This window comes from Papio anubis, chromosome 9 (genome assembly GCF_008728515.1).
Source record: "Papio anubis isolate 15944 chromosome 9, Panubis1.0, whole genome shotgun sequence".
In the NCBI taxonomy this organism is placed as follows: Eukaryota; Metazoa; Chordata; class Mammalia; order Primates; family Cercopithecidae; genus Papio; species Papio anubis.
Window position 1 is genome coordinate 86,391,682 of NC_044984.1, and position 72,089 is coordinate 86,463,770.

The following is a 72,089-nucleotide window of genomic DNA, read 5'->3' on the forward strand; positions in this document are numbered from 1 at the left end:
ATTGTTCTGTCTGAATTTCCACTGGCTCTCACAGCTTAGCAAAAAAAAAGAACTGAATATGTCATCAAGAAACCTAGGCTCTGGCTGAGTGCAGTGTAATTCCTGTAATGCCTGTAATTCCAGCACTTTGGGAGGCTGAGGCGGGCGGATCACTTTGATGTCGGGAGTTCAAGACCAGCCTGGCAAACATGGTGAAACCCCATCTCTACTAAACTACAAATATTACCCAGGTGTGGTGGCAGGCACCTATAGTCCCAGCTACTCAAGAGGCCGGGGTGGGAGAAGCGCTTGAGCCTGGGAGGCAGAGGTTGCAGTGAACTGAGATTGTGCCACTGCTCTCTAGCCTAGGTGGCCAAGTGAGACTCTGTCTTAAAGAAAAAAAAAAAAAAAAAAAAAAAGGAGGCTGTCTTAAAAAAAAAAAAAAAAAATAGGACTCTGAATCAAATATTGGCCTTGCCACTTAATAGCCCTTTGTGATTTCAGGTAAGTTCCTTAAACTTGAGTTACATTTTCTACATCTATAAAATGACAATAATGATACCTCCTGCAAAGGGTTATTTGAAGATAAAATGAGAACAGAACCTAGTATACAGTTAATTAAATCTAATTTAGAAGTGATGATATTCCACAAAATTATTAATTAACCTTTGGGCGTTCTATTTTGACTAGTATGACGCTGATGACACCTATCTGATGGAAATTAAATGACAAGTAAAAACAGATGTGCATATTGTCCTCAAGTTACCAGTTACGATATTTTGTATGGGACCTTCCTTTCACTTAAACACTTAGAGGGCAATGTAGGTTTATTAATTGGCCTAATTTCCATATTGTTGTGTCTGAGGCAATAGAGAGGCCCAACATACTTGTATGCGACCTGACTAGAAGCACATATATGCGCCAATCTGTTATGACAAATTGATTCAATCTTTAATATCATGAGTTCAGAGCAATGAATTGGGTCACTAAAGTTTTTTAATCATTAAAAGTCTATTGCTTTTGTTGTAAGACTACTGTTTGGGACCCTTCTAAGAGAGATGCAATAAATAATTGATTTAATGAAAAATCATCCAGCTAACACACTATGCAAACATCAAGAGAGCAGAGAGACTTGTTCCAAAGCTTCTTGGCAATCACTTATTCCTATCCTCTGCTGAATCCAAGAAGTCCTCTGTGGTGCCTCAAGCAGCTCCAGGCAATAGGGAGAGGGAAAGTTTGGCTCCTGCTCCACTTCTTTAGCTTGATTCCACCAGCACTGCCTTTACAACTTTCAAACACTGACCTTTTGTCTAAGATTACATTTGCACAAAGGGTTTGTTTACTATAAAAATGTTTAACTAGCTGATATTCCAACTTCCTCATCTTAGAGAGGAGGAAATTGAAGGCCAGAGGGGTAGCACAAGTCACTTGCGGTTCCTTCAGAATCAGGAGCAGAAAAAAAAAAATTGTCCAGTCTTTCAATCCAGGTTATTTCCACCACACTGCTTTCTTGATAAGATTAATCCCTATCATGTACTAAATGTTGAGCATCTTACTTGGTGTTCTATCTGTATTTACCAATGAATAATTGATAAATAATTGATAAATGCATTCCCTTACTGTGTTTACCAATGAATCCAGCAAAATCTCTAAATATTTGCCCCATTTGAAGATAAAGTTCAAGAATGTTAAGGAACTTGCACAAGCCTACATTCAAATCCAATCTAACTGCAAATCCTCTACATGTATTTGCCAGGTTTAGATAAACAAATGTTTCCTGTTGACCATCAAAACAACAGATCATCCTAAGGTGACCCAGGAGGATAAATAGAGAGTGCATAGTTTATTGCCAAATTTTGGCTCTACTTTTTATATGTACTTTATTAAAATTGAGGCATAATGAATATAGATATAGAAAGACCAAATGAAAACCTTATTTGAGCATTGCTTTCATCTCTTTCTGCCCTAAGATTATCAATAATCACTTCTTATTTTATGTTGATACTATATTTTATTAGAATAAGCATGTGGTTTTTCCAGTCTTTGATGTATCATAGATCATGTGTTTGTACATATTAATTTCTTTCCTTGTTCAAAAGGTCTGCTGCTTCTATTGCAAATCAAATTTGTACATGTGCTCACAGGAGGGGAATATTGCAAAGATGTTTCCCACTGGCATTATCATTTTTCAAGTTTCATATTTAAACCAGTTTTCTTTATCTCTTGCATCCTCTAACTCAGATAAGTAATGTAGTTTTTAGCATAATTGTGATATAACTCTGTTTTTGTCCTGTTTTGTTTTTTGTTCAAATGTAAATCTGCATTTCATTTGTACAGAATGGCAAGGTAAAAATGTGTATGTAGTTCTTAAAAATCTCTATAATATGAAACTATTGCAGATAGGTCTAAAAAGAGACTATAAAAAGAAAAGCAATATGTAAATGAAATCAAATTTTAAAAGAGAATGACAATAACATCATACTGAATAGAGTGGGGTAACCAGAAAGAGAACACAAGCATACCTCTTTTTATTCATCTTGCTCTGTTGTGCTTCACAGATACTGCATTTTTTACTAATTGAAGCTTTGTGACAACCCTTCTCCCCACAAGTCAATTGGCACCATTTTTCAAAGAGCATTTGCTCACTTCATATCCCTGTGTCACGTTTTCATAATTCTCAAAATATTTAAACCTTTTTCCTTATTGTCATATCTGTTATGGGTAATCTGTGATTAGTGATTTTTGCTGTTGCTATTGTAATTGTTTTGGGGCACTGTAAACCACACCAATCTGACAGCAAACACAGTGGGTAAATATTATATGTGTTCTGATTGCTGCACCAACTGGCTATTCTACCATCTCTCTCCCTCGCCTTGGACCTCCCTATTGCCTGAGACACAACAATATGGAAATTAGGCCAGTTAATAAGCCTACAATGTCCTCTAAATATTTAAGTGAAAGGAAGAGTCACATAGCTCTCACTGTAAATCAAAAGCTAGAAATGATTAGCCTTACTGAGAAAAGCATGTGGAAAGCTGCAACAGGCCAAAAGCGAAGTCTCTTGTGCCAAACGGTCAAGTTGTAAAGGGAAAGGAAAAATTCTTCAAGAAAATTCCAAGTGCTATTCCAGTGAACATATGAATGATAAGAAAGAAAAACAGCCTTATTGCTGATAGGGAGAGTTTTAGTGGTCTGGATACGAGATCAAACCAGTCACACCTTTCCCTTAAACTAAAGCCTAATCTAGAGCAAAGCTCAAACTCTCTGCAATTTTATGAAGCCTGAAAAAGATGAGGAAGCTGCAGAAGAAAATTAGTAAGCTAGAAGAGGTTGCTTCATGAGATTTAAGGAAAGAAGCTACCTCCATAACATAAAAGCACAAGGTGAAGTATTAAGTGCTTGATGGAGAATTTGCAGCAAGTGATCCAGAAGATCTAGCTAAGATCATTGATGAAGGTGGCTACACTAAACAACAGATTTTCAATGCAGATGAAACAGCCTTATATTAGAAGAAATGCTTTATAGGACTTTCATAACTAGAGAGGAAAAATCAATGCCTGACTTCAAAGCTCCAAAGGACAGGTTTACTCTATTGTTAGGGATTAACACAGAAACTTTTTGAGTTGAAACCAGTGCTCATTTACCATTTCAAAAATTCTTTTGCCTGTAAAAATCATGCTAAATTGACTCTTTCTGTGTTCTATAAATAAAACAACAAAGTCTGGATGACAGTAAATCTGTTTACAGCATGACTTACTGAAATATTTTAAGCCATCTGTTGAGACCTATTGCTCAGGAAAAAAAAAAAGACTCCTTTCAAAATATTGCTGTTCATTGACAATGCACCTGGTCACCCAAGAGCTCCGATGGAGATGTACATGGAAAGTAATGTTATTTTCATGCCTGCTAATACAACATTCATTCTACAATCCATGAGTCAAAGAGTAATTTTGACTTTTAAGTATTATTACTTAAGAAATACGTTTCAAGGCCACATGTGGTGGTTCATGCCACCTCTCTTTTGTGGGCAGAGGTGGGAGGATTGCTTGGGGCCAGGAGTTTGAAACCAGCCTGGGCAACATCTGTACAAAAAATAAAAAACAAAAATTATCCCGGCACAGTGGCACATGCCTATGGTCCCAGCTAATTGGTAGGCTGAAGCAGAAGGATTGCTTGAGCCCAGTAGTTCAAGACTTCAGTGAGCTATAATTACGCCACTGTACTTCAGGCTGGGTGATAGAGGGGAGATCCCATCTCTTGAAAAAGCCAAAAAAAAAAATACATTTCATAGGGTTATTGTTGACATAGATAGTGACTCCTTTAATGAATCTGAGCAAAGTATATCGAAAATCCTCTGGAAATGATTCACCATTCTAGATGCCATTAAGAACACTCATAATTCATGGAAGAAAGTCAAATATCAATATGAACAGGTGTTTGAAAAAGCTGACTCCAGCTCTCATGGATAACTCTGAGGGATTCATGACTTGAGTTGAGGAAGTAACTGCAGATGTGGAGGAAAGAACAAGAGAATTAGAATTAGAAGAGGAGTCTGAAGATGCAACTGAATTGCTGCAATTTCATGGTAAAACTGGAATGGATGAGGAGTTGCAACTCATGTGAGTGAAGAAAGTGATTTCTTGAGAAGGAAACTACTTCCGGGGAAGATGTTGTGAACATTGTTGAAATGACAACATAGGATTTACAGTGTTACATAAACTTAGTTGATAAAGCAGTGTCAGGGTTGAAGATTGACTTCAACTTTGAGAGGAGTTCTACTATGAGTAAAATGCTATCAACCACCATCGCAGGCTACAGAGAAATCTTTCATGAAAGCAAGAGTGAATCAATGCAGCAAACTTTACTGTTGTCTTATTTTAAGAAATGTCACAGTCACCCCAACCTCCAGCAACCACCATCCTGATCATTTAGCAGCCATCAACATTGAGGTAAAACCCTCCACCAGCATAGACTATGATTTGCTGAAAGCTCAGATAATCATTAGTGTTTTTTAGCCAGAAAGTATTTTTTAAATTAAGGGATGTACACTGCCTTTTAAGAAAAAATGCTATTGCATACTTAATAGACTACAGTGTAGTGTAAACATAACTTTTAAGTTCACTGGGAAGCCAAAAAATTTCGTGACTCACTTTATTGTGATATTCTTTTTGTTGTTGCTTTTTGCTGTGGTCTGGAACTGAATCCAGAATATCTTCAAGATATGCCTGTATTTTTATCTTATTATGATTTAAACCTTTAAAACAAGTTTTTATTGACAAATGGGATCTAATTAAACTAAAGAGCTTCTTCACAGCAAACAAACAAACAAACAAACAAAAAACAAACTATCATAAACAGGCAAGCTGCAGAATGGGAGGAAATTTTTGCAATCTACCCATCTGACAAAGGTCTAATATCCAGAATCTGCAAGGAATCTAAACAAATTTACAGGAAAAAAGAACACAACTATATCAAAATTGGGAGAAGCACATGAACAGACACTTTTCAAGAGAAGACAAGCATGCAGCCAACAAACATGTAAAAAAAAGCTCATCATCACTGGTCATTAGAGAAATGCAAATCAAAACCACAATGAGATACCATCTCACACCAGTTAGAATGGCAATCATTAAAAAGTCAGAAAACAACAGGTGCTGGAGAGGATGTGGAGAAATAGGAACACTTTTACACTATTGGTAGGACTGTAAACTAGTTCAACCATTGTAGAAGACAGTGTGGCGATTTCTCAAGGATCTAGAACTGGAAATACCATTTGACCAGCCATCCCACTACTGGGTATATACCCAAAGGATTATAAACCATGCTGCTATAAAGACACATGCACACGTGTTTATTGCGGCACTATTCACAATAGCAAAGACTTGAAACCAACCCAAATGTCCATCAATGATAGACTGGATTAAGAAAATGTGGCACATATACACCATGGAATACTATGCAGTCATAAAAAAGGATGAGTTCATGTCCTTTGTATGGACATAGATGCAGCTGGAAACCATCATTCTCAGCAAACTATCTCAAGGACAACAAACCAAACACCGCTGTTCTCACCATAGGTGGGAATTGTTGAATGGGAACAACTTGGACACAGTGAGGGAACATCACACACCAGGGCCTGTTGTGGGAGCGGGAGGGAGGAGGGATAGCATTAGGAGATATACCCCAATGTAAATGACGAAGCTAATGGGTGCAGCACACCAATATGGGCACATGTATACATATGTAATAAACTCCTAACGCTGTGCACATGTAACCTAGAACTTAAAGTACAATTAAAAAAAAAAAAAAGCTGCTCACACATGCCCTTGGAATACTGTGTGCTGAAATAGCGAAAATTTTTTTTCAGGATTTAAATATGCTTCTTTTCTAATTACAACAACAACAAAAAGAATATTACACTCAGTGTCAAAGCTTTCAGGATGCAAGAAATTCCTGAATTTGAGTCTCCAAAATTTTAAAAAAGGAAAGGAAGCAAGTATTTCTCTATCTGTTTTTCAATGTATGGCCCTATGGTTGGCCAAAAATGATTGCTTCTGTCGTTAGATATTCATGTGTATTTAAGATTAAAGAAGGTGATGTTGATGTGCAAATACAAGAGTAAATTGACAGACAGATAACCTAAAAAAAATACGGTAAAATAAAGTTAAAAGTTGTGATGAATACCTAGAAGTCTATTGCCAGATGAATGTGAAGACTGAATGTGGTTTATCCATACAGTGGAATATTATTCAATTAAAAAGGAAATGCTAACACTTGCTAATATAAGTAAACCTTTAAGACATTATGCTAAGTGAAAGAAGCCAGATACCAAAGACACATATTGCACTGTTCCACGTATATGAAGTGAACTTCACATATTGCTGAAGTTCTCATCATCAGAAAGAGGCAGAGCTAAGATTTAAATCCAGACATGCCTGGTTCTGAATTCAATTGTCTCCCTACACCCAGGAGCTTATTAACTGCATTGTGCTAGTCTTCCTGTAAATCAGGCAAACTCAATCCACTGCACCTCATCTCCTTATGTAATAATCTGGAGAGCGGTGAGAGCCATCTGCTTCGAGAGCGACATATTTGAGTCCATAAGGTAATAGGTTGGCAGAGAACAGAAGGATTATGACATTGCCATTTGGCATTCTTGACTTACTCTGCATTTATAAAATGGAAATATATAGTCCATCATGTTCTCACAGAGCCTACCATTATCAGTCACACATATGTTTACTAAGCACTAAGGTATACAGCAAAGACTTGGAACCAACCCAAATGTCCATCAATGACAGGCTAGATAAAGAAAATGTAGCACGTATACACCATGGAATACTATGCAGCCATTAAAAAGAATGAGTTCATGTCCTTAGCAGGGAGATGGATAAAGCTGGAAGCCATCATTCTCAGCAAACTAACACAGGAACAGAAAACCAAACACCGCATGTTCTCACTCATAATTGGGAGCCGAACAATGAGAACTTATTGACACAGGGAGAGGAACATCACACACTGGGGTCTATTAGGGGGTTAGGGGAAAGGAGAGAGAGAGCATTAGGACAAATACCTCATTCGTGTGAGGCTTAAAATCTAGATGATGGGTTGATAGGTGCAGCAAATCACCATGGCTCATGTATACCTATGTGACAAACCTGCATGTTCTGCACTTGTATCCCAGAAATTAAAGTAAAATTTTAACAAAAAAATAATGGTTGTCATAAGGTTTAAAATATAACTCTTCAATTAATCATAGTCTAGCTTAAAATAATATTATAATACTTTGCTTGTAGTGTAATAAACTTACAACAGTATACTACCAACTTCTCCCTTCCGTTATTCATGCTAGTATTATCAGATATTTCACTTTTACATACACTACATACCCAGAATAGATTGCCACTATTTTTGCTTTAAACAAACCATTATCTCTTGGTGATTAAAATAATTAAAAATAATTTTTATATTAAAATGTATTTTTACTATTTTCAGCACTCTTCCTCTATATAGATCCAAGTTTCTATGTGGTGTTAAAATCTTTCTATCTGAAAGACATCCTTTAACACTTTTTTTGTAATGCAGTTTTCATGGGAATTAATTCAGTTTTTGTTTGTCTGAAAAAGTCACTATTTATCCCTTAAATAATGGAAGATATTTTCCTGGGCAAAAAATTCTGGATTAACAGGGTTGTTTTTTTTTTTTTCTCCCTGCCGATTTAAAGATGTTACTCTACTGTCTCTTGGCTTCTATAGTTTCAGATGAGAAATCTACTGTAATTCTTATTCTTCAAATTTTTCTTCTCTCTTTCTTCTGCTAAGATACCCATTATGTAGGTACTAGACTATTTGATATTGTCCCACAGCTCTCAGATGTTCTTTTTAAAAATTTTATTATTTTTTAACTCTTATATCTCTTACTTTGAGTAATTTCTACTAACATATTGTCAAGTTTATGAATCCTTTTCTTGTCTATGTCTAGTCTACTGATAATCCTGTCAAAGGCAATCATCATCTTTGTTACCTTGGTTTTTCCTGTGATTTTTAGTTGATGAGTCAATCTAGTCCGAAGCTGAGCTGGGGTTGGATTGTGGTGTTGCTCTGATTACCCTCAGTGCACCAGCAGTTTCAAATTCCTTTCATATTACCTTGTGCTTAGAGTAGGGTTTCTCTCAATGTTCTAACCACTTTCAACCTCAGCTTTAGGCTTTTTTTTTTTTTTCCCCCAAGACGGAGTTTTGCTCTTGTTGCCCAGGCTGGAGTACAACCGCATGATCTCGGCTCACTGCAACCTCCGCCTCCCGTGTTCAAGCAATTCTCCTGCCTCAACCTCCTGAGTAGCTGGGATTACAGGCATCCGCCACCATGCCCAGCTAATTTTTTGTATTTTTAGTAGAGACTGGGTTTCACCATGTTGGCCAGGATGGTCTTGAACTCTGGACCTCAGATGATCTGCCAGCCTTGGTCTCCCAAAGTGCTGGGATTACAGGCTTGAGCCACTGCACCCGGCCCCTGCGCCACCACATACAGCCCCTGCTTTAGGCTTTCTTGAGACACTGTGCCCCTGAAAGGGTCTTTCTCCATTCTTTGCTGCAGCCACAGTGGCACACTGTTGTGACATGTTATTTGACATTTGCTAACTTGATGTTTGAATGATAGAGGGAAGTTTTCTCTTGTGCTGGTTCATCCTGTCTCTTAGGTGGGTCCTAGGTCTACAGGTCTTGGGTATAGGGCTTTTTCAGTGATCCTACGACTCTCCAACAAAAGGAGATTTCTAATGATCTGGGTAGATCTGGGTAGAGGGTGGGTTTCTGCTCTTCTCCCAGTGATGAAGAATTTCTTTTTTCTGGTGCCTGATCAGCTGCAATAGATCTTAACTGTGCAATTGGAGCAACAGGGTTTTCTGTTCTTCCCCCCAAAGATAGAAGGCTTTTTTCCTGTAGGAAAGATATGAGGGAAGGATCAGGACCAAGTGTCATGTGTTTTCCACAATGGTTGCTGCGCTCCACCCACTGCCAACTTGGTATCAAAGAGAAAGTGTTTTTAAGCTCCTGCCCTGTTCTCCATCTTTCTCAAGGGTGCACCGTGTAGTCTATGGAGAGGAACATGTGCACAAACACAAACTCCTCTTGCATCTACAGCACCCATGGGTTCTATACACCCAGGAAGCCACCGTTGTCTTTTAATAATTCAATCAAAAATGTATCTGAAATTTTTTATTCACTTTTGTGAAAACTCAGTCTTCTTCCCTCACTCTGCCCCAGGTAAACCAGTGCCCAGGTAAGCCAGTGCCCAGGTGAACCAGTACTCACATCCCTACTTCTCCTTGGAAGTGCCTGTATTTCTTCAGATTTTTGGCTAATTAGTTTCTTTGTGTTATCAATTCTCTGATGAGGTCAAGAAAACGTATGATTTTGAAGATTATGTGGCTTTTCGTTATTGTTAAGGTGGAAGCAACATTCTAGCTTTCTACACTCTGACTAGAGCCAGAAAGTGTTTCTGATCTAACTAAATATGCAATATTATCATTTATTTTCCTATCTATGCCTACTTATTATTTTTAAAAGTATGAGAGAGTTCTTAGTAGGCCCATGTGATGGTTAATTTTAGGTGTCAACTTGACTGAGTTAAGAGATACTCAAGATAGCTGATGGAACATTAATTTTGAGTATGTTGATGATAGTATTTCTGGAGACTGGCATTTCAATCAGTGGACTTAGTAAGCAAAACCCACACTCATCCAATGTGGGCAGGAACCATACAGTCAGCTGAGGCCTTAGATAGAACTAAAAGGTAGAGGAAAAGCAAATTCTCATTCACTCTCTCTTGTGAAGCTGTGACACCATTCTTCTCTTGCTCTTGAACATCAGAACTCCACATTCTCTGGCCTTTGGTCTCCAGAACTTGCACCAGCAGCCCCCAGTTTCTCAGGCTTTTACCTTGGACATAGTGTTAGGCCATTGGCTTTCCTGGTCCCGAGTCTATTTGAAGTAGATGGGGAGAAGAAATGCAACACCTTGGCCTAAAAATCTAGGCAAACTTTATGACAATCCCTCTACCTTCACACAATATATTATAAAAATGGAAAACCAAATTTGAGAAAACTGATAATTACCTGAACAAAATCATGCAGTCAGGGGAGTTAAAATGCACTTGGAGAATAGTAAGTAGGCCACAAATAGGTACGTCTCAGCATCCAGGAATGTTAGAAACAAGGCCAGAGAAACAGACAAATTAGACCATGTTGTGCAGTTGCAAATCAGATGTGAAAGTCTCCTATCAGCTAAAGGACTCAAATTGAGAGACAATAAGAAAACAATGAAAATTCTGTGAAGGGGAGTGATATGGAGAAAGTGATCCTTTAAGAAAATGTATCCAGTGGTAAGTTGGCAACAGATGGAAGGTAAGATAATCCAGAAATAGGGAAATGGAATAATAAATTAGTATAATAATCTGGGAGTAAAAAGGTCAAGGCCTGCATTGCAGTGCTAGCAATGCAACTAGGAGGAAACGGGGACAACTTGGGAAACACTGTAGACAATTCCTAAGACTGGTTGACGGATTTGACAAGAGTGGTGGAGGGAAAGGAGAAATCAAATGCACAAGGCTTCATGCTGGGATCATAGGGGCCCAATTGTCTCACTAGTATCTTCAATTCTTCCTTTTCCAAGACTTTTCTCCTTTCTGCTTTTAAACTTGCCCATGCTTGAATTAGCATAAATGTTTGGAAAAGGTAAAAAAACATTTATCCTCAAAATGTTTTTGAAGTAAACCATCTCTGAAATAAGAACTTGTTTTCCAGCCAAAACTCAATTTGTATTCAAACTGTTGTTTAAACACTCTGTCCAAACATGACAGATGTTGGAATCAATTGGTTTGCAAGTCTTATTTTTTTTCCCTCAACTTCAATAAACAAAATCTTCTTAAGTTATTTTCCATCAAATACATTTACTAAATCTTCAAAATGCATATAGACCTCTATAAAGTTAATTGAAAATCAAATTCTTGGCCTTGAAAAACTAAAAAGAAAGGTAATATGGACACAACTTTTTCAAAATGCTTTAAAAGATACAAGAGCATATTTTTTAAAAGCTTAAAGACACAATAAAAGAACTTTCTCTTGTATTACCTCTGTAAATTTTTTACTAACTTTTTTCCTAAGATTCCAAAGAAATTTTAGAATAATTTTCCTAATAAGATTTTGTAGAATTTTTAACAAACCCTGCAAATTACATAAGAAAGCTTGACATTTTAATAATATTGTATTCTAATTCAATAATGTGAAATGTTTCCTTATTTGTTCACATCCACTCTAGTATGTTAGAATTTGCTATATGTAATACTGTACAAGTCAAGTGAGTCTGTGGCTGCTTCTCTATATTACCATGAACAATAAATATTTATTGACACTCTCCTTGATGAGGCTACAAAAATAACAACAGGCTAAATTTAATCAATACAAAAGGAATTGAGAAGTAAAACTCAGCCCTAAGGCCCCCTGACTCATTTCTACCTATTTATTCATCTATAAACCAGGACTTATAATAGAATCGAGCTTTTAGGATTTTGGAGATTAAATGAAATAATATGTATAAATTACATAGCATGGCTCCTTGTACATAGTAAATATTCCCTAGTATGATTATGTTATTAATCTTTTTCATTTATTATCTACTCATATCTACTTTATTAATTATCCTTCTATGTTCCCTACCTATTAGGATCTTAATATTTTAATTTAAATATAGTGTTCTTTTTGTACTAAAATATTAATGCTTGATTATATTTATAGCAAATTCATTTCTAACTTTTTGCCTTTCAAAAAATTTGATACGCATTTGATAATATTACTTCTCTTAAGCATTGCTTCTTGAGATTTACCATTGCTTTTAAAGGTAGAAAATCTTTTCTGTTCCAGAGATACATACAAGATAATATGTTTATTTGAGCAGCTTCTTCTTCTTCTTTCTTCTCCCCCTCCTCCTCCTCTTCCTCCTCCTCCTCCTTCTTTTTCTTCTTCTTCTTCTCTTCTTCTTCTCTTCTTTTCTTCTTCTTCTCTTCTTCATCTTTTCCTCTTCTTCTTCTCTTCTTCTCCTCTTCTTCTTCTTCCTTCTTCTTTCTCTCCTCCTCCTCCTCCTCCTCCTCCTTCTTCTTCTTCTTCCTCCTCCTCCTCCTCCTTTTCCTCCTCCTCCTCCTCCTCAAGAGCTGAACATTCTACATTTAACTCTTTGGTATGGATGGAATTGCAGGATGGGATTGTGAAGTGGGGCTCAAATTTAATTTTTTAGCAAACATTGATTGCAATAAAAGTCTCACATGTGGAATAATGCTTTCTGTCATTATTGATTTGTATTATATGTTCAGTCTGGCTCATTAACCTTATGTAAGATCCAGCTGCTCAAACCCCTACTACAAAATTCTAGGTTCTGCCTCCTGCTCTCCATTCTGATACTGCTCCCTCTGGTCTGAGCACTTGGTTGAGTCCACTGCTTCATGCTGAAATTTCCTTCTCTCCCTACAACAAGCATTTTGGTTTACCTTTAGTTACATCTTGGGCATCTGACTTCACTTGACTTCTATTGGCCAATCTGCCCCACACCATATGTGGTGGTGCCCAAATCTGGTGCCCTAGGAAAGGAATCAGATACTACCATGTTTATTACTACTTTGGCAACCTTTGGCAGGCACTGAATTTTGCTTCTGTTTTCCTCTAGTCTATGAACCCTTCAAACTCACAGCTATATTTGACAGCTAATTTAAGTTAATTTATTTAATGTAAGTTTGCAAAGGTCCTCAAAGCTGAAGCAATGATCTGCTCACCTCTCTAAATTCTAGCTCTTAAATAATGTCTTATTATGTCATGTTAGATTTTTCAATGCTTTTATGAAAGCATTTTATATTTTATCTCATAATTTTAGTTGTTTCAGCCTTACCTTACCAGATATAGACTTGCCCTGCATTACATCTTTTCAATTAAATATACACGTATTAATTCCCTATTTAAATTATGTTTCTTCATTACAGAATTATCCTAGGTACATAGTACAGTGCTCAACCCACAGTAGACACTCAAATAATATTTGATAATACAGACGTGTGCCACATTAACAACATTTTGGTCAACAATGGACAACCTATGTGAAAGTGGTCCCATAAGATTATAATAACATATTTTTACTGTACATTTTCTATACTTAGATATACAAATACTCACTGTTGTGTTATAATTGCCCACTATATTCAGCGCAGTAACATGCTGCTCAGGTCTGTAGCCTAGGAGAAACAAGCTATACCGTATAGCCTAGATGTGTAGTAGACTATACTATCTAGTTTTGTAAAAGTACGCTCTATGATATCAACCTAATGATAAAATTGCCTAACAAGGAATTTCTCAGAATGTATCCCCATCATTAAATGGTGCATGCCTGTAATTATAGAGATAGCAGTGATAATGTCAGCCAATCAGAAAGTTTCGGATTGCCAAAATGGCCAAATAACTCCAAAAACTCTAAAACGTTGACTCTTAAATATGAGATTTCTTACCATAAAATGCTTCGAAATAATTATAATTGGAACATGTTTGTAACAAGAGAGAATCTAGATTATGTCTAGAACATGCCTCTGTTTATTTGGTTACAAAATATTCATAAAGCATACGAAAAAGAAGTATGTACAAACACAAAAGTCAAGGAGAGGGAGGAGACACCATCATCAGTATGATTTTTCTATTCTCCAGCAAAAGCTTGGCAACAAATTTGTTCTGCATCCTTGATTTTAGTAACTGTATGGAGAACTCCCTGATGTTTCAAATATTTGTGAAACCATGTCATCATTTGGATTTACCACATTTCTGTGTCCTCTGCTAAACCACAAGTCCACAAGGAGAGGGACAGTTGATTTGTTCTTTACTGTATTCCTAGTACCAAGTGCACCGTTTAATACATAGTAAGTACTAAATAAATTTTTATTAAATGAATGAGAGGATGCAATATGTTCAGAGGCATAAGACATTGCTCTGTCTTAAAGAATTTAAAATTTTCATACATTTTGTCATTTGTTGCTGGCAAGAACCTTATGAGACAGCTTTGCCACCATAATTTGCGAGGACCACTATCTTTTTTTTTAATGAAGTAATTGAGACCCATAGAATATATGAAACGTACCCAGAGTCACATTGCTCTTTAGTGGTAAAGCCAATATTTCTCGGAATTTAATGTTTCATATTCTTCTTTTATGCCACAATGCCTCCCTGTGAGTGAAACACAAGTGACAAAACACAACAGAAAATTAAATTTAAAATATCCAGGATGACTATAAATGATCTAGAAATTCAAATAATAAAAACAGTGAAAATTAAATACAATAGGCTTATGGAGGAGTTAGAGTTTAGATTAACTCCTCAAGACTCTAAGTAAAGAGTGGAACAGAGGTTATCTCAGGGAAAAGAATTTCAGAACTCTCATCAGGATTTTTTAAAGCCAATTTATGTTCTTGTTTTTTTCCTAATGGTAATGGTTGATTAGCACTATAAATATTGTGGAGGTAAGAAATGGTTCTCTCACAAGCCACATAACATAGCATAGGTATTATAGTGGTATGCGAGCCATGAGATTGATACAGTTTTGACTTTTGCCTAGTAAAACTATACCGAAACATAATCAAATGGGAAATGTTCAGGATATTCACACAATACTTTACTAATCTAAATGATCATACTCAGCATCCGAGTCCATGTTATGCCTAATGATGACTGCGGAGAAAAGCATGAAGAGCCAGTAACAAGTTCTGATTCCTGCAAAAAGCTAGTACGGAAATTTCACCACTTGATGAGAAGAGGGATTGTTCAGTGTAAAATTGGCAATGACCTCTATGATGATTTCAAATGACTGGGCTCTCTAGATTCAGATAAAATGTCAACAAGGTAACCTATTAGTTAAGCATTTCTTTCTTTCTTTTTTTTTTTTTTTTTTTTGAAAGCAATGCTTACTGGCATTATGCTGATTTAAGAAACCCCATTCTGACTGTTAATGAAAACCTAATGGACCTGACATAAGTAAGATGATCTTAAGCTCTCCTCACTCTCTAAATTGCCTTTTTTGTTGCCTTCTGGAAAATTGCTGGGTCATTGAACACTGATGTCATACCACGGTATGAAAGGAAAACTGGTGAACAACACTGGGAAGGTGAAGTATATTCAGAATACAGTCAGGCAGGTCCTAGGGTCATATAAAAATATGAAGAAATAGGAACTAGGATATCAGAGCAAGGGTCAAGAAATCAGTAATTTAGAAGCAATCCAGGCAGGCCTGACTTTGCTTCGCAACTCTACCTGTTAATAGCTTTGTTAACTCGGGGGGAGTTACTCAACTTTTCTCAGCTTCAGTTTCTTTATCATTAAGACAGATTATATAAAAATAGTATCTACTGCAAATGCTTATGTGAAGACTAAGAGAGAAAAATCGGTAAAATATTTAGCATTGTGCTTGACACATAGCTTTCTACTATCATCATCATTTTCATTGATATTAACAGGAACAAGATAGAGGTACAGCAATCAAGATACATGAAAGAAAGAAAAAAGAAAAATAATAAAGTGTAGCAGCTCAAGACAGACAAGAGTCAGTAATCCAACACAGCGGCAGGCCCTAGAGCCAAAAGTCATTGAAAGAGAATTTAGAGATCGTCTAGTCAAATATCTCTGTTTTACAGATGAGCAACTCAATGCTAAGAGATGTCTCAATGGCAAAACTATTTTTGAAAACATTTTGGCGTTTTTAAATAAAGTTAAACATGGACTTACCATGTTTACATGGGCAACCTCGTCATTCCCTTCTTAAGTATTCACCCAAGAGAGATAAAAACTAATATCCATGCAAAGAATTGCATACAAATGTTCACAGCAGCTTTGCTTGTAACAGCCTAAACTGAAAACAATCAAATGTCCATCAACAGGAGAATAGATAACTAAATTTCATATAATTGAATACATTCAGCAATAAAAAAGAATGAACTAGTAGTGCACACAACATGGATGTGTCTTAAAAGCATTATGCTCAGCAGAAGAGACAGTACAAAGAGTACATACTATCTGATTCTACTTACGTGAAGTTCTAAAGAATGCAAGTTACAGAGATCGAAAGCATAAGAGTAGTTGCCTGGGTCTTGAGGGAATGAGGTGGCAAGAGTTTGTGAAGGGACATGAGAGAACTTTTGGGGATGATGGAAAGATTTTATATCTTTTATGAAATGTTTTACATCTTAGTTGTGCTGGTGGTTACACAGTGTATAGATTTGTCAAAACTCTTTAAAATTGTACAATTTAGTTGGGTATATTTTATTGTATATAAATTATACCACAATGAAGTCATTTTTCTTGATCAATTGATCATATTCAAATAAGTTGATTTTAAAGAGAGAACTACTTGATGCCTTATGCTTTTCTAGGGCAGAACTAGGATTCAAAGCCAGATCTTTGTTAACTAGTTAGCTAGTTGGCTAAATTCACAATTAGCCAGTGCTCGCTAAGCTGAGCTTTGCTGAGTAATTAGTATAACATTCTGTTCTTCTTGCTCTTATTCTGACAGGTAGCCTGGTGAAATGGCATAAATCTTGACTTTGGAGTCACAAGGATGTGTCTTGGTGACATGGCTTACCCTCTTACTAGCTGTGTGGCTTTGGCCACTTTGTTTAGACCTAGCTGATCTTCCTTTTGCTCATGTCTCAATTTGGCATAAAACTCCTATTTATAAGGTTTATATACAGATAAAATGGTACAATGTAAAAAGTAACCAGAAAATGATAGGCTAAGCACTTGATAAATTGTAGCTATGACTACTATTAATTTCTTTGGCCACAGACCCAGAGCCGTGTCATACATAAACCTTGACTTGTGAGCTGGTGAAACAATCCCTCTGGGCTGCATTTATCCATTAGTGCAACAAATATTACTCAGTACCTGTGACGGACCAGGCAGTGTTTTAGACTCTCGGACTTTGGTAGAGAACAAAAGAGCTACATTCCAGTAAGAGGAGACTGAAATGGATTAGCCAATACATGCATAATATGGCAGGTGACAACCTACACCAAGAAGAAGTATTAACAGAGTAAGAGGAAAACAGAACGATTAGGGATGATAGGAAGTTGCCATTTGACAAAAACTGCTTAGAAGCAGCTGATCTACTAACGTGATATTCTAACAGAAATCTGAAAAGAAAGAGTGAACTGAAAAAAAAAAAAAAAAAGAACAGAGAAGGGGTTATGCAGAGAAATAGCTGGATGGCAAGTATTCCAGGTAGTGGGAAGATTGGGGGAAGGCCCTGTTGCAGAAGTCTGCTTGGCACATTTTGGAATATGCAGGAAGCCTGGGGAGCTATGTGCATGGTTTTCAAGATTTAGAGCAGTACCAGTCATTTGTGCAGGGTATGATGACATACATAATTTACTGACTGTTCACAATGTTGAATTCCACCTCTCCTGTATTTGCAACTGAATTTTCCATTTAGAAGCAAATCTTCCTCCAAAATTCCTGTTGCTATTGTCTTGCATAGCTAATGGCTTTGGTACCAGGAGAAAGTAGTTACCTTTCTGTGTACACTTTGTAAATAGCAAACATTTATTAAAATACAATGAAAATAAATAGATAGTAGTCCAAATAAGCTTCCTTTTTGCTTAACAGAGATGTAAATCTGCACACTCAGTGTGATGGGAAGCAGCTGAACTCTGAGGTGCCATTTGTCATTGACATGGGAAATAATATTTTCCATTCTCATTATGGACCCAGGAGCAGGAGAGAAGCTGAATGTGGGGGTGGAAAATATAAGTGCTCAAACCTATCACTTCTCGTTCTAATTTTCTCCTGTTCCTTTAGGATGAAAAGCACAAAATCAAAAAGCACTAAAGCACGGAAACAGTCCTTATATTATTTTAGCCACTATATGCTAATCTAGGTCCACAAAATGGGATGCATTGAAACTGGAAGAGGAGAAGGCTAACCCATCAAAGCGGAGGTCAGCTGTGAACACTCACTGCCTTTAACAAGTGACTGTGTGTCTTCAACACACTACAGATGGCAGCCAATGGCTTCTCTCACCACGGCTTGTCCTAGTCATCTGAGTTTTACTTCTGGGAAAAATCTACAGAGGAAGACAAAAAGTAGAGATGCTTCCTTATCTCTGGTACCAGCACAATTTGCTTGAACTTTCAATACTCTGGCCACATACTGAAGCATAATAGAATTCAACCCTAAGGAACTCCAGGGGTTATTCCTAGGGAGCACTAGTCTAAAGCCAGTCTTATAATGGCTCAATGTGGTTAAGAAGTGCAAGCAGGGTGTTAACTGGCACACCACAAAAATCATGATGTGATGTCAGTGATAAATATGGGTAGAACTAGGATCTATCAGCAAAATAATGAAGATGTTCTTGGGAAAGGAAGAAAGCAGTCTCCTTGGTTCTCAGGGAAAGGATATTTTTGGTGAGTAAATTAGTTCATTCTTGCACTGAAATAAAGAAACACCTGAGACTGGGTAATTTATAAAGAAATTAAGTTTAATTGGCTCATAGTTCTTCAGGCTGTAGAGGTAGCATAGTGGCATCAGTTTCTGAGGAGGCCTCAGGAAACTTACAATCATGGCGGGAGGTAAAGGGGAAGCAGGCACATCTTACATGGCCAGAGCAGGAGCAAGAGAGAGAGGGGGCAGTTGTTACACACTTTTAAACAGCCATATCTCACAAGAATCCACTATCGCTATGACAGCACCAAGGGGAATGGTGTTAAGCCATGAGAAACCACCCCCATGATCCAATCACCTCCCATGAGGCCCCACCTCCAACAATGGGGATTACAATTAAACATGAGATATGGGCAGGAACACATCCAAATCATGTCATTCTGTCCCTGGTCCCTCCCAAATCTTTTATTTTTCTCACATTGCAAAATCAGTTATGCCCTCCCAGTAATCCGCCAAAGTCTGAACTCATTTCAGCATTAACTCACAAGTCCAAATTCCAAAATCCAAAGTCTCATCTGAGACAAGGCTAGTTCCTTCCACCTATGAGCCTGTAAAAATTGAAAAACAAGTTAGTTACTTCCAAGATACATTGGGGGCACAGGCATTGGGTAAATATTCCCGTACCAAAAGAAAGTAGCTACAGGCACCATACAAGTCTGGAACCCAGTAGGGGAGTCATTAAATCTCAAAACTCCAAAATAGTTTCCTTTGACTCCATGTTTCATGTCCACAGAACTCTGATTCAAGGCCTTGGGCAGCTTCACCCCGGTGGCTTTGCAGGTGTCTGTTCCCATGGCTGCTCTCATAGGCTGGTGTTGAGTGTCTGCAGCTTTTCCAGGCACAGGGTGCAAGCTGCCAGTGGATGTACCATTCTAGGGTCTGGAGGATGGTAGCCCTTTTCTCACAGCTCCACTAAGCAGTGCCCCAGTGAGAATTCTGTGTGGCTCCAACCCCACATTCCCCTTTACACTACCTTAGTAGAGGTCCTCCATAAGGGCTCTGCCCCTGCAGCAGGCTTCTGCCTGGACATCCACGCTCTTCCATACATCCTCAGAAATCTAGGCAGAGGTTCCCAAGCCTCAACTCTTGTACTCTGCACACCTGCAGGCTTAACACCATGTGGAAGCTGCCAAGATTTAGGGCTTGCACCCTCTGAAGCAGTGGCCTGTGCTTCCTGGATTCCTTTTAGCCACAACTGGAGCTGAAGTGGCTAGGATGCAGGGACCAGTGTTCAGGGCATCAGGACCCTGGGCCTGGCCCATGAAACCATTCTTCCCTCCTAGGCCTCTGGACCTGTGATGGGTGGGGTTGCCATAAAGTTCTCTGAAATGCCTACAAAGGTTTCTCCCCATTGCCTTGGCCATCAGCGTTTGGCTCCTTTTAACTTATGCAAATTTTTTGCAGCTTGCTTTAATTTCCCCCCTGAATGAGCTTTTCTTTACTACCACATGGCCAGGCTGAAATTTTTCAAGACTTTTATGCTTTGCTTCCCTTTTAAACATAAGTTGCAGTTTTAGGTTATTTTTTTTTGCTCACACATATGAGCAAAGGCAGTTAAAAACAGCCAGGACACATCTTGAATGGTTTGCTGTTTAGAAATTTCTTCCACTAGATACCATAAATCATCATTATCAAGTTCGAAGTTCCACAAATCTGTAGGGCATGAGCATAATGCCACCAAGTTATTCACTAAAGCATAACAAAAGAGACCTTCTCTCCAGTACCGAATAAGTTCCTCATTTCCATCTGAGACTTCCTCAGCCTGGACTTCATCGTCCATATCACTATAATTTTGATCACAACCATTCAACAAGTCTTTAAGAAGTTCAAATTTTTCTCTCATCTTTCTGTCTTCTTCTGAGACCTCCAAACTCTTCCAACCTCTGCTCACTACCCAGTTCCAAAGTTAATTCCACATTTTCAGGTAGCAGTGCCCCACCCCTTGGTACCAATTTTCTGTATTAGTCCATTCTCACACTGCTATAAAGAACTATCTGAGACTGGGTAATTTATAAAGAAAATGGATTTAATTGGCTTGTAGTTCTGCAGGCTATAGAGAAAGCATAATGGCATCAGTTTCCGGGGATGCCTCAGGGAACTTACAATCATGGCAGAAGGTGAACGGGTAGTGAGGCGCATCTTACATGGCCGGAGCAGGAGCAAGAGAGGAGGGGAGGAGGCGCTACATACTCTTAAACAACCAGATCTCACGAGAGCTCACTATTATGACAACAGAATAAAGAGGAATGGTGTTAAACCATGAGAAACCACCCCCATGATCAAATCTTCTCCTACCAGGCTCCACCTCCAATGCTGAGGATTACTAATTGAATAAGATATTTGGACAGGGACACAGATCCTAACCATATTAGTGAGGACCCTTCTAAAAGGCTGGAAAAGCTCTTTCTCAATTCTATCTCTATGTACCTTCAAGTAGCTTCTTGCGACTGATCGCATTCACTTTGGATAATCTGCACCTGAGCTCTGCTTTTATTAGTACAGGCAGTGAAAGTCAATTGTATTAACAAATATTCCAAGGAAAAACTAACTGAGAGAGAATTCAGTGAGGAACCTGGTTTTTCTGTGGGAGGATTTTGAGTGTTTAATCAATTCAGCTCACTAGCCTAAACTAAATATTAAACAAACAGATTGTAGTTTATTTGATGACTGCTGGACCACAAAAGCACCAAGTGGAAATCCAAATTCAATTTTAGACAAACCTGGAGATAAGGTACTGCACAGTTTCCTGAAGTTGATAGAATGTCACATATAACTGCCCCACACACGGGTCAACTAGTAGTGACCACTGTGCTTTTCATACCTGTGGATAAAGGTCTAATAGAAGCTGCTGCTGAATCTACATTAATCAATATATAAAGTTATCAATATCCAGAAAAATTAGAGGAAATAGAAATATTACAAAGCATTACCTAAGTTCAACAATATTTCCTCTATTTAAAAACAGAAAATATAGAAAGTTTTGTATTTTAAAACTTAAACTCAAGATTAAAAATGTATGTTCATAATAACATTGATGAACAGCAATAGATACTGTGTGTTTTATGTTTTTATAAGTTCTCCACATATCATTCATCAAGAACAGCCCATGTTTGTTAGCACTTTACTGATTTAAAGTGTTGTCAGAAAAGTTCAGTCATTTAGTGCTCATGAAATCTTGAACGATAGGTATTATTACCATCTCAGCCATTTTACTGAGGAAACTAAGACGCCATGATGGTTCATTATTTTCCCTTATTTCTATAGGCAAGTACCAATGGCAGCACCAAGATTCACACAAAAGGTCTTTAATTCCAAAATCCTTTGAAACTTTCCAATTCTGCCTTTTCCCATAAAACCTCAAAACATAATTTTACACTAATGAAACTGATGATTGAAGAGTCTCCCCATATGCAAGGCATACTTCACCATCATAGATACTGAATGCAATTGTCTTATTTTGTATGTATGAGAGAGTGAGAAAGAGATAGACAGAGAGAGAGAGAGAGAGAGAAACACACAGAGAAGCTGTTTAAAGGGGAAGGGAGAATGACCTTATTTCATCCCTCATGCCTTTCTCTGCAATGCCTCCTGCCCTGTCCACTTTTTTAAAAACATTTTTCTGTCTTAAAACTACCCATTGCCTTGCCAAACACCAAAGCTAATTAGTTACCATTTTCTGAAATCCATAAAATGGTAGTCCTTGACATTCTCTGATAAAGTTTCTGATGTTAAAATAGTGCTTTATCTTGGTTTACCCAAGCACAGATAATTATGCAGACTTAATGTTTTTTTAAATTTAAAAATTTTTAAGGTATATCATATGCATAGGACAAAGCATCAGTATCTTGCTGTTACTTACATATGTAGTAAGTTAAAACAGAGTGTCATATAGTGCAAAGATGGCAAGGAGTTTAAATTTCAAGCCTACTCCAACCAAGTGGTAGTTGCTACCTGTAGCACCATGTTGTAAACTACTCTGAGGCCAAGACCAGGACCAATGACAGGGAGTGCAGAGATGGATTAACAATGCCTGTCATGGCTTCAGGAGTGGGGAGTGGCACTTACTTCCCATCCTGAAGTTATTATATCTTGCCAGACTTAGAAATAAAATATTAAAATGTCTTTCATTAAAATACAAGTTCATAATTTACATGTCAGTCTATAAAGAGAATCACATCCTTATTTCTAACTCCCTGAGTTGGACTTCTTGGATGGGCTTCAAGAGAGGGTTTTAATCAATGGCATGTTGGTAATTTTAGAGCCTGAGACAGTTGTAGTCTGACATCTGACTGGGTGTGTTTCAGTGTTTCAGTACATGGGCAGTAAAGCAGAGATGTCAGGAAGAGAAAAAGGAAAGGAAAAGAGTGTACTTCAAGACTAGCCAGGATATTCAGAAGTGTGCTAAATGCTCAGAATATCTGGCCTGGGTGTTGTCACATCAAAGTTTAATACATCAGGCAAGACTGAGTGTATAGTGTCACTCCTCCAATCCCACCTCCATCCCTGCCATCTGTCCCTGGGTTCTCTCTCAAATTCACTTGTGGCCCTGTCTGAAGACAGGAGACATTCAGCCTACAGTTCTTGCATTAATATTGAAATGCAAAACAGCTTACTTAATTAAATAAAAACTGCAAATAACTTTATTATTTTCCTACTGTCATTTCATTAGGTCCATTCAATTTTGGTCTACTTTTCTGAAACTGCCTACATTTGCAGAGTTAATCTTTAGCGTTCTTATTGATTTGGACAGAGTTGGTTATTTGTTTGTAGTATATTAACACCTAGAAGACAAACAACATGAATGAAAAGCTGAATGAGCATCAACCCCTGCTGCCCACACACCTCCATTGTGCAAATAAAGAAGCTGAGGCACATCAGGTTAAAGCAACTTGTCCCAAGTCACACTGTTAGCAAAAGGTAAGCTGAGATATAAGCCCAGACAGCCCAATGTCAGAGCCTGAGCGCTAAACACTCTGCTTACTCTGCTGCCTCTCTAAATAGAGGGTAGACGATTGCCCTCAGAAAGTTAAGCTATGAATCAGCACAGAAATATGCAAAATCTCTCCAAGGAGGCAACATGACCATCTGGCCAGAGTAGACCTTCCCTGTAAACTCATTAGAGTTATTAATGTGATAATCTTAAAAGGGTAGTTGGTCAACCATGGAACACAGAAAAATCAGAGTCCCAGAGACAGAGACTACCAGGGACTGTGCAATGCTAATCAGGGGAGAGAAGCCTTTCGTTACCAGGCAAAAACATCAGGGAAAGCTTCGCTGGTACCCCTATAGTGGAGAAAAGAGACTCTAGTTATTTTAGTTGAGGTGTATTTCTTAAGATCAACCAACTCTCTTTATTCTAATTTATGCTTACCAGATAAATGTCTGATTAGTTTGCTTATAGGGAGGCTCTAGGCATTCAAGTATTTTGGTAACTTACTAAAGTAGGATTCTCTGAATAAAGTATGGACTTTCATTAATGTTAATGTATCAATATTGGTTCATTGATTGTAACAAATGTGCCACCCTGAGGTAAGATATTAATAATAGGGGAAGCTGGGTGTGAAGTATGTGGGAATTCTCTGTACCATCTTTAATTTTTCTATAAGACTGTTGTGAAAAATAAAGGCCATTACGTAACAATAATAAAGTAGGATTCTGCCTAAGCACCAGTCTTTTTGTTTGTTTAGTGTGCTCTCTCCCTGAACATTTACTCTACTTTCAGAAAACACAGCATCAGAAGTGGAGGGCCAAACAGACAACATATAGCAGAACCTGCTAAAGTAAAGGCTGTGTCATGAGGGCTATTACAGTCAGCTGGTCAACCTTCCCTGGTGAAATGCTTTCACTTTCACAAGCTACCTTTGTAACTTTAATATGGCTCAAGATAGGGCCAAGGCAGGCAGGTGCAAGATCCTTGATGCTTCATCTTGCTGTTAGACTAGAGCACTGTAAATCCTTAAGCAATCTATCCTAAAATTAGGACTGATGAAGCTGAGCTTACATATGGGCACCTGTGACTTGAAAAGTTAGTTGTGGAACAAGAGGAAAAATTGAAAACAGGAGACACCTAGTCCCTACTAACTAGGTGGTATTGGACAAGCCATTTACTGCTCTGAGCCTAAATTTTTTCATATAAAGAATTGTAGATTACTTACTTCACTCATCTATAGAGCCTTTATAAGGATCAAAATCCATATGCAATTATTTCCTAAGTGTTGCTACCACAGACCTTGAGTCTAGTGACAGCTCTCATGTACACAGTACTTACAACAAGCCATGTGCTGTTCCAAGCATATTTTGTATATTAACTCATTTCATGCTCACAATAATCCTGTAGCAAATTCTGTGATGTGTCACCCCAAAACTGACCACAGGATCAAGACCCTTATTTTCCCAGCTATTTAAGACAGTGTTGGCGAATGACCACTCAGAGCTGATTTGCTCTCCGGAAGTTGCTTTCAGTCAAAGGAACTACCTCATTCAAGGTTATGAGCCCTCACTGCAGGTAGTCCACTTCCAATGACTAGTTGTTGTGGGTGACAGGGGACAAAGCCTCAGCTTCCTTGCCTTATTATGAGACCGCTCTCTAAAGGGCCATCCCATCAGCTTCCATGGTGGGCTGAGGCCTCTGTTGCACCTGCATCACAGCTCAATTTCTCTTCCCCATCCTGCTCCTCTCACTCTGTTACAATGCTATTTCTCAGAAGCTTCCCCAGTGAGCCATCCACACACAATGGTCTGTCTCAGAGCCTGCTTTTGGGAGCACTGAACATAAGATGGGTGTGATGGAGTACTGTCATTTCCTGTTTAAAAAACTTTTATTTTAAGGCCAGGCACGGTGGCCCATGCTTGTAATTCCAGCACTTTGGGAGGCCAAGGCGGGTGGATCCCCTGAGATCAGGAGTTCAAGACTAGCCTGGCCAACATGGTGAAACCCCATCTCTACTAAAAATATAAAAATTAGCCAGGTGTGGTGGCAGGAGCCTGTAATCCCAGATACTTGGGAGGCTGAGGCAGGGAAATCACTTGAACCCAGGAGGCAGAGGTTGGAGTGAGCCAAGATCACACCACTGCACTATAGCCTGGGCCACAGAATGAGACTCCATCTCAAAAAAAACTTTTCCTTTAGAATCAGGGGTACATGTGCCAGTTGTTAGAAAGGTATATTGCACGATGCTAAGGTTTGGTATACAAATGAATCCATCACCCAGGTAGTGAGCATAGTACCCAAAGAGTAGTTTTTCAACCCTTGGACCCCTCCTCTACTTCCTCTCTAGTAATCTCCACTGTCTATTGTTATTATCTTTACATCCGTGCATACCCAGTGTTTAGCTCTCACTTGTAAGTGAGAACATGTAATATTTGGTTTTCTGTTTCTGTATTAGTTTGCTCAGGATAATGGCCTCCAGCTGTATCCATGTTGCTGCAAAGGATGTGATTTTGTTCTTTTTTATGGCTGCATAGTATTCTGTGGTGAATATGTAGCACATTTTCTTTATTCAGTCCAGAGCTGATGGACACCTGGGTTGATTCCATGTCTTTGATATTGTGAATAGTGCTGTAATGAACATACAACTGCATCTGTCTTTTTGGTAGAACAATGTATTTTCCTTCGTATAATCCCGATTGTCAAGAGGTATAGTAACTTACTTGAGTTCATGTGGCTAGTAAATAACAGAGCCAAGATTTGAGGGCAAGCCATCTAAAAAATGTTTTTACTGTGACACGTGGCACAGGCATCTCTCTCAGTGAATAGATTGTGTCGGATTTGTTGTTTGATTAATGTCTGTGCTAGAAGCAGAACCCGAGGACATGGATATTGGTTGCTGTCACAACTTCAATGGAAGAGAAAAGCTACTCTGAAAAAACAGTGAGATAAATTTGAATCTGAATATTCAGGGATTAATCTAGAATGGAGGAGATGAGAAGAGAGGGTGAAGGGAGATGTGGGGCAATTTAACTGAGGGAGTGCTGTGGGCTGTGTGATGTGTTTCTCCCTGTGACATGCCTTCCCGCAAATGTCTTCAGTAAAATCTACCCAACGTGGGAAAAGTTTGACATTGTATTTATTTGTTAGGGCTGCCATAGCAAAGTACCACAAACTGAATGTCTTCAACAACAAAAATGTATTGCCACAGTTCTGGAGGGCAAAAGTTCAAGATCAAAGTGTTGACAGGGTGGGGTCCTTCCGAGAGTGGTGAGGGAAGGATGTGTTCCATGCCTCTCTTCTAGCATCTGATGGTTTCCCGGCAATCTTTGACATCCCTTGCTGTATAAAAGCATCACTGATCTCTGCTTCATCTTCCCATGGCATTCTCCCTGTGTCTGTGTTCATATTTCCTCTTTGTATAAAGACAACAGTCATACTGGTTTAGAGGCCCACATTATCCCAGTATGACCTCATCTTAACTATTTATATCTGCAACAACCCTATTTCCAAATAGGGTCACATTCTGAGGTACCAGGGGTTAGGACCTCACCATATAAATTTTTGTGGCACATAATCTAATTCATTATCGATGTAGATTGGATTTCTTGTGCATATGTGTAAAAGGATTGGGTTCTACATCTGAGCGAATGTGGTAACAAACAGAGACCACTTATCTACCATGAGATGAGGACAGGAAGATTATGAGTCCTGGAAGGTATGCAGAGGGCCTATAGCTCTCTCAAGTTGAGAAATAGGAATTAGAGGCAAGTCTACATGTGTCTCAAGCAGTGACAGACTGCTATGATTTGAATGTTTGTCCCCTCCAAAATTCATGTTAGAAACTTAATCCCCAACGCAACAGTGTTGGGAGGTAGGGCATAATGGGACGTGTTTATGTCATGAGGGCTCTGCCCTAGTGAATGAATTCATTCTGCAATAAAAACGACTTTCAGGGGTGGGTTCACCTGCTTCTGCTCTTCTGCCATGCAAAGAACAGCATTCCTCTCTTACCCATGCACACACACGCACGCACACACGCACATGCACACACACGCATGCGCACGCACACACACGCACGCGCACATACACAGGATGCAGCATTCAAAGCATCATCATGGTGGCAGGGTGTGGTGGCTCACGACTGTAATCCCAGCACTTTGAGAGACTGAGGCAGGTGGATCACTTGAGCTCAGGAGTTCGAGACCAGCCTGGCCAACATGGTGAAACCCCATCTCTACAAAAAAAAATACAAATATTAGCCAGGCATGGTGGCACCCGTGTGTTGTCCCAGTTACTCAGGAGGCTGAGGCAGGAGAATCACTTGAGCCTGCGAGGTGGAGGCTGCAGTGAGCCGAGATCACACCACTACACTCCAGCCTGGGTGACAGAATGAGACCCTGTCTCAAAAAAAAAAAAAAAAAGTAAAAAAGAAAAAAATGTGGAAATGAAGACCGAGTTCTTATTAGACATCCAACCTTCTGGCATCCTAGTCATTTTAGACTTGCCAGCCTCCAGAACTAAGAGAAATAAGTGTCTGTTCTTTATAAATTACCCAACCTCAGATATTCTGTTATAATAGCACAAACAAACTGAGATAAAGACCTAGCTAAAATCTGGGTAATAATGGCTTAAATTGAAGTAAATTCAAGTGTTACTATGAATTGCCTCTCCAGCATAACCTTAACTTAATCTGGGGAGGTTAAAATGATAGAGTTAACCTCCCCAAAAGATCATCTACTCTTGTAAATCTTCAGGTCCATTAAAAGGGATTACTTCTCCTATTTCTTTTATATCCTTTGATATGTCTAATACACAGGGAAATAACTTACTGGAGACTGATATTAGATTACTAGATTTCTGTAAGGGAGTTTATAGTACCTAGACCACTTGTGAAAATACGCAATTTTTGATGATGCAGCACTGCTATGACAAGAAAAATACAGATAATTTTTCTTGATATCTGACTTAAAGGCTGAAAGTACAAGTAAAATAGTGCTGTACAGTATAGAAATTTTCTACTCAATTTACCTGAGCTAAATCCACCTCTGGCATTTACTCGCTGTGTGACTTTGGGCAATTTATTTGATGTTTCTGTGACTCAGTTCCCTTGTCTGTTAAATGGCGATAATAATAATAGACCCCATCTCAATGGGTTCTTAGGAGAATTAAAGGACTTAAGGGAACAAGACACTTAGAGTGCTGGCTTTCATGTAGTAAGCTCTCGATCAATGGCAGCTGTTATAATATTGTCACAATAGTAACTGTCTTTCACACTACCAAAATGTTTTGCCACTGGCCCAGTTATAAGATAGGCTCAAAATAAGCACAACTCTTAAAATTAAGTAGAACAGAGGAAATGCTCTGCTTGCAAGACTTATTTTGACTGTTGGATGAAACTTAAATCACTGGTTGGAGCCAGATAATATTCACCAAATACTTAGGCCATTTTACATATTTCAGATAAAAATTGTCCAAGCCCAGTCTCTATATCACCAGCCAAGGCAACTGCATACTTATAAATAAAACTTCTTGGCTCAAGCCTCTCATGATAATAATTTAATTATATGTTTAGTCCATTAACATCATCAAATAAAAATTCTGATTGCTTAAGAATATAAATTATATGAAAAGCTGGCTCTCTGGAAATAAAACAAAACAAACAAACAAAAAAGAATATAAATACCAAGCCAACATGCAATTTCAGAGTAACCATTATCTTTTTCTCATTTTAAAAATGGTTTGATAGAATTATTTATTTTCTTTGGCTATATACCCAGTAATGGGATTGCTGGGTCAAATGGTAGCTCTGCTTTAAATACTTTGAGAAAACTCCAAACTGGTTTCCATAAAGGCTGAACTAACTTACATTCCCACCAACAGTGTACGAGTATCCCCTTTTCTCTGCAGCCTCGCCAGCATCTGTTGTTTTTTGACTTTTTAATAATAGCATTCTGACTGGTGTGAGATGGTACCTCATTGTGGTTTGATTTGCATTTCTCTGATGATTAGTAATGATTAGCTTATTTTAATATATTCATGGACTGCTTATATGTCTTCTTTTGAGAAATGTCTGTTCGTATCATTTGCCCATTGTTTAATAGGGTTAATTTGTTTTTTGCTTGTTGATTCGTTCAAGTTCACTATAGATTCTACATATTAGGCCTTTGTCAGATGCATAGTTTGCGAGTATGTTCTCCTACTCTATAGGTTGTCTGTTTACTCTGCTGATAGTTTATTTTGCTGTGCAGAAGCTCTTTAGTTTAATTAAATCCCACTCGTCAATTTTTGTTTTTGTTGCAATTGCTTTTGGGGACTTAGCCAAAAATTATTTACCAAGGCCAATATCAAGAATAGTATTTCCTAAGTTGTCTTCTAGGATTTTTATATTTTGAGATCTTATGTTTAAATCTTTCATCCATTTTGAGTTAATTTTTGTATATTATAAAAGGTAGGAGTCCAGCTTCAATCTTCTGCACAGGGCTAGCCAATATCCCAGAACTATTTATTGAATAGTGAGTCCTTTCCCCATTATTTTTGTTGGTCTTGTTGAAGACAAATCATTATGGGTGTGTGGCTTTATTTCTGAGTTTTCTATTCTGTTCTATTGGTCTGTATGTCTGTTTTTGTACCAGTACCATGCTGGTTTGATTACTGTATGTTCACTGCTGTGCTAGTCACAATAGCCAAAACATGGGGTCAACCCAGGTTCCCATCAATGGCAGACTGAGTAAAGAAAAGGTGGTACATATACACCAAGGAATACTATGCAGCCATAAAAAAGGAATTCATGTCCTTTGCTGCAACATGGATGCAATTGGAATCCATAATCCTAAGCAAATTAATGAAGAAACAGAAAGCCTAATATTGCATATTCTCACTTACAAGTGGGAGCCAAACAATGAGTACACATGAACACAAATATGAGAATAGACATCATGGACTTCTGAGGGGGGAGGAAAAAAGGAAAAAAGGGTGAAAAACTACCTGTTGGGTACTCAGCAACACACAAAATTCCCATGTAACAAACCTTCACATGTATCTCCTGTATCTAAAATACAAATAAAAATTAAAAACATATGTATCTTGGGAAAGAAAATAATGACACCTCACAGACAATAACTCTTATGAGAAGAACTGGGATAAATTTAAAAATTACAATGCTAGATTGAGTTTAAACAAGATTATAAAAGACAGAGATCTGATTTATTCACCAACTTTGACTGTTAAACCCCAACATGATGGGGCTCCTATCTTAACAAAACCTGCCCATTATCTCAGCTTTATAAATCCCACCACGTAGAAGACAGCAGAGATTCTGCATCTGGAAAATGAGAAAATATAAATATGTTTTTCAGGGCGTCATTGAAGAATCAAAGAGAGATAATTTATATAAAAGCAACCTGAAAACTATAAAATGCGTATGTCATAGCTGTTATTATACTTATAAAGAGAGTTATGAGTTCTCAATAAGTACTGGATGCTATTATGTGAAAACAAAATATAGTATAAAGTTCAAAAGAAGTTCTATTTGTGTACCACTTAAGAGTTTACAGGGAATTTTTATATGTATTATATCTGTTCACTCTCATACCATCTTTGAAGGAAAACAGGCAGGCAGCCAGTTATGTTTGTTTACCAAGAATAACTCTGAAGCTCAAGATAACATACATGGCAAAGCCAACACTAAAGCATTCATTTTCTTTTGTGATCTCAGACCATGGCTCTTTTATGCTTCCTTGAATAAAAGGAATATACATGTATATTACCTTGAGCTTTAGTCTCTAAACTTAACTTCACTGTCCTTATCTTTCTTCACTGTCCATATCTCAAACTAGATAGTATGAGCTAGCTCCCCTCCTTTTTAAGTGAAAAGCATCTCAGAAATATGGAAGAAGCAGCAAACCAGTGCCACTCCCACAACATCTCACGTACTATCTTCCAGGGAGAACTCAAACTAGAACCATTTATTTCAGGTAAGGCTTTGTGTCCAGAAGGCCATCATACCACTTAGCTATGCTGCAACACAAAGCCTCTCAAAACTAAGTGGCTTCACAAGTCTACTATCACTCACAAGTGTATGGCTCAGCTGAGCAGTTCTGGTCTCATCTGAGCTCCCTTGTGCATCGGTGGTCAGCTGTGGCTTGAGTAAGCAGCTCTGTTGCTCTTGGTTGTGCTTTCACACATACTTGTGGATGGTTAGGTGTAGGCTGCTCTAAGTTGGCCTCCTCTGGGACAGTAGGTCACTTGTGAGCATTCATCCTCCAGGAGGCTACCTCAGGTTGTTTTTATGGCAGCAGCAGGATCCTGAGAGAAGTAATAAAAGTGAGTATGGCCTCTGGAGACCTGGGCGTAGAGCTGGCATGTTGTCCCTTCCACTGCATTCTATTGGTAAAAGCAAATCACAGAGCAGTCCAGAGTCAAGGACTGGGGAAAGAAATTCCACTTTTTGATATGATAAGGTGCAAAATCACTTAGAAAAGGGAATGGATGGATATGAGAAGAATTGGAGAATTCGGGTTGTCATTGTCATTGCAAACATTCTACTGTAGCCATTATTATATCATGGAAGGGGGAACCCTAATGTCAGCACACTTGTTATGCATTTGCAGGGATTAGTTGTCATCTTCAGCATGTTACTCAAGCAAGGAATTTGGTAATAAATTATAGTAATGTATTTCTAATGCATCTTTGTATTCCCAGCACCTAGCATAGCATCAGACAAATTCTAAGTATTCCATAAGAAATAATAACGACAAAAGAAATGGGAGTGGAAAAATTACTCTACTAGAAACCAGGGAATCCGCTGTAGCACAATTCACACAGGACAAATCCCCTGTGCAACTTTGGAAGGGAGTGATTTTACCTCACTAGGATTTCAGGAGACCGAGTTAACCTGGACATTCTCTAAGTTCTTTCTTTTCTTCTTAAATTTCAAAATAATAAGGTTGTAAGAACTCTAGAAATTATGTAGATCCCACCAGTCATTAGCTACATGGGGAGACTGAGACTAGGAAAGCGAATCACTTAGCTTAAAAGCACAGATGGTTCGTGCCAGAGATTAGAACTCAGAGCTCATGACTCCCAGCCCAGTACCCCATGCGCTACTCGAATACATTGTTACTCAGAGCGTACTCTGTGAGCCAATAGCATCCACATCCCTTGAGAGCTTGATAGAAATGCAGAATCTCAGAGCCTATCCCAGACCTATTGAATCAGAATCTGGATTTTTTTACAAGCTCTCAAATAATTAATATGTGTATTAAAGTTGCAGAATCGCTTTGTCTCCTAGTAAAAATGCTTAAGGGCTGAAAAACTAAAATAATGTATTTTGTTAGGGGAATGTTCCGTTGCATATCTTAACACCAAAACCATTTTTTCTCTGCCTCTCTCACTAATTCATTTAACAAATATCTCCTGAGTGTTTACTCTATATGAGGTGTTGTACAAACATAAAGGGAAGGTTCTTGCCCTCCTGGAGCTCACACTTCACAGGGGAGTCAAAGCTCCTTCCTCTTTTCCTGCATGCTCCTTTCTCCCTCTGTGCCCTCCTTTTGCTCTTTACCTTCCCAACCTCCTCTCACTTCCTATTGTAATAATTCCTGACTAGGATCTCATTTCTGAAGTCGTTGGTTTAAGAGCAAAGCATTTTATTCATTTGAAATTCCAATTTCAGAATAGTGTTTAAAATGTTGGAAAAATTTGACTTGGCTCATTTCCAAGCAGCTTACATTATAATATCAGCATGACCCTAAAACCGTGTATAAAGAAGACTAAAGCACTCTGAACACTTTGTGGGGAATTCTCTATGAATACAGTACAGGTTAGTCATACACTTCAGTTTTAATTTTTTTTTAATGAAGTCTTTTCTCTAGGAAGATACAAGGTTGGAAAGCTGAGATACTGGAAAGCTGAGATGCAGTGAAGAGATTTTTTTTTTCCTGAAATATTTAGCCAGCACATCAGCATGCATAATAAAACGTTTATTTTCTCATCGAGAAGGAAAGGAAAAATGTTAAATATCAACAGATTATTTTCATTCAAGAATCTTGTATGAAACACAGACAAACAGAAATCTAGTAAGTTAACTTTTTTTTTATTAAAATAATGCCAGATGCAAAGCTAACTATTTTCTGGTGAGTAATGCAGGATGGAGTCTTTGCAATAAACAGCTGGACCACAAGTCATGGTGATGTGATGCTGCTCAGTTTCGCTGAGGCTTAGACGCCTGGCATTTTAACTTCGACTGTTTGAAAGTATTACACCTTTTTTCGCACTCTCTCACAGTTCTAAAAAGCTCTGAACTCATTTCATTCTTCTTTTCTTCCCTTGTCTTCTCTCTCTTCAAAGATATTTCATGATGATTCTGCTTTTCAAAATCAAGACTGCTTGAACTTTAGCTGAGAGTAATGAAATATCAATCTTTTGCACAATGGCAACTACATCCCTTTTCTGCTTTCTTGGGATAGTCAGAATAGCAACTGCCCAGCGTGAACAATGGGACTACTTCTCAGTTCTGAGGGATTGGCTGTTGCTGAACAGCAGTGCATAGAAATAATCCTTGGCAATCCCATGGGTGACATTTCTCATTCCTTATCACCCATGCTGCACACAGCCGGAACTTGATAAGACACCCAGAAAGAAGATAATGGCTGCTATCAAGCTGTCTAGGTAGAAATAATAATAATAATCTGTTTATGGAAGAGCAGCTGTCCTATTGTTTTGCATTTCATGAAATCTCAGAGTCAGAACCCTCTCTCCCATGCCAGCCCCATCCCCATTTCTCATGCCAATCCAATCACTTTGGGATTTTAATGATGGGCATTTTATTCCCTGATCTTTTGATACAATAGACAAGGATGCATGTAAATCTCCCATAATCATATCCAGTCACAGGATGTGCTTAAAAGACTAGAGAAGAGACATTGTATTGGAAGATTTGAAAGCTGGGAGGACTTTGTAATGAATATAGGCAAGGCTGGTATTCCTTTTTAAAATATGCACAAAATCCAGAATTACTGCAAATGAATAGTTCAGTTGTCATTCCAGTCTGAAAGCTTAACCCCCCACGGTTAAGGTAGGTAGGTCTCAATTTCTCAAAGTGAAGCCCCAAAGAATTGTGACACTGTGGTTGCCAACAAGGCGGGTCACAGCTATGTTCACTGCTTTTTATTTGTACTGAACAGAATAGCCAAAGGCTTAGGAGCAGCCTGGGAGTAATGTCATTGTTCTCCTTTCTTTTGAGCCAGATTGCTCTCCTGGCTAGGGAAATATGCGGTCACTTTATTTACCAGTGTTCAGATCACGCATTCCCTTCATCACTGTCACCTTCACAGAGGACAGTCTGTGGAGGTTACTTTCCTGTCTTTATCTGTCCACCGATCTCTGGAGAAAAAAATTAGGCAGCCATGCCCCTCAGGGTGAAACAAACAATTGAAAAGGAGCAAATATGTCAGTTTCTTTTTGCCTCCATTCAATACTCAACCACAGCCAAACTTACATTTTCGTTCCTAGAGAGGCTAGACACCTTCATTCCTAAAACACTGATCCCACAAGGGTCCCACCATCGCAGAGAGCAGCAGGCCAGTGTTGTCTTTGTTTCTCTTTACTGAGGCTTCCTAGAAGTCATCACAACCTCCAATTTACCCGGGCTGAGCTCACTTTCTCCCTGTGACTCCTTTGAGTTAGGCATGGAAATAGCTAAAGGAGAACAAAGAGGAAAAATATATGGGCTTGGTCAGTGGAGAAACAGACTTGAAGAACTTCCCACTAACTAGCTACAGATGTCTCCTTTGCACCTAAACAAGTCTACATCTTGTCCTACAAAACAAAGTCACACCCAGCTGAAGTCTCTCTCTCCCTCCCTCCCTCTATACCTCCCTCCCTCTCTCTCTCTTTCTCCTCTCCAGCCCCTACCTTTTCTCTCTCTGCTGAGTGAATATCCCATACCTCAGAGGCATAGCTCAACCATGACTTGCGCTATGAGGCCTTCTTCTATCCTCTCCCACTTCTCCCACCCCATAAGAGAATGAGTTAATCATGGTATTTTGTATATAGCTATATTATAGCCTTTTATGTTCTGCATCATATGCCTTTCTCGCCAACCAGAATGTGAATTCCAATAAAGTAGGTAAATGCCTTTGTATCATGTTATTCATCTTTGGGAAGGCAATTTAACAAAGTGAATAAGGAAATGGGTTTTGCATCAGACAGATCTGAATGCGAATCCTAGCTCTGACATTAACTAGCTGCATGCCCTTGAGTTTTCTGGAACTCGATTTACTAATGTATAAAATGGGGCTATTTCATAAAGTTTTTTAGGTAACTGAAATATATGTATGTAAAATATGTGGCATAATGTTGATATGCAATATGTTCATAATAAATGGTAGCTATTATTATAATTAATTATAATTAACTTGATATTCTCAGCCTCTCATAATAAATTATCAATAAATACATATTGAAGGATATGGTAAAAGAACAAATGAAATACACATACTATATATACATACGCATATATACACATACTGTATATACATACACATGACAGTGCATATACATAATCATCCTTCCGTGACAAATTGCATTGCTCTCTGCTTCTCTGAGCTCTCAAAATGCAATCAGTGGACCTACAGAGGGTATATGGGAGAAGGGAAGGAACTGATCACAAAAGAGTTTGCAGGCAATGCTCTTTTAGTGGTTGTATTGTAAGCAATGACCTCATGAAGCACATAGGTTTCCCTCTTGCGTGCCAAGTTTGCCACCCTCCTTCTGACACCTGGGCAAAAACAGAAAAACATCATCCAACCCTTGGATGATGATGTTGATAATGATGATGATGATGACGATGATAGCTAACATTTACTGACCAGCTTCTATGTGTCAATCCCTCTCCCACAATAGCCATGGGTTAGGTAACATTGTTTTAATTTTACAAATAATGCAAAGGTGACCTCAAGAAATTAAGAAATTATTTTAGTTTATTCCGAAAATGGGTGGATGTTTCAGGATCCAAACCACCACAAGAAGGTAGCAAGAGCTGCGTGCTTCTCATCCATGACCAGGCAGGCTAACAAAGGGAAAAGCAGAGGTGATCAGGTCTGTGTCCGCTTGCCGGAATGAATCATGGCAGAATTCAGGAAGCAAGGAGATGTGGCCTTTGACTTGCACTTCCTTCTCCCAGTAGTCGTTTTTTTTTTGTTGTTTTGTTTTTGTTTTTTTTGCGCAAGTCATTATAAATCACCTGGTCTTACACCATGAAGGACTGTAAAGTCCTGGAAATGTCTGGATTCAGACTTGGCATTTTCCCTCCTAAGACACCAAAGGGGTTAATGTCTGGCCAGTAATCAAAGTCTGGCAGCTTCTACTCCACACATAATGGGCATTGTTGTTCCTCAGAGTTTGTCTGTTTTTTCTGGCAGGCTTTACTGTTTGGAACCAATTCTAAAACAGAAAAGGAAAGAGTCAATCTGCATTTTTTATGCACACATGCAACAAAACATAAGGCTGGTCATAGAACTGTTGTTTTGCTAGATTTCCAGGAAAGTTTTTGGCTTACTATTGAGAGAAGATGACTTATTGACTTAAAATTCATCTATCTCTACCCCTAAAGGGAATTCATTTATGTATGTAAGTGAGACACACATAATATCCTAAGGTGCTGCCTTCTCTCAGATATGAAGCAACACATTACAACTGTATTAGCTGATAAGTGAACTGTGGCTGGCCCATCCATCTGCATAAAATCCATTTGTGTGACGTTATTAATGTGCATGCTCATCAACCTTCCCAGGTCACTTGCAGTCTCAGGATATGTTTGTCACTCCCACCTGATGGGCCCCCAGATGTTTCCATCTGAAGCCACGTGAATATGTCTTACTAAGTCACCAATACAACAAAATCCCATTACAAAACACCCACCTCTATTCCAGTGGAAAAGGCCAGGTTTTCTTTTTCTTAAACTTCCAATCTGTCACGAATCAACACTTTTGTATAAACCAAAATCATGCACTTAGATGTCAAAAGAATACACTTAGATGTCAGCAGCATTCTTAAATTGTTATAAAAGTTTCTAAATAGTTACTCATAATTTCTGTACTCACCTTGTCATGAACCAATAACAAGTAGTTTGCAGGTCAAACTCATCCATGAACCACACTTTGCTAGACCACTTTCTAGATAAAAGTTTCCAAACTTTTTCTATCAAGGATGAGAGGGCAAATATTTTAGGATTTGCAAGGCATGACTCAATTCTGCTGTTGTAATATAAAAGCAGCCAGAGACAATAAGAAAATTAATGCAGTGTTCAATAAAACTTTATTTCTAAAAGTATACCACACGCCAGATTTGGCCCACCAGCTATAGTTCACCAATCCTTGGATGATGATGTTGATAATGATGATGATGATGACGATGATAGCTAACATTTACTGACAAACTTCTATGTGTCAGTCCCTCTCTGTTCTCCCATTATAGCCCTGGGTAAGGAAACATTGTTTTAATTTTACTAATAATGAAAATGTGACATCAAGAAATTAAGAAATAATTTTAGTGTATTCTGAAAATAGGTGGATGTTTCAGGACCCAAACCACCGTCCATAGGCTCATACTATACTACACATATATAATGAGTGGGGCATCTTTTTCACAATTAATGAAAAAGTTTACAAATATTAGTATAATCTTGGTCATCTTCTTCCCTTTATCTCCCCACCCATCATCCACCTCAACAGTACTAAGGTCTTAGTGAACAATCATTCCAAAGAGTCTGTATATGGAGCCAGAGGCAGGCATGAATACAGTCTAAAACAAACACACTCATTCAAACATACATTTGTTCATTCAACAAATATGTGTTGGGTGCTTACTCTGTATCAGGCATGAATCCAAGCAATGGGGCTATAAAAGTGAACAAAACACACAAGAACCTGTCCTTAAAAAGCTTACATTCTAGTATGAGGAAGTAGACAATAAGCAAATAAATATATTATGTTGGGTGTTAGGAGTCAGGGTTCGAAGAAAAATAAAGCAGAGTAAATAAGAGAATAGAGAGTGACAAGGTGCTTCTTTTTAATCTAACTCTTTTAATATCTCTTCTTCACCAACTAAGATATGTACACTCCCAGCAGAGCTGTACTTTCAAGCGTATCTACTAGGTATAAGCACATATTTATAAGATGTTTTTGTACCTTATTTGTACCAGTTATTTTCACCAAAATTGTATAGAAAAAGACACTGAGAAAGAAACTATTTCATTAATTCATGCTGCAAATATTTATTGAGCACCTATGTTGGGCCAGGTGATATTTTTAAAACAGGGAATCCAACAGTGAGCAAAATGGATAAAGCTGCTTGCTCTCATGGACTTCTATCATAGGCAGGAGAGTGGGAAAATGAACAAAAAACATAATAAACACACATTAGAAGGTGATATGTAAAATGGAGAAAAGAAACGCACAGCAAGATAAGGAGATCAGGAGTACAGAGGAGACACGAACAGGTTATAATTTAAAATAGTTTAACAACTTTCCCTTGATCAGGTAGTATGCAACTAAAATAACCCCCATTTGAAAATCAAGCCCTGGTTTTTAGTTCACTCATTCCTACAGTCAGTGTGTCATCAACTAAAAGAAAACACAGGATGTTTTGTGTTGAATGTTCTATTTAAGTCCATAGAAAGAAATGTTATTCTTTCAAAGTCATTTTTGCCCTTCCCTTTCCCTTGCTTCAGAAAAAAATATTAGGGAGCTGGCAGCTGAAACAATGTAGGGATGGGAGAGGGGAAAGGAAGGAAAAACTAAAGGCCAACATTCATGCCGGGTGACTGTTTTAACAAGGATGTAGCTGTGGTCCAGCCCTCCTGGATCCCAGGACGACCTTGCTAAGAAGCCCACAAAAGCAGTGAGGACAGACAGTGAGCATTTTCCATTAAGTGTGACATTCACTTTTTTCAAAAAGTAATGAGATGTTAATATAGATTTGAATTTTACTCAGATTTAATATGGGAACAGAGTATTTTTCTGCAAATGTGAAATTTTTCTAGGCTTTTAGGAAAATGTCATCCGTATAAAGGCTAACTACTGTTTTACATATAAAACTGCCATTCTTCATTGGTTTTTCAGGAAAGAAAACATCTGATGATACAATGAAATATTATTGCAAAGATTTCTTACTTTCTTGTGAACATTAATGGTTTCTGAGGGTATTTTAAAAATCAAACTAAGAAGAATGCTTATAAGCTTAAGGCAAGGATTACGGAATTTCAGTTAATAAATCAAGAAAACAGACATAGCAAATCTATTTCTTGATAATAGTAACAATTTAAGAGATCTCAACAAATTCTTAAAAATATCATGTAGACTTAGTGCTAGAAATTCCAATAGCAGTAATTCTGCCTCAAATCAAAAGGCGTTCAAAGTCAAGACTGCATACCCAGAAAAAAATAGTTAGTAACTACCACACTCTGCTGCCAGCAATAACAATACTATTATCTCAGATGTATTGTGTTGACAGCTACTGTACATCAGGCATTTTTCTTAAATCCTTTTACAGACTGTAAAATAAATACTTCAGCAAACCCTTACCATAGCCATGTGAGAGCGATATTGTTCCCATTTAACAGATGACAACCTTGGTTTAGAAATGTGAAATAACTACCCAAAGACATACAACAACTAATACTGAAATCTAATCCACATGTGTCTGATTCTGAAAGCAGCACCTTGGCCCGTATTTTCTCCCTTCTTTTTTTTTCCTCTGCATTACTTTTTCCCCACATAGTCTTCCAAAACTATGCACTTATTTTACAATTTAAAAAAATTTGGAGAATATAATTTTAACATATTTACTACATCTACTTGATTCACCAATCAATGTATTCTGTAAACCTCAGGAAAGAAGTCCTCTGGGTTGTTACAGGGCAGGCTGGATCCTGGGAGTCACTATTATCTCTCTTGGCTAAATCAAGCTGTTTTCTACATGACTAGTTTATCTAACAATTCATTGCTCAGACATCAGATAGGAACTCTCCTGCATCCTCAATCCACTTCCTACCCACCCCCCACCCCTAGAATTCTCTAAAGGCCACTAAAAATCAAAAAGACAACATCAGAATTAGCATTTGGTGGAAATTAGGAGACTAGCAACAGAATTCCCTAAATCTCCTTTGTTCAAGTCTGACTTTCGTATTCCTTAGAGAAAACAAAGGCAAAACCCCTTAAAATTGTGTTTGGGGGATGGACCTTTCCTGCAAGCTTGATATTTTCCATCTGTGCATATATTTGGATGTCTTAGCATGTGTTTATAACATATAATCCCATTATTAAATGTACAGAATAATAAGAAAATATATTGGAAAGAGGGAAAACTATTTACTCAAAGGATTTTTTTACATTAAAATATAAATCTCTACTGCATTCTTTTGCAAAGTAAATTGCTAGGAACTGTGAGATACCCATTTTTCTTTCTAACTCAGACCCGACAGGCAGACTGGGAAACTAAGCAACCTATGGCAAAGGCAGAAGGAAGGTGTGCAATGAGGAAATTGGGTAGCCCAGCTGTTATTCTAATGGGCTCTCCTCAAAACCATTGGCCCAAAATGTCTTAAATGGATTTCCATTTACAAAAATTAAATGTACCCATTTTTAAACTCACATATATAACCTATAGAAAGATCTGCCTAGGTAGTAAACTTGAATATGTGTATCAATGAATGAGAACATTGGTCTATGGATGTCAAGTCTGGTATGTATCAGAAGCTCTTGGAGTGGTTTTTAACTTAGATAATTTGGGCACTACAGCTGAAAATTCTGATTTAGTGGATCTGGGAGGAATTCAGGCATGGGCATTTTAACAAGTCCTTCCCAATCCACCCACATCCAACCACCATGTACATACATACAAGTGATTCTGAAACACACCTAATTATAGGCTATTTAATGGAAAATGGTGGATAGTTCCTCTATGTTGAGGGAGACAAAGAAGATATTCCACAGCACAACTTGGAAGAAAGGAATCATTCCTGACTTGTCCAAGATGGTAACTAAATGTATATGCAATCTTTATAAGGAGAAACCGATGTCTACAGCTCTTTAACATAATGCATTTGGTTTATAAAGTGTATTTGATTTAAAATTTTAAAGGCTACTGAAATTCATCTCTTGAAACTGTCTCTCGCTTACATAACCTTAGCCCTGTTCTTACACTACCTAGCCCATTTTCTTTATTTCTATTATTGTAGTTTCTGACATAATTTCAGATGAAGATCAATAGATGCTTCTAAGGGGGAAAAATGAAAAACATTAGCTCTTCTCAATGCTCATTAAATTCATATGCAATATCAAATGCACTATCTTGGTCAGCTGGGGCTGCCATCACAAAATACCATAGACTGGGTGGCTTGAACAACAGACATTTATTTCTCAGGGTTCTTGAGGCTGAGAAATCCAAGATCAAGATACTGGCCAATTTGGTCTCTCAGTGAGGGCTCTCTTCCTGTCTTGTGGACAGTCATCTTCCCACTGTATCTTCACATAGTCAGAGGTCTGGAGGCAGGGCTCAGAGGGGAGGGGGAGAGAGAGAGAGAGAGAGGGAGAGAGAAAGAGAAAGAGAGAGCAAGCACTCTGATCTTTGTTTCCTCTTCTTACAAGGACACTAATTCCATCATGAGAGCTCCACCCTCAAGACTCCTAAATCTAATTACCTAAAGGCTGCATATCCAAATACCATTACCCTGGGAATTAGGGCTTCAACATATACATTTCAGAAGGATACAAACAGTCTATAACATGTACAAGGATAAACATTATATTCTTCAGAGAAGAGGCCATAAGCACCAGCCTATACATTGATATGCCAGGCCATTGTTCTCCCTCAAATGAATCATTCCCAGTGAGAATGTTAACTTATTTGAAAGAATGTGAATCAATCTTATTTTCAAAAGAAAGATGCCAATGTCAGTTTCCACTATATCAATAATCAAGTATTTGTAGAAACAGAATGCTAACAGAGAATAAAATTCAAAAATCCAGCATCCAAGTTATTAACTTGGTGACAGTTGCTTAGTTGGTGACATCAACTGTTCAAAGGGAAGCAGGGAAAAATGACTGAAGTTATTCAACCATCTCTTAAATCTGTAATTCTGTCTATGAATTAGCCACTGTACTTCATGCTTCATTGCATACTTTTTGGAGATAGGTAATCTTTCTGATTTAATTTACTTCTCTGAGTTTAGATACTCTTTAGAACATATTTTATGGAAGTACTATAAAGGCAAGTAAACTTAAAAGATGTTTCTATTTATACATGCCAAGGGTAGAACAGTTTTCTTCTCCCCCTATATTTCCATTAGCTAATACTTCAAAAAGTCTGTGAAATAGCATATATTCTGTCATTTTATTATCTGCTTGCTCCCCTCCAACCATCATGGGAAAGATTTTAAGTACAGACATGCTATCAGATCTTCACTCCTGGAAATAAGGAGTTTCTGCAGTGAATAGCAGTTACATTCTAATTATATTAATTCAGGCTGCAATTTCTTTGAAATATAAAGGACCTGCTGTCGGGGTGGTGTGGACAATGGAGGCTGAACATGTCAATGACATGACAAATTCCTCGAGCAGAGTGCCAGATGTATTGTTGCCCAGGATTCTTTTCTGAGAGCAAATTCAGTAAGCACTATCAGTGTCAACTCTGGAGTAAGGAATTGGTTCATTTGTTATCTTTCCAAGTTGCAGGTACATCTGCCAGAAGAGTCTGCCAACAGATGAATTGGTAATTAAAATCATTTCCGTGGTTTTAGGGAGTGATGCAGAAATTGTCTCGCTTTTATTTCTTTCTTTTCCTGTGCAGAGGAAAAAATACTTTGGTGAATATTGATATGAATTTACCATGGGCAGTACTAGAATTATGTGATTCATGAGTGCCTCACTATCCACATTCGTACATGATCACCTTTGCTGGGATTTTTTCATTTAAGCTTTTCTTATAGAATTTTAAATTTCCATTCTTTGCCAGTTCTGTATGTTAGAATAGTACTTCATCTTATAAGTTCTTTGCAGATATAGCAATACCTAATACAGGTCAAATACACCTAATAATAGCACTCAATTTAAGAAAAGGTATATTGTATCCCTTCCCTATTCTAGCTACTATGCTAAAATAAATAATAAATAATAATGTTGATAAATTAAAAATGTTGATAATTTAACTAAAATTAAAAATACATTATAGAATACAAAGCAGGTGCTAGTGTCGTACCTGCTCATAGTAGTCACCTAACAAATATCATTTTGCTCTTCTTTTTTGTCCAGAAAGATACTGCTTTGCCATCTGCATATCGATACCACATCATCATCATCATCACAACAATGAAAACAAAATAAACTAACATTTATTGACCATTTCCTATGAGCAATCTAAGCATTTTATACGTATTCATTTATTTTATCCTTACAAAATTCTGCTTTGTATCCTTGTTGTACTATTGAGGAGGATCAGCCAAAGAGAAGTAACTTGCCCACACTGACACCACTAGGAAGTATCAGACCTAGAGATTTGACCCAAGTAGTCTGAATCTCAAGCACTCAAGCTTAACTACTTTCCAATAATGTCACACAAGACCATATAAATAAATTAACTACAATAATTTTCCCAAATTGTGCAATAGCCATTAATTAACTGACTTGTCTTTTAATACTCATTTGCTTACTCTTTTTTTCTTTACTTCCTCTTTTCTTTCTCTCCTTCCTTCTTGTTCTTTTGTGTGTGTGTGTGTGTGTGTATAAAGATATATATATATATAAAGATATATATATAAAAAGATATATATATATAAAGATATATATATATATGTAGAGAGAGAGAGAGAGCTGCTTCTCTTTTTTAGCAACAAAGCAAGGTTTTCTACCATCCTCAGAGACTCAAAGGAGTCTCTATGAGAACTACTAAATAGAAAATACCATTCTAAAATTAAATTTTTAATTGTTTTATGGATTACTTTATTTAAAACTAGACAACAAAGTAGATTTATAAACATTGGTGACCTATGAGTTTACCATCAAGTTATTAGGATATGTGTGTAAACATATATGGATATGTGTATGTATGTACAGACACATATATAGCTGTATATATACACACATATAATAGAGCATTGGAACACATCAAATATGTTTAAATATGTGAGGTCTTAGTGGTCTTAACAGAAACAACAACTAATGTTTATTTAGAGGAGAAAACCAACTCATTATTCTGCAAACTGGTAGATGAGGTAAAGAACAAAACATTGATCCTGGGTTTTGTTACTTTAGATACAAATAGGAAATGGGGAGGGGGAGAAGTTTCTCCTTACAGAAATACCCCAGAGAATAAATGAAGAATGAATCGTTAGTGGATACATGTTATTTTATATTTGTCAAAACCTATGGAATGTATAACACCAAGAGTGAACCCAAAGAAAGGATGGACTTTGGGTGATAATAATGTATACACCCATCAATTGTAAACAGCTTACCACTCTAGTGAGGAATATCAATAATGAAGGAAGCTATGCATGGGTGGGAGCTGGGGGTATATGGGAATTTTGCATATTTTCCACTCAACTTTGCTGCAAACCTAAAACTGCTCTAAAAAATAAAGTCAATATTTTAAAATCATAAAATTAAGATATTACCACTTTGCAATAGTTACCAAATTGATTAATCCAGGCAAAAATCTTCAATTGTTGTTAACATTTCACACATACACATTTCCACTTATGGAAATATATACCACTATTTGTGAAGTGGCCAAAACCATGGAAGCAGAATCTGATCTCTAGCCATCACTGTGAATTTACAAGAAGTACGTCGTACAAGATGATGAATGTTTGAGAACACATTAGCGATGGAATCAAGAAAATTCAAATTATTAGAAAATCTTAAGTTAAAACAATCTCATTTCTCCAATGAGACCAAGAAAAAGGAAAAAAAGGGATCAAGAAAACAAAGCAGAGATGAAGATGGAGCCTAAGGTTAAAACAGACCCTAGAAATATATCAGATAATAATAAATTATGAACCTTGTTTACATCTGGATTTGGCTGTTAAAAAACTAGATGATAAGATAATTGGAGATATCTGTATACTGACTGCATATTTATTGATATTAGTAATTATGTTTTTAGGTATAATAATGATATTTTGTTTTAAAGAATCCCTATCTCTTAGAGACCCAAACTGAAAGATATATAGATAAAAAGAAATTAATGCTTAGAGCTTTGCCTCAAAATAATGGGAAAAAGACCCAACTACATGCTGCATACAAGAAATTCATCTCACCTGTAAAGGGTTACACAGGCTGAAAGTGAACGAGTAGAAAAAGATATTGCAAGTAAATGGAAACCAAAAGGAAGCAGGAGCAACTATACTTATATCAGACAAAATAGACTTCTAGTCAAAAGCTGTAAAAAGAGACAAGCAAGAATGTTACATAATAATAAAAGAATTAATGCAGCAAGACAATAAAACAATTGTAAATATATATGCACCCCACATTGGAGCACCCAGATATATAAAGAAAATATTATTAGACCTGAACCTGAAAAAAGAAATAAATCCCAGTACAATAGTTGGGGACTTCAACAATTCACTTAGCATTGGGCAGATCATCTAGACAGAAAATCAACAAAAAACATCAGATTTAAACTGCGCCATAAACCAAATGGACCTGACAGACATTTACAAAACATATCATCCAACAGTTACAGAATACACATTCTTTTCATCAGTACATGGAATTCTCCTGTAGTGCCTATATATTAAGACTCAAAACAAGTCTCAAAAAATATTTTTTAAATTAAATTATACCAAGTACCTTATCTGACCATAACAGAATGCAACTAGAAATCAGTAACAAGAGGAACACTTGAAACTATATGAATGCATGGAAATTAAACAACCTACTCTTAACTAATAGATGAAGGAAGAAATTAAAAATGAAATTAGAAAATTCCTTGAAACAAATGAAAATTGAAATACAACATCCCAAGACCTATGCAACACAGCAAAAGCAGTTTTAAGACAAGTTTATACAATAAATACCTACCTCAAAAAATTAGAAACATTTCAAATAAATAACCTAATGATGCATCTCAAGAAACTAGAAAAGCAAGAACAAGTCAAACCTAAAATTAGTAGAAGGAAAATACAAAGATCAGAACAGAAATTAATAAAGTTAAGACTAAGAAAACACAATTTTAAAAATCAACCACAAAAAAGTTGACTTTTCAAAAAGGTAAACAAAAGTCTCCCAAAAACAACAACAACAACAACTCCAGGACCGGATGACTCCACTGCTGAATTCTACCAAAGTCTTACAGAAGAATTAATACCAATTCTCTCAAACTTTTCAAAAAAATTGATGCAAAGGGAGTTTCTCTTACTCATTTCATGAGACCAGCATAACCCTGATACCAAAACCAAACAGGAACACATACACAAAAAGAAAATTACAAGCCAATATCCCTGATGAACAGAGACATAAAAATCTTCAACAAAATACTGATAAACAGAATTCAACAATACATCAAAAAGATAATACACCATGATCAATGGGATTAATCCCAGGGATGCAAGGATGGCTCAATGTATGCAAATTAATAAAAATGATACATCCTATTAACAGAATGAAGGACAAAAACCATATGATCATTGCAATAGATGCAGAAAAAACATTTGAAAAAACTCAACACCCCTTCATAATAAAAACTCTCAATAATTAGGTATAGAAGGAAGGTACCTCCAAACAATAAAGACCACATGTGACCAACCCACAGCTAACATCAAATTGAGTGGAGAATAGCTGAAAGTAAGAACTGGAACAGGAAAAAGAGGCCCATTTTTGTTACTCTTATGTGATATGGTACTGGAAATCCTAGCCAGAACAATTAGGGTAGAGAAAGAAATAAAGGGAATCCAAATAAGAAAGAAGAAATTCAAATTGTCCCTGTTTCCACAAGACATGATCTTACATATAGAAAAACCTAGACTCCACCAAAAAACTCTTAGAACTGATAAACAAATTCAGTAAAGTTACAGGATACAAAATCAATATGTGAAAATCAGTAGCATTTCTATACACAAACAATGAATTAGAAATCAAGAAGGCAATCCCATCTACAACAGCTACAAAATAAAATTAAATACTTATGAATAAATTTAACCAAGGAGGTAAAAAGTCTCTACAAGGAAAACTGCAACACACTAATGAAAGAAATTGAAGAGAATACAAACAAATTGAAAAACATCCCATGTTCACAGATGGGAAGAATTAATATTGTTGAAATGACCAAACTACCCAAAGCAATCTACACATTTAACACAATCCCTATCAAAATACCAATAACATTCTTCACGAAAACAGAAAAAACAATCCTAAATATTGTACGGAACCACACAAGACCTCAACCAAAACAATCGTAAGCAAAAAAACAAAAAAAACAAAAAACAAAAAAAAACAAACCTGGAGACTACCAGACTTTAAAATATACAATTGATTACAAAGCTGTAGTAAAAAAGCAACATGATAATCACATACGTAGACCAGTGGAGCAGAATAGGGAACCCCAAAATTAATCCATATATCTACAGTCAACTGATTCCTGACAAAGGTGTCAAGGACATACACTGGAGAAAGGACAGTCACTTCCACAAATGGTGATGGGAAAACTAGGTACCCATATACAAGAGAATGAAATTAGACCCCCATATATCATCCTACACAAAAATCAACTCAAAATGGATCAAAGACTTAAATGTAAGACCTGAAATTATAAAACTACTAGAAGACATAGGAGAAACACTTCAAGACATTGTTTTGGGAAAATAATTTCTTTTTTTTTTTTTTTTTTTTTTGTAGAGACGAGGTTTCACCATGTTGCCCAAGCTGGCCTTGAACTCCTGGACTCAAGTGCTAGGATTACAGACATGAGCCGCTGTGCCCAGCCTGGAAACGATTTTATAAATAAGACCTCAAAAGCACACACAACAAAAGCAAAAACAAAATGAGATTATAACTAAAAAGCTTCTGCATAGCAAAGAAAATAATCAATAGAGTGAAAAGATAACCCCCAGAATAGTAGAAAATATTTGCAAACTACTCATCCAAAGGGTATTAATATCTAGAATATACAAGGATCTCAAACATCTCAACAGAAAATAAAAAATCTGATTTTAAAATGGACAAATGATCTGAACAGACATTTCTCAAAAGAAGACACACGAATGGCCAAAAAATGCATGAAAAAATGCCCAACATCACTAACCACTAGGGAAATGCAAATCAAAACCGCAATGAGGTATCATCTCACCCCAGTTAAGATGGTTGTTATCAAAAAGACAAAAAATAACAAATGCTGGTGAAGCTGCAAAACTAAGGAAACTCTTATACACTGTTGGTGGGAATGTAAACTAATACAGCCACTGTAGAGAAATGCATGAACTTTCCTCAAAAATCTACAAATAGAACTATCATTTGATCCGGCTATCCCCCTACTGGGCAATTATACAAAGGAAAGAAAATCAGTGTATCCAAGAGACATCTGCACCCCCCAGAGGCACTGTTCTCAATAACGAAGATATGGAATCAATTTAAGTGTCTAACAACAGATGAATGGATGAAGAGAATGTGGTAGGCTGGGCTCAGTGGCTCAAGCTTATAATCCTAACATTTTGGGAGACTGAGGTGAAAGGATTACATTAGGCCAGGATTTCAAAACCAGCCTAGGCAGCATAGAAAGACCCCATCCGTACAGAAGAAAAAAAAAAAAAAAAAGCCAGTCATGATGGTCCAGTCTACTGTAGTCCCAGCTACTCAAGAGGCTGAGGAAGGAGGATTGCCTGAATCCAGGAGCTGGAGGCTTCAGAAAGCCATGATCATGCCACTGCACTCCAGCCTTGGTAACAGGGAAAGACCCTGTCTCAAAAAGTAAAAGAATAGAAAGGAAATGTGGTATATATACATAATGGAATACTATTCAGCCTTTAAAAACAATGAACTCTTTTCATTCATGGCAACATGGATGAAACTGGAAGACATTATTTTAAGTGAAATTACCCAGGAACAGAAAGTTAAACACCACATGTTCTCACTCAAATGTGGAAGCTAAAAAAAGGTTGATCTCATAGAAGTGAAAAATAGAATAGAGGATGATAGAGGCTGGGAAGAGAAAGGGGAAGAAGGAGGATAGGGAGAAATTTGTATAGCTAAGTACTAAGTAGACAGCTAAGTAGACAGAATAAGTTCTAGTGTTCTGTGGCACTGTAGGATGTCAATTGCCAACAATAACATACTATATAGTTTAAACAGCTAGAAGAAAGGCACTGAAGGCTTCCAATGAAATGAAATGATAAATGTTTGAGATGATGAACGTGCTAATTACCCCGATAGGATCACTATATGTTATACATATCACAGCACCACTATGTACCCCATACATTATTATGTGTCAATTTTTAAAATATTTAAGTAAAAAGTAAAAATAAATAAAAAAATAATGGGGGGAGTAGATGGTGACTGATAAAATTGACCCTGAACAAGTGAAATAAGCATGGAGGTTCATTTATTCATCTTCTCTTGTATATATTTGAAATCTTTTACAATAAAAGTTTATATGTAACTTGTAAATTTACTTAACCTGCCAAAGCCTCAGTTTGCTCATTTATTAAACAGAAATAACAATATCTACAGTAGAGATAATATCTCCTTATAGGTTTTTCTGAAATTTTAAATAGTATATTTAAATCACAAGACACACGGTGGCTGTTAGATAATTTGTGGGGACTCAGTTTGACCTACTTATTGCTGAATTGACTGGTCTGAAATGAGGGAGTTTTTGCACTATTCCTACAGCATAGCAATGCTGGGATGGTGGGCAAGGGACAAAGAGAACCTATGTCCACAGGAGTCACCCTTTCGGGCACCACAAAGATGCTGGTGGAAGATTTTGGATTTTTTGTTTTTAAAAAAGAAAAAAATGTTCAATCTGCAAATGAGTTACTATTTTTGGATTTGTGAACCCTGGAATATGCTAGTGCTGGTAGACACACTGGATTGGCTAAGTGTTTATCAGTCCCAGGCAACTCCAGGTCCAGGTAGAGAAGGTGCAAATATATCTTATCTTCCAAAGTCATTTACTCTGGCTCCACCCTCACTTCCACAGGCAGTTTTCTCTTATGAAATACCAAAAATATCAGATTATCTTCAAAACTAAATAATTCTAAACCTCCCAGTTTCCCCAACTCATTCCAATTCTCCCTGATTATTTTCTTTTTGCTTTGCATTCCTGTACTACTTAGCCTTACCCTAGTTCGCCAAAGACCAAAGTGTAAAGCAAAAAAATTAAAGAGTGAAGTACAGAGGCCCCAAGGCCAGAAAAGATTAGATTGCTCTGAGGCACAGTCTGCTCTCCAAGATGATAAGCCCTGAGTAGTTCTGGTTAGTTTTTCAATGACTAGTTTTTTTGGCTCTCTGGATACTGCTGGAGACTTCAGTTTGTTAAGAGCTGAACCTGGACTTTCTCCAGTTCCTGCCTGCATGTCAATTCATCTTATTTCTAATAAAGCCAATTCTTATTTTTCTAACTTGTTTCCAGTTCTCAAATGTAGCTCCAAAGAAAACAGAAAGTAATTAAAATGTCAACACTTTCCTGAAAAAGAACATAAACTCTCTTTGGATTTTCTTCCCACTGGAAATGTTACGTTTCTCCAAGGTGCCTGGCCCCCGTGTGTGGCAACCAGCTGTCACCTGCAACAGAACCAACCCCTCAGGCAATGCACATAAATCCCCTCTGTTCATTACTCTTGTTTGCATTTCTTCTTCTCCCTTACCGTTTTCCAAACGGAGAGATCCTATCAATGAAGTATTTACGCCTGTCTCTTATAATAGACTAATATCTACGCCAATGTAATATATCCAAATTGTATGCAATATGAAATAAGCTCCAGCAGCAATAAGCTATTTAATCTAACGTGGAAAAAGCAATGTGGAGCCTAACAGCTTAATATTTAGTGCAGTGCAATAAATTAACTGAGAACCATTTTGAATAATAAGAGCTGATTATTCCTTCATTTGGATTGGTTTGGATGGATTATGACTCTCTTCAGAGTTAATCAGGTTTACGTGAAACGACTTCTTTTTTAAATGTATTCCATTAAAGAATGAAATAAGGAAGAGCGAACGTGTGCCACCACTTTGCGATTTGTGTTTTTGAGGTTAGTCTTTCAGAAGAAAATTCCCCGTTAACAGGCAAACATTGTGACCATTGTCCCAGGAACTCTTTAATTGGAAAGAAGCCAATATTCGTCTCCCATCTCACCGTTTTTCTACTTTTCCCTGTAGATTCCTGCCATTCCCTTGACTCAATTTTTCAAAGCACTTTTAGTATAACACTTGGTTTCTTCTTTCCAGTATCTCTCCAACCCTGGCCTCTCTCCTCCCCACACCCAATTACTTAGCACTTTGGGGCACATATCCAACTGACCAGCACCACTAGTCAGTGAGCGCAGCAGCTCTATCCAGTGTTACAGCCAGACCTCCCACCAAAGGTCTCCAAAATGCATCAAGAAGTATCAAAACACATGTCAACAACAATGGCTGCAGCAAATCATCATAACTAGCATTTTAGAGAGCTGAGCATGATGCAAGAGCCTTAAAGAGGCATCTTATAGCAACCCCATAAGATAGACATCATCATCATCACCCCTATTTTACAAGTGGAAGTTGTGTATGATCAAGATTAACTATCTTGCCAAATTTGCATGGCAAATGAGGGTTTGATTCTGAATAGCATAAAAATCTGTGTAACATGTTATATTATCTACTGGGGGAAAATTAAAAAACATGTTAGCAAAATAGTGTCTCTCTGTTTCTGCATTACTGTCCAGGGAAAAACAATTCAAAGCGGGTGCCCTACATGCCGTGAGGCCAAACGTTCATAATCACTTAGATGACGTTATGTGTACAGTACGTAGGATACATGTAGGGTCTACCACCTCTGCCCTTTTTAGCGATTTGGATTCCTTTTCTGGATTTATAAACCGCTTGAGGTTAGGACATGTATTTTCTACATAATAGCACATCAGTGTGGTATAATGTCTGAGTCAGAAAATCCTAGGTTTTTGGGTTTTCTTGTTTGTTTGTTTGCTTTTGAGACACCCCCAGGCTGGAGTGCAGTGGTACAATCAGTTCACTGCAGCTTTGACATCCTGGGCTCAAGCAATCCTCCCACCTCAGCCTCCTGAGTAGCTGGGACTACATGAATGCACCATGGCACACAGATGGTTTTCTAATTTTTTGGTAGAGTCAAGATCTAATTATGTTGCCCAGGCTGGTCTCAAACTTTTGGGATCAAGTGATCCATCCACCTTGGCCTCCCAAATTCCTGAGATTACAGGCATGGCCCGCTGCACCTGATTGAAAACCCCAGGTTTTAATTTTGGCTCTATTTACCACTAACTGTAGCAAGCTCTAGTTTGCTTAAAATAAAAGTAGGTAAATATACTTCACAGAGCTGTTAAAGAGAGTAAATGAAATAACATAAACACATAGCACAGGTGATAAAATCAATAAACTCTAGTTCTCTCTCTCTCCATACTCATTCCTCTCCTAGTATCTAAGCATCAGTTCTCCACATGTGGAAATATTCCATGAAAGTGTCAAGGACACTCAAGTGTGAATGAAAGCCCGACTGAAACTCTTTCTTTGCATCATTTTCTCTTAACAATAATTCATTGTCACATATTTACCCGTCTCACCAAAATGATATTTTTAAAAAGTGATGTTAATTCTACAACTTTTAATTCTACAACAATTCATAAAGTGAATGAAGGTAACTGTTATTCATATCTAATATCCCTTTTCTCTAACTTCTCCTTCTCTATTGCTTCATTTCTCTTCTCCAAATTGTGACAGTAAGTGCCACTGATTATCTAAGGAAGCTTTGGATCAAGGTCAAGGACATCTAATTTTAAACTTTTATCTCCTCAGTCTTTTGACATGAAACTTTCCTTTCACTTTAGGAGAAAAAAAAAAAAAAAAAAAAAAAAAGCTAAGAAGAACAGCAAAAGACAAATCTGAAGTCTTTCAAAACTTTAAGGAGAAACTCAAGAAGAAGTCAAATTGTGATGTCATACACGCACAGGAAAAATTATATGGCAAATTTTATTTAACATTATTAATGGCTTCAAGTTTTAAAGATGCAAAAGGGGAAACATTATTCTTTGGAGATATTTATACATTGTTGGGTTCTAAATGAAATGATTCATAACAAAATAATATGGACAGTCTTCTTCAATGAATGACAAGTTGTTTCATCTTTGGTTTATGACGTCTTTTCCTTTAGAGAACTCAAACTGTTTAATATTTTTTTTGTAGTTAAAGGAAGAACATTATTTGATGGAATTTGAGTTGATAAAATGACAGCTCAGAGAGGTTAAGTAAAATATACAGAGTCACACAGTAAATTATTGTTCAAAATTTAAAATTTTTGAATTAAGAGTGGGAAAGCTTTAAAAAGAAAAAAAAAAAAAAACAAGATAATATGCTGGGTAGAGCAGCTTACTTGAGAATTAAAATTTTGTTCTTGGGTCTCCCTCTCAATGCCCTGAAGGAATGCACAACCTAATTGAATGTGGGAGGCAGTGGGGGCATATATGAGATGAAACCGCCTAGAAATCTGAGAAGGGGAAGAAAAATGATGCTTAAGGTTGAGCCTTCCAGAATGAGTTGGACTTCCCAAGATCAACACTGTGAAGTAAGACTGGTGGATTGTGGAGGGGAAGGCATTCCAGGCAGATGGCAGGCTGTGCTTGGCACGAAAACATGGGTGTAAACAGGTTATGCTGTGAACAATGAAGGGGCTAGAAGCTAGATCATGATTAGATTTGCCTTTTGAAAAGATGAACATGACAAAAATAAAGGGTAGAGCTAAAATTGGTACTAAAGAGACCAGCTAAGGCACTCTTATCATTGTCAAGGGTGTTGGCAGGGGTGGGAGGTCCACTCTGTAACACTTATTTAATTGAATTGAGCAATCCAAATCACCCATCAAAGCTGGTCCTCATGCTGCACATCCTACTCTCCTCACATATAAATCACATTGCATCTCAGCAGATTACAAAGAATGTCATGTATCTCTGGGATGGCTCTAAATAACAAATCTGTTCAAGCCATGGTTGAAAAGAAAGAAAGCTGAGGACAGGATCCTGGAGGACACGGGTCAATACATTGCTGAAAGAGCAGAGAAATCCATGAAGGCTCCCTGGAGGAAGGAAATCCCAGAGAGCTAAAAGGTGTAAGGAACCAGAGAAGCTGATCAGACACAGGGAAAGGAAGAGCATGGGAGGGGGCCAAGTAAGAAAGGGCAGACCCACAGAACACAGCCTGTAAAAGCAGAGTTTCAGGGTCATTGATGGCTCCTGACAGAACAATTTGTATGGAATAAGAGTACAGAGATCCTATATTACAAGTAAATTCGGTCAGGGGTAGAAATGGCTGGTATGGAGCATTTTTTTTTTTCTTTTTTGGAGACGGAGTTTCACTCTTGTGGCCCAGGCTGGAATGCAATGGTGTGATCTCGGCTCACCGCAACCTGCACCTTCTAGGTTTAAACAATTCTTCTGCCTCAGCCTCCCGAGTAGCTAGGATTACAGGCATGCACCACCACGCCCAGCTAATTTTTTGTATTTTTAGTGGAAACGGGGTTTCTCCATGTTGTTCAAGCTGGTCTCGAACTCCCGACCTCAGGTGATCCACCCCCCCCCCCCCGGCCTCCCAAAGTGCTGGGATTACAGGCGTGAGCCACCGCGCCTGGCCTGGAGCATCTTTTTAAGAAGTTTAGCTATAACAGGAAAGAAAGAGAGTGGCTATAGCCAGAGGGACATGTGGAATGAAGGTGGGAACTTTTTTTATTTCTTTTTTTAAATGGTAGAGAGCTTTGGGCATGTTTAAAGATAGTAATAAAGCTAGAAAATGAATATAACCTGGGAATATTACGACCAGCAGAAACACAGATGTTAGAAATGAATGCTTTGGGTGGGGAGGGATACGGTTATCTGTGAGTTAAGAAAGGAGAATTTCATCAAAAGAAAGAAAGACAATCCCGGTTTCTGATGATCATATATAAAATGGCACAGTGGAAAGAACACTTTAGACTAGGAGTCCTCAGCCCCCAGTCCCAGTCCATGGCCTGTTAGGAACCAGGCCACACAGCAGGAGGTGAGCAGCAGGTGAGCACAGGAAGCTCCTTCTGTATTTACAGCTGCTTTCAATTGCTGCATTACCGCCTAAGCGCCTCCTCCTATCACATCAGTGGCAGCATTAGATTCTAATAGGAGTGTGAACCCTATTGTGAGCTGCGCATGCGAAGGGCCTAGGTTGCGCGCACCTTATGAGAATTTAAGGCCGGATGATCTGCCATTGTTTCCCATCACCTCCAGATGGGACCGTCTAGTTGCAGGAAAGCAAGGTGTCAGGGCTCCCGCTGATTCTACATTATGGTGAGTTGTATAATTATTAATATTTCATTATATATTACAATGTAATACTAATAGAAATAAAGTGCACAATAAATGTAGTGTGCTTGAATCATCCCAAAACCATCTCCCACCCTGGTCCATGGAAAAACTCCCATGAAATCGGTCCCTGGTGCCAAAAAGGTTGGGGGCTGCTGCTTTAGACCCTAAGGAGTCACACACTTTCAAAGTCAAATCCCAGCCTTATCCCTAATTAGCAGCGTCCCCCTTGACCAACACTTGACCTCTCTAAAACTCAGTTTTTTCATCCACAAATAGTGATAAATACACCTGCCTTAATGAATGATGTGAGGATTTCGGTGATTCCCTGCTGACATCTCCTGTTCTCTTCCCAGCTTTACTTTTCCCCGTAGCACTTGTAACTTTCTAACATACTCAGTATTTTAGTGACTTATCTCGGTTATTAATCTATCTCTCGTAACAGAATGCAAACCAAACAAGAGTAAGAAACAAGATTTCCTATTTTGTTCACTGCTATATCCTCAGCATTACAGTGCCTAGCACCTAGTACGTTCTCAATTTTTCTTTGAAAAAAGTGAGATAAATAAATTAATGATTAGGATACTACAGACCAGTTTCTCAGCTTTGACACCACTAACATTTGGAACCAAATAATTAATTTGCTTGGGGGGGGGGGGGGGGGCTGTCCTGTACCCTATGGGATGTTTAGCAACATCCCTGGCCTCTAACCACTAGAGGCCAATGGCACCCCACCCCCAGCCATGATGAGCAAAATTGTGCGCAGACATTGCCAGTCGCTCGCGGAGGGGCAGGATCATTCTGAATTGAGAGCCTCTGCAACAGAGTAAGTGCTAAAGATGGTGGCTTTTAATATTATTATAATAGGGGAAGAAATGCAAAGTAAAGGAACATTTGATCATCAAATTCTCCTCCAACCTGCTTAATTTGAGGTGGAGAAAAATACTGCTGCTGTGATGGTGTTGACTTCACAGCAAACTGATATTTTACCAAGAAACATGTTTAGAAGAAAACAGCTCCATCAATCAAAAAAGTGCCTTCTAAGCTTCTTGTGTGTTAGTCGAATGTGAGAGATTTTCTTTTTTTGTCACCTCTCTGAACAAACAATAACAGCAAAAGTAATCATCCCCATCCATACAGTCTTATAACATCAAAGCTAATAATGTACGGTAGATAACTCATGGGCCAACACTAAAAATAATAACATCTTAGCCTCTATATTCTAATTAATAAAGGATTATAAGCTGCCAGAAGACACAGCTGCGGGTTTCCTTTTTAGGATTATCTTTCCCTTCAAATTTTCTGTTTTTACCAGTCCATTCCTTTGCTTCAAAGAGAAACCATTGTCTTGTATTAAAATGGCTAATATTGATCTTTCAGAAACATGAGGATCTCACAAAATGGAGACTCTTCCAAAAATTGCTTTTGGGAGCATGGAAAAAAATACCAGAAATGACTTGGCTCCAGCTTCTCCCCTCAAATATAGACACCACTAACTAGGGAGTAGTCATTTGATCAGCAGAGAGTTCATGGTTAGGACGACCATATGACTGGGTTTGTCTGAAACATTCCCAGTTCACGCCAGCTGTCCCAGTACACTAATTAATAGCAAGCCATTTTGTTCTCAAAAATGTCTGGATTTGGACAGTAAAATTATATGGTCACCTTTTTCAGAGTTCATCAGCATTTAACTGTCCACACAAAAGAGAGGTGAGCAGAGAGGGATTTGGTGCCAACTGGCTTTGTGCTTTCCCATCTCTGAACCTCGGGCACATCTCAGACTTTCTCAGCACTCTATGGCAGGCCTAGCTACAAGCATAGTCGTTTCTGTAGCACAAGCTCAAAGGTAAACTATCTGTAAGTCAATAAATGAATCAGTCTTCCACATAGCTTGTTGATCAATATATCATTTCTCTTTCCACTTTCAAGAAAAGTGAAATGGAAATTAGGTTATCATGTGACAGAGTCTGGTTTGCCTTGGCCTTCCAGAAGGCATTGGGATTCAGAGAGGCAAGTAGTGTGAGATTTGCTTCTGGACGAGGGTGGCCTCTGATGGCTGGGCCTGCCGAAAAGGCCTTCCAGACTGCAAGGTGCTAGCCAGAAGAATCCCCTGATCAAAGCCTCCTTGCCCCATAGCCTCATACTCTTCAGAGTAAAGTAGAGATGATATTTAAAGGCAGCCAACTGATCCAGAATATCTAGCCTTCTTATGAGGAAGATAAGCCTTTCTCTTTCAGGACCAAGAACACAACTCAGGAGATTGTACAAGAATCAGGAGTTAGCAACACAGCTATATGCCAGCTCAGATCAGGAGTCCAGGGGGCAGCAGCATGGTGGGGCTCTTATTCCAAAGCCAGGCTGAGGAGGAGAGAGACCAAGAACTCTAAATAGCTAAAAGGTAACCTGAGATTAGACAATCCCTACTCCGTGAGTCCCACACCTTTCATGATTCAGCAGTCCCATCTGTAATATAGCTAATGTATTATTGATGATGATGATGATTTCATTGGGATTTAGCAGTCCCAAGTAAGTAATATAATGACATTCACTACTATTTATTAAGCACCAAATGTGTGCATTATCTAATTTAATCGTTATAGTAACTTTGCAAGCAAAGTGCATGATACATGGTTTTACCACATACAGGTAACACGGATAACAGGGTGCTAGAAATAGTTCATGCTCTATAAACAATAATAATAGCCACCGTTATTGTATTACTCAATTGTCACCGCGTGTCTCTTTAAATACCAGAATGAACCGCTTTTGGTTCTCTCATGTTTCCTAGTCCATCTCATCTTAGTACCTTCACACATGTAGTTTCTTAGAACACACTCCAACCTCAAATTCCCATTTATTTACCCCTCGGCTCTCAGCACAGATATGATTTCTTGCAGGGAATCCTCCCTGAACTTCCAAATTGAAATGAGAGGCCCCTCCTAAAACCTTCACTCTCTATTTCCTGCTGTCAAAAGTCTCATTTTACTTCGTTATAGTTGTTAGTTTATTTATCTGTAACTCCTCCTAAATTACAACCCCTTTGAAGTTAGGAACTGTGTCTCATTCCTTATTCCTCATTTTTTCCGTTAGTAACACACACACAACACCTGATACACAGCAGGTACTCAAGAAACATGCGTTGAATGATTACATGAATAAATGACCCATTTCACTCTGGTGGTGAGAACTGTGGAGGCGAATGGCAAGAACAATGACACCTGACAATTAAATAAGTACACACTTACTCAGAAGACATTCCCAGTAACAGAGAGCACACACTATTTCCATCGCCCTGTTATTCATGTTACCTGTATGTGGTGAAACCATGTACTGTGCATTTTGCCTGCAAAGTTACTATAAAGATTAAATTAGGTAATGCATGTATTTGGTGTTTAATAAATAGTAGTTCATATTTATTAGTTAATATTTATAGTTATTACATGACTTAAGCCTCACTACAACCCTGTGATGTAAGTATTGCTATCTGCCTTTTACCATATGAGGAAACTGAGCCTCAGAGAGGCTAAAGTATTTCACAGAAAATGGCAAAGTCAAGATTCTAAATGATAACTGCCTGACTCGAACCCAAACTCTTTCACTATAGCAGCCCGACTCGATGCAAAATGAATGGAAGAATGAAAGAAGGCACGAAGGTATAAAGGCAGGAAGGAAAAAGTGGAAGGAAGGAGGGAGGGAGGAAATGAGGGAGGAATAAAAGGAAGGAGGAAATAAAACAGGAAGAAAGAAAGGAAGATTGTGATTTTTTTTTTCATCTGTACCCTAATCCTTGCAAAATTCTTCAAACAAGTATCATTGTATTGATTTTCATATAGCATTCATGCTTCAACTGTTACAGGTATGATTTGCAAGGGAACATTATAAAGACAATTGACTGCACATGGTGGCTTGAGCCTGTAATACCAGCAGTTTGGGAGGCCAAGGCAGGAGGATCACTTGAGCCCAGGAGTTCAAGACCAGCCTGGGCAACATAGTGAAACCCTGCCTCTACAAAAAATACACAAAAATTAGCCAGGTGTGGTGGCATGCACCTGTAGTCCCAGCTACCCAGGAGGCTGAGGTGGAAGGATCAACTGAGCTAGGGAGGTGAAGGCTGCAGTGAGCCGTGATCGCATCACTGCACTCCAGCCTGGATGACAGAGACCCTGTCTCAAAAAATAAAAATAATCAAAACCTCCCATCTAAACGACCTGCCACATCATTCAGCCATGATACCTCAGCTTGTAGCAACCACAGCTCTGTCCACACTGTCCCTTCTTGCCAGTATGGCCTCGGTTGGCACATCCAGCATCCATGAGTTTTGTCCTGATTCTGGCCTTGCTCTGGATTGTTGATGTGAGCCTTTGCGGAGGATGATGAGTCAGGATGCTTGATCAAGGACTTCAACAAAATGAGGTTAAGGATCAATATGGAGAGTCATAAAAGTTTGCAAGGAGGTGGTGAAGGAGGCATCCCAAATTGGCTGCTTGAGGCTGGTTTACAAACAACCTTTGTCTACAGACAGCAAATAGCAAAACTTCTGCAAAAACAGCTAAGAACGTGCTTCCTCATCAGTGGTATATTCCAGATAACAGAAAGCCTGCACATGACTCACACATGTTCTTTATGGAAATTTTCTTGGATGATTTCAAGATGATACATGTCATCAGGTGTAGAACCATTCCAGTCAGTCTACTCAACCAAATTTCCTTTCCTTTTTTATAATTCCAACTCTTATTTTAGATTCAGGGGTTATGTGTGCAGATTTGGTTCCTGGGAATATTATGTGATGCTGAGGTTTGGAGTACAATTGATCTCATCACCCAGGTAGTCAGCATAGTACCCAACAGGTAGTTTTTCAACTCCTGCCCACCTTCCTCCCCTCTCTTGTAGCCCCCGGTGTCCACTGTGGCCATCTTTATGTCTATAAGTACCTAATGTTTAGCTCTGACTTGTAACTGAGAATACATGTTATTTGGTTTTCTGTTTCTGTGTTCATTAGTTCAGGATGACAGCCTCCAGCTGCGTCCATGTTCCTGCAAAGGGCATGATTTTGTTTCTTCTTTATGGCTGCATAGTATTCCATGGTATATATGTACCACATTTTCTTTATTCAATTCACTGTTGATGGGCAGCTACGTTGACTCCATGTCTTTGCTATTGTGAACAGTGCTGTGATCAACATATGGGTGCCTGTGTCTTTTGGGTACAACTATTTATTTTCATTTGGATATGCATCTAGTAATGGGATTCCTGGGTTGAATGGCAGTTCTATTTTAAGTTCTTTGAGAAATCTCCAAACTGCGTTCCACAGTGGCTGAACTAATTTACATTCCCACTAACAGTGTGTAAGTACTCCCTTTTCCCCACAGCCTCGCCAGCATCTGCTGCTTTTTGATTTTTTAGTAATAGCCACTCTGACTGGTGTGAGATGGTGTCTCATTGTGGTTTTAATTTGCATTTCTCTGATAATGAGTGCTATTGAGCATTTGTTCATGTCTGTTGGCCACTTACATGACATTTTTGAAAAGCGTCCATGTCTTTCGCCCATTTCGATAGGGTTATTTATTTTTTGCTTATTGAGTTATATAAATTCCTTATAGATTCTGGATATTACACTTTCGTCAGATATGTAGTTTACAAATATTTTCTCCCATTCGGTAGGTTGCCTGTTAACTCTGTTAATAGTTTATTTTGCTGTCCAAAAGTTAGTTTAATTAGGTCCCACTTGTCAATTTTTGTTTTTGTGGCAATTGCTTTTGAGGACTTAGTCATAAATTCTTCCCCAAGGCCCATATCCAGAATGTTGTTTCCTGGATTTTCTTCTGTAATTCTTTTTTTATTTTATGTATGTATGTATTTATTTATTTATTTATTTATTTATTTATTATTTTTTGAGATGGAGTCTCACTCTGTCACCCAGGCTGGGGTGCACTGGTGCAATCTCGGCTCACTGCAAGCTCCGCTTCCTGGGTTCACGCCATTCTCCTGCCTCGGCCTCCTGAGTAGCTGGGACTACAGGCACATGTCACCACTCCTGGCTAATTTTTAGAGACAGTGTCTCACCGTGTTAGCCAGGATGGTCTCGATCTCCTGACCTCATGATCTGCCCGCCTCAGCCTCCCAAAGTGCTGGGATTACAGGTGTGAGTCACTGTGCCTGGCCTAGAATTCTTACAGTTTGAGGTCTTATATTTAAATCTTTAACCTACCTTCAGTTAATTTTTGTATATGGGGTAAAAGGTATGGGTCCAGTTTCATTGTTTTCCATATGACTAGCCAGCTATTCCAACACTATTTAATAAGGAGTCCTTTCCCCATTGTTTGTTTTTGTCAACTATGTCAAAGATCAGATGGTTGTAGGTGTGTGGCTTTATTTCTATCAGTTTCATTGTTCTATGTGCCTATTTTTATTCCAGTAACATGCTGTTTGGGTTACTGTGGCTTTTAGCATAGTTTGAAGTCAGGTAATGTGATGCCTCCATTACCCCAGCTTTGCTTTGTTTTTGTTTTTGTTGTTTGTTGTTTGTTTGTTTTGCCTAGGATTGCTTTGGCTTTTTGGTTCCATATGAATCAGAATAGTTTTTTCTAAGTCTGTGAAAAATTACATTGGTGGATGATAAGAATAGCACTGAATCTGTAAGTTACTTTAGGCAGTGTGGCTATCTTAATGACACTGGTCCTTCCAATCCATGAGCATGGAATGTTTTTTCATTTGTGTGTGTCATTTTTTAAATCTTTCAACAGTATTTTACAGTTCTCCTTATAGAGATGTTTCGCCTCCTTGGTTAGATGTATTCCTAAGCAATTTATAGCTATTGTAAATGGATTGTGTTCTTGATTTGGCTCTCAGCCTGAAAGTTATTGGTGTTTAAAAATGCTACTGATTTTTGTACGTTGATTTTGTTTCCTAAAACTTTACTGAAGTTGTTTTCTGGTTCCAGGAGCCCTTTAGCAGAGTCTTTGGGGTTTTTTAAGTATAGAGTCATATTGTCAGCAAAGAGAGTTTGACTTTTTCTTTGCCTATTTAGAAGCCTTTTATTTATTTCTCTTGCTTGATCACTCTGGATAGGACTTCTAGTACTATGTTGAATATGAATGGTGAGAGTGGGCGTCCTTATCTTGTTCCAGTTCTCAAGGGGAATGCTTCCAGCTTTTGCCCATCCAATATGAAGTACACTGTGGGATTTTCATAAATGCCTCTTATTATTTTGAGGTATGTTCCTTTGATGCCTGGTTTCTTGAGAGTTTTTATCATGAAAGAATATTGGATTTTATCAAAGGCTGTCTCTTTACCTATTGAGATGATCATATGGTTTTGGTTTTTAATTTGTTTATGTGGTAAATCGTGTTTAATGATTTGTATATGTCGAACCAACCTTGCATCCCAGCAATAAAGCCTACCTGATCATGGTCAATTAACTTTTTGGTGTGCAGTTGGATTCAGTTTGCTAGTATTTTGTAGAGGACTATTGTGTCTATGTTCATCAGGATATAGGCCTGTAGTTTTCTCTATTTGTTGCATCTTTGCCAGATTTTGTTATCAGGGTGATGCTGGCTTAGTAGAATGAGTTAGGAAGGAATCTCTCCTCCTTGATTTTTTTGGAATAGTTTCAGTGTAATTAGTACGCACTCTTCTTTGTACATCTGGTAGAATTTGTCTTGACTGTGGCTGGTCTGGGGCTTTTTGTTGGTTGGTAAGTGTTTTATTACTGATTCAATTTCAGAACTTGATATTGGTCTGTGCAAGGTCTTGATGTTTATCCTGATTCAATTTTGGGAGGTTGTATGTTTCCAGGAATTTACCCATTTCATCTAGATTTTCTATTTCCCTCTGAACTATCATGAACACCTTCTTTTGTATTTCTGTGGGGGAGATTCAACCAAATGTCTTTCTTCATTGAGCACGTATTAGATGCCATGCTCTATGCTAAACTCTAGGGTTAAACTGTGAACTAAGCAGAAATAATCCCTGCTTCATGGGACCCATAGTCTGTTATGAAGATAGATAATCAAACAATTACAGAAATATATAGGTGAGTATAAACTGTTATATTCCTCTTGGAGAAAAAGTCAATTAAAAATCTTTATTATATAGTGTACTGATTCTGGTAAAGAGGTCTAATTGAAATTTTAGTTATAATAACCAAAAAGTTGCCAATAATCCCCAAGAAGATAAAGCTTGCTAGGTTGATGAAGGAAAAAATATTTCTAAATATAGGATGTGTCCTGTAAGACAGAATACTTTCTCATGCATTTCTTTCCAAGAAGAAAATGCGGTAACAAATCATTCTGACACTTATTGTTACTAAACAATATCTAGGATTAGCAAAGTAAGAATACTTATTTCATTGAAGAGAATTATGAAACTTCAGGGCTGAGAAGGGGTTTTGAAATGGAATGTCATTCTCTTTCATTTTACAGATGAGGAAACCGAGATTCTGAGAAAGCAAATGACTTTCTTAGCATCACACAAGTAGGAACGTGAGAGTTAGAAGGGGAACTCAAGTTTTATAATTCAGTGCTCTTTCCTCCAAACCAAGCTGAAATGAGACCCTTTACTTTTTTTCATGAGTACTAATTTACCAAAGAGGTAGTGATTTGCTTTTAAACTCTTTCTCTCACACACACACACACAACAATAAAATAATATGCTTTAGGCAACATATTAACTATATAGTAATCTAGCCTTCCACTACAAGTGTTATATGGCAAACAAACAAACAAAAAAATCTGTTCTTCATTAATTGAACCTCTAGAAATGGCTTTTACACAAAGCACAGTTGATTACTTAAGTTACTTCACTGTGTACTTGTGGGAATGTTTGATTTTACCTAGAAAATAGTTTAGCTTTTAAACATAAATACCCAAGTTTAACAGACCAAAACTCTTTCAAGGACTCATGATAAATATTATATTACTGGGTTTGTTCTTTGGCAAGAAACATTTTTATCCAATTCATGTACTCTCCATACTGTGGTTATTAAAGATTTACCATAGCAACTTAATTTATTTTATATACTCAAATAGCATAAGCTCAGCTATAGTTGATTAGGAAAAAAAGAGAAGGAGAAAAATAAATTTTAAGTGTAAATTTCTTCAAAAGTAAAGCAGATATTTAATACGTATTATCCACATTCTAGAGCTGATAATATTTTTAGATGTCTTGAAATTTGGCATCAGCCTAACTTGAATCATCTGGCTTGAGGCAGGAACAGGAGTGACAGATGCAGAAAAACCTACTCCACCTACCAGTGATGTACACTTCTATGGTTGATGGCTAATGCTAGCCAGTTGTGGAATTTTAAGGGATTTAATTTTAAGGGATTGTTTTTCCTAGGGCTAAGTTTTCTCATGTAAACAATAAAAAACATGGAATAACTTGCCTTGGAAATCTCTTGTGGCAACAGAATTCCCTGTGCCTTTTAGTTCTCACTTGTATTATTTGCCCCAAAGTCTAGATAAGACTTAACATATGTTCCAAGGACAGAGACATCTGTCATGACCATAATATGCTCAGTAAAAGAGGCCCCAGCTAACATCTAAAAGTACACACGAATCACACCTGTATCAGAACATGAATCGTGATTAAGAGAAACGTGGTCTAGCGGAGAACCCAAAAGTCAGATATACAGACTTCAAGTTGTTAAAAACATGAGATATGTAAATATTCCTTTTTATTTATTTTTTTACAAAACACTGTTGTCTATATAGTGATCAGTTTTCCTGAATTCACATGAGCCATGATATTGCAACTATGAATATGTTTCCTTATAGGGAGTGAAAGAAGAGTCATCATTCCTTCAATCTAAAAGGATTGCATGAATTCAGTAAACCATATTTTATGGCATGCATTTATTACATACAATGCAATAATACTAACTCTACCCTTAACTCTAATATTGCAAATCCCTAAAATAAAATGTCATAAGTTAACTTATGTTCTTAGGCTTTACATTTTAACTTCAGAGATGGAATTCATGGTGGAAGCAGTAATTGTTGCCCATAAATGAGAACAATTTACCTGAATGAGTATGGAAACACCTCTTTTAAAATCACATACTTTAGAGAAAACATAACTTTCTAATAAAGTGTTAATTTTTCTTTGTATTGATGAAAGTATTGAACAAGAAGTTTCATAATGCAGTTCCAGAAAATGGGGTGACTGCCAATTAAAAATGTGGGAAGAGAAAGTCTCCATCTCCCTGAAGGAACATACAGAGTCCTTTTAAGATAAGTACATTTAAAGAAAATTGTTATGCACAACACCAACTTCATTGTAGGTTTTTGGCTCTCTTTCATATGACTATGTCTTTGCAGATGCCTTTAGCACCAGTGGGGAATCTATACTGGAAATGCATTCTTCGCCACTTGGCAGAGTATTCACGGTAAACGAATATCAGACCTAGGATTTTGTTGTTGGATTTTTATCTGTGGCTGACTAAAAAGACAGACTTTTACCTACAGGTTGCATTATCCTAAACAAAAAGAGGGATAAACAGATTTTTTTTTTTAAGGCAAGACCAAAGGAAGAAAGGAAAACCAAAAAGGAAAACCAAATCAAATTTTCATTTGGAAACAAACAATAGCAGACAAGTTGGTTAGCAAGGACATTATGTTTAAATATGTGTATGTGTGTGTTTGCATGTGGGGCGTATGTGTGTCTCAAAATAGGAGCAGAATGGCAAACTGAACACCTGTTCTTTCCCACTCCAGTTACTCTGATATGATCAAATAAATAAATGCATTCATAACAGCACTAGAACACAAGAAAGGGTGGTGTCAACATCAAAAATGTTGAGATATTTATAAAAGATATAGAGCAGATAGGATTGAATTCTTCATAAAAAGAACACAAAAAAAAAAACATATAGGAGAGAGAGAGTGCAGACATGAGAGTGCTTACGGGAACTTCAGGCAGCTTTAGGAGGTCAAGGAGCAATTGTCGTGGTGATTAACTGGGGCAGTGCATTTAGAGGGACTAGGCTGGTCAGTCAGCCCCCCACCTCCTGACTAAGCTGAGCAAAAGAGAGCAACAATTGCCTTCAGGCTAAAACAGATGAGCATGGGCTCTGAGACCAAAGAGATGGGACAATTCACTGTCACAGGTAGCTAGTGATACCCTTGAGACCAGCTGAAACCTCCTCCTAGCAGAACATCCTGTCCCGTTCCCACAATCACTGCAGATAAGCTCCTGTAATCTGAATCAATTCCTACTAACATATGAACAAGTTATTCAAATATGTACACCAACTAAACTAAGATTCCAAGATAAAGAAAATGTGGGATATAAGAAAGCATGGTAAGAAAGAAAATAAAATATATTGTTAAGTTTAAATCTTTTTTAATTTCAGCTTTTATTTTAGATACGAGGACAGGAGCTACATGTGTTGGATGTGTACATATAAATGCTGATGAACTCTAACTGTAGTCAAAAACTAATTATAGTTGGAGGCATATTTTAAGGATTTAAAAGTAAAACTTCTGGTTCATCTTAATGGATTAAGTCTACATATTTACTTCATTTTATTTTAGAGTGCTACTAAAAACTGAAAAGTAAATTAAACGTGTACACAGGTATGCACACACATACAAAGAGGCATTTTAAACCAACAAAAGCTAAAAGAATGGGAAAGGAAATGATAGTAAATGAGGTGTTTAAAAAAAAAGAAAAGAAAAGAAAAAACAAATGAAAGAATAAAGAAAGCAGCTGGGTAAGTGGTAACTGATTTGCTGAATCTGAAAAGGCTCAATTTTGTGCCTGAAGAGAATCATGCCAACAGGAAGCAAGACAACTTGTGCAAAAGAAACCCAGAATGACTTAGGAATTGGAGGTTCTGAGTATCTCTGAAGGTGGGGGTAAAAGGGTGAAACTGAAGAATGAACTCTTAGAAGGAAGTTTGACTACTGTAATCCCAGCACTTTGGGAGGCTGAAGTAGGTGGATCACTTGAACTCAGGAATTTGAGAACAGAGTGGGCAACATGGCGAACCCCTGTCTCTACCAAAAATACAAAAATTAGCCAGGCGTGGTGGCATGCGCTTGAGGTCCCAGCTACTGGGGAGCAGGGGGGTGCTGAGGTAGGAGGATCACTTGAGCCAGGAAGGCAGAGGTTGCAATGAGCCAAGATCTCGCCACTGACTGTACTCCAGCCTGGGCAACAGAGCCAGATCCTGTCCGCGCCCCCCCCCCCCCCCGCAAAAAAAGAAGGAAGTCTGACTAAATAAAAAGCAATCAGACCCCCAAGTGTCCTCCCTTATTCCAATATCTAGGTGATTACCTCTAACTAAACTGAGAAGACAGAAAAGTAATGATTCTAGAGAAATTAAATCTGAGAAGCTCTGAGCTCCAGGAACAGGAAGCGCAGCTAACAGATTAAATGAAATCCCACAGAAAGAGCTCCCGGTAGCCAGGCATGTTGGCTCATGCCTATAATCCCAACACTTTGGGAGGCTGAGATGGGAAGATATCTTGAGCCCAGGAGTTAGAGATGAGTCTGGGCAACATAGTGAGACCCCATCTCTACTAACAATTAAAAAAAAAAAATTCAGCCAGTGTCATGGTGTGTACTTGTAGTCTCGGCTACTTGGGAGGCTGAGGTGGGAGTATTGCTTGAGCCCAAAAGGTTGAGGCTGCAGTGAGCCATATTCATACCACTGCATTTCAGCCTGGGCAACAATCCATGGACACATTAAAAAAAAAAAAAAGCCTCCCAGACCCCTCCAAATCTGACAGTGGGATTATTATTCCTATTTCATCCAAGACAGGAGACTAGAGAAGTTCTCTCCAAGGAAACCATCCTGTCTAAGAGACAGAACTACTGTCGAGTTTGAATTCAGCCTGTTCACACAGTCTTCTTGAATAACTTGTTTATGACCAGTGCATTCTGACAGCCCTGGTACCTCTCTGAATGAATGATACCTATGCCATATAATCCTTGGAGGCCCCCAGTAGATAACTTTCTACTGTTAGTTACTGGAAAACTCAGCAGTCAATAAGACTCAGCCTCATACACAGAGCATATGATCAGCTATTTCCAGTATCATTCTTATTGTGAAGAGTCAACCAAAGATTACCAGACAGTAAAAGATGCCACCAACATGAAAAACAAAGACATAAATAAATAAATAAATAAATAAATAAATAAATAAATAAATAACTTGGAGGGAAAAGAGGTAATTCAAAGGGCAGAAGAAAACTCTTAAAAAGTTACATTTTTGGGGAATGCTTATACACTATTGGTGGGAATGTAAATGAGTACAACCTTCATGAAAAACATTATAGCGATTTCTCAAAGAACTAAAAATAGTACTTTCATTCAATCCAGCAATTTCACTATTGGGTATCTACCCGAAGGGAAAAAATCATTGTATATAAAAAGATACCTACACTCATATGTTTATCATAGCACTATTCACAACAGCAAAATGTGGAATCAACCTAAGTATCCACCAATGGAGGATTGAATAAAGTTATATATATATACACACAGTCTTCTTGAATAACTTGTTTATGACCAGTGCTACTGGTTTTATATATATATATATATATATATATATATATATATAAAATGCATTTTTATATAAATATGTAAACTATATATGTTTTCTATATATATGGCATAGAATACTACTCAGTCATAAAAAGGAATAAAATCATGTCTTTTGCAGCAACATGGATGGAACTGAAGGCCATTATCCTCAGTGAATAACTCAGAAAGTTACATACCGCATGTTCTCACTTATACGTGGGAGCTAAACAATAGGTACACATGGACATACAGAGGGAAATAATAGACATTGGAGACTCCAAACAGTGGGAGGGTAGGAGGGGTGAGGGTTGCAGAACTGCATGTTGGGTATGATGTTCACTATTTGGGTGATGGGTGCACTGAAAGCCCAGATTTCACCATTATGCAGTCTATGCATGTGAGAAACTTGCACTTGTACTCTCTAAATATAAATCAATCGATAAATAAATATTATAATCTCAGTGAAATAGAAAAAGATGTTATATCCACAAAACAAATCAAACAAGAATAAGATGTTATTTTTTTTAAAGACCACGAGAAATGTATAAAAGGATTCTTTCTGACTGAACAGAATTTTTTAAGTAGATAGAGTTAGAAACATAAAGTTATAGAAATTGCCCAGAAATTAGATCGAAATAATAGAGATGGAAAGTACAACAAACGGGGGTAAAACACACACACACACACACACACAATTATAGGATTATACACAGGAGATCAGAAATCTGAATTATTGTTTCAGAAAAAATAAATTGAGAGTGAAAATATCAATAATATAAGGTACCACGTAAATGAAAGATTATACACAATAAAACTTTCAGAATGACAGCAAATATCTCAGAGTGACTTAAAGCAGTGCATTGAAGCATAGAGTTTGCTGGTAAAGAATTACGAATACGTACTGAACAAAGATAGTCATGAGCTCAACTGCCTTATGGTAAAATAATTAGCAATTGAGTCTTCCTGCAGTTGAGGATGTAATCAGTCATGAGACCACATCATGCCAATTTTCATGACCAGTTGAGTTAAGAAACTTTGTTTCTTTGTGGTTCATAGAAGTATTACTCCTAGATAAGAGGGCTACTATCTTTCGCTTTGACACTGGAGTCTCTTTTAGAACTCCAAACATCAAATGTTTCAGTCTGAAAGCTCGTAACTGTCCAAAAGGAGTTACCCACTAAGTGACTTGAATAACACCTAGAATTCATTTCTCTGTCTTTTCAATTTTCATCCCCAATGAGAATCTTCAATAATGCTAGAGAAATACCTTCAACAACAGCAGTGTGAATACTTGCAAACATTTACTGAGTACTTCCCACGGAGGCATGAAAATACATTGGAAAGCAGGCTCATCAGGTTACAGGGAGAAAGGAGCAAAGCAATTTATTTATTTAAAACTTTTTACATGACAAAATTCAAATATATTTTGAAATTTCAAAATTCAAAAAAGAAAAAAGAATATAATAAACTCCATGTACTCTGCTTCAATAATTATCAACTCATGGTCAAACTTGTTTTATTTACACCCCCATCTAATTCCATTCCCCTCCACACTACTGGATTATTTTGAAGCAAAACCAAGCAATCACATCATTTCCTCTTTGTGAATATCTTCATATGTATATGTATACATGAAGATATACACGAATTTATACATGAAGATGAAATGAATATATATGAATGAATATGTATAAAGATGAATATATCTGATATAGATATATCAGAAATAAGAACTTTTCCTTAAATCTAAGCACAATTCATTATCGTAATTAGAAGTGATTAACAATAACTACACAATATTGCTAACTGTTCAATCATATGTGCGTGTGTGTGTGTGTGTTTTGGTACCACTATAGGTTAAAACATAGTTGATTGTTTTAATTCTTGTAGTTATTATTTTATTGAGGCTCACTTCATCTCATCTTTGCCTTGAAAAAGCCTTCCCTAGCTGGCTCCAGAGTATTTTAGACATAGCCCCAAAAGTCACTGCTAGCTCTCTTGCCCTTCAGTATGATAAATTATTCCAGGTTCACGTTACACGATTCCTGCCCCAGATCTGTGATCAGTTCTCGCCCAAGGATCCCAGGTTCCTTTCAGTGC

General features: G+C 37.7%; 1 long non-coding RNA gene across 1 annotated transcript; it reads right to left on the reverse strand.

Moving 5' to 3' along the window:
- Window positions 1-33,879: 33,879 nt before the first annotated feature.
- On the reverse strand, window positions 33,880-44,697 carry LOC110740733. Its single transcript, XR_002515768.2, has 2 exons — window positions 36,459-44,697; window positions 33,880-35,614 (listed from the first exon to the last, which is right to left on the reverse strand). It is a non-coding gene; the product is annotated as an uncharacterized LOC110740733 (long non-coding RNA).
- Window positions 44,698-72,089: the final 27,392 nt, after the last annotated feature.